Consider the following 72089-nt stretch of genomic DNA (forward strand, 5'->3'; position numbering starts at 1 on the left):
GCCCCCATATACTGTATTCACGTCTCTATTAGAGCACTTCCCACAATGTAATGTAATCCATCTGTTTACGTATCTGCTTCTGCCCCATCCTAAGCCATGAGCTCCTCAAGGGCAGGTACTTCCATCTGTATTAAGCTTGTGTTCCTCGCACATAGGAAACACCCAATGTCTTGGTTGCTGAATGAATGGCCAGAGGTATAAAAATGACTCTCCTGACTCACAGATACATCACAACTTAACTGAGGAGCAAGACAAATAGACAAGGAACACTAGTAAAATATGCAGGACAATGAATTATAAGATATGGTACATACAGCCCCTGAGCAGTACACACATTCAGATGAGCAGGAGATTATTGAAAACTAAAGTAACCATGGAAATAACTGCATGGAATTAGTTAATGAAATGAAATGAAATGGGTTTGGGAAACAAGAAATCCACCCGAATTCCTTTAGGAGGGAATCCTATTGGTGTGGAAGACCCACTGTGGTAGACACTAAACACTGCTAAGTACTCAAGGGATCTATCTGCATGCGGGCAGAATTGTTTGGCAGGAGGAAGGAAATTTTTCCGATGCCCTAGGGAGAGAAGGAGTGGGGAAGAGGAGAATGAAGGTAAATTAAGGATGATGGCTAAAGACCACATGCTCAATAAATCTCAATGAAGTTGCCTAAATCCTGAAGAGCTGGAATTGAGTAGATTTTTTTTTTTTTTTTAATGGAAGCAATATGTAGAATTGAACCTGGAGCAGGGAGGCAAAGAGAAACGTAAGGCACAAGTACTTCTAGAGAGCATGGAAAGGACCCTTCTGATGGTTCCAAAACATAGATGTGGGGTTCGAGCCAGGTTTAACCAAATCTCTAAGGAATGGAGGTGAGGGCAGAGGGAGGAGAAAGCAGACATCTAGATGGCAATACAAAAATGGATTGTTCCTCCAAAGCAAAGAACTAGCCATTGAGTAATCATTCATGTTAAAGAAAAGTGATACTTCAGTCCTCTTTATAGACATTCCTGTAGCCACTGACCCTTAGACCCATAATCCCTAATGTCAGTCTGCTGGCCATGTTAATGATAAAGGAAACGTTTTCACCCATCTCTGGTTAAGTGAGGAAAAACGGCATCAGTGCGAGCTGTTGATAACACCTGATTCATTAAAGAACAGTGTTTATTTTGAAATCATGTTCTTGTACATCGTTTGGTTTTAAATGCCCTTCCTTTTAAGAACTGATGGTTTCTTTTTAACATCCTTACATGGCAAAATTAAAATGTGTCAATTTTATGTCCATCTCCTGAATTTCTTGGAAATATCACTGGCCTATAAAATCCAAAAGTCTAGGAACCACCTCTCTTAATGTGACCCACAGCATAATTTCAATTCCCTAGTTTGTCCTGAATGAAATGTAAGGAAGGAGACATATTTTCTGCTCCTAAATCCACTATCCCTGGCCTTGGTTGGTGTTGTTTCAGGTTGTCTAAGGTTGGTATAGGTTAAGGCGATGCCATTTTGAGTCACATCATCCATAGCCTCTTTAAATTAAAATTTGTGAGTGGAGAAATTGCCACAGAGTCCCTCTGAAGACTATTTACATATGAACAGTGTTCTGTAATCAATATGCTATTCAGCAAAGTAAATCCTGCACCTAGTATAAACAATACGTTGCATTGTGTTATTACAAAGCAGTGTTTATGTAATGATTACATATTTTCACTTACATAATCATGAAACGCACAATTGTTATTATGCTGCACAGTAACTGACCAAAAATGGCACGTATTTCATGTAAATGGCTGCAATTCCTGTGACTTTTTGTCTCAGGGCCAGCTTCATGAGTGTGCAGCCTATATAGTCCCATAGAACCCCACACTCAGAAGAACTTGTACTTGGTTTAACTCCCTGTAGAGTTGCTGTCTTGAAATTGTTAATAATTTTTGAACAAGGGGTCCTACATTCTCCCTTTCCATTGGGCCCTGCAAATTATTTAGCTTGTCCTTTTTTTATATCCAATTGCTCTTGTAAGGATTCAGGTCAGGCTGGGAGATAGAAATAGAGGGACTAGACAGAGAGCAGGAAGGAGGGAGATTGTTCTCCACAGCTCCCTCCTGGCTCAGGAGCTCTGCCTCTAATCTAGCCAGGACGGCTTCTCCTACTATTTATAAGACCCTGGCTCTGTACTTCCACCAGGGGAAGGAGAAGAAGTTAGCTTCAGAAAATAAGTTTTAAGTTAGCCCAAAGTAGAAGGAGGGAGCTGCGGAATTGTGTGAAAAGGAGGGATTGCTGATGGAGAGTGCGGAGAAACTGAAAAGATACATTTGGAGGTTTGAAAACACGAGGCAATTCAAAAAGTTGGCCCCTGGACACAAGGTACAAGGGGGCCTGCAGAAGGAAGGACTCCAAAGGAAATCTTTCTTCACACTTACCTCCCTCTGGCACTGGCCTCTGCCTTATTCAAGGGGCCAGGCTCAGCTGGCTTTCAATCTTATTGAGGCTACCTAGCGGAGGGGCGGGCAGGTGATTCTGCACTGTCTGATTTTTTTGCAGAAAGATTAAGGCCTCAAATATCTTTTTATAGCCTAAAATTCCATCTGACAGAGACCATTTAGGTAAATGCAGACCATCACCTTGGAAGGTTAAGGGGTGGGACAGGGAACTCCTCGTCGGTCCCTTTTTCAGCATAACCCTTGTGCTGGAGGTGCCTCTAACAGGAGGCGCCAGAGCAGAGAGAATAATTCCCGGTGGTCAGGTGGCCAAGGAGGAGCCTTCAGGAGAACAGAGTACTCACCCGGATGAGTCATTGCTGTGAGAGATGCTCGTCACCTGCCTAGCACACCCCTTCTCATCTAGAACGTTTTCGGCAGCCATGCTCTTGCTCCTTACGGTTTGCGTGTTAGTGGGTTTCTTTAGGGAACTCAAAAAAAGTGCCAAATTCTAAATCCAAGTTGATTCAACATGAAAATGAAGACCATTCACGTAGGCTCATGAACCAGAGGACGGAGGGACAGTGAGCAACTGGCCTCTGAGTGGTGTGGCCTCAGTGAGAATTTCACCTCGGCCGTGATCTTCTGGGTGAGCATGTATGTGCAGCCCCGTGCTGCGGTGGGGATGGCAGACATTCGCAGGAGCAGAGTGAAACCTGTGTCACCTGTGACGCTGTCAGCTTCGGGGAGCTGTCATCCTTGCCCAAACTTAAATTTTCCGCTTGTTAGCTTGATGCTTTGCTTAACTCATATAGTAGACTTTAGACGTCATTAGAAATAGTACTTTTGTCATTAGTTATGTTGGCTTTTTCACTTTTTTCAAGTTTCTTGTATTTTCTTTCCTCCTCTCTCCCCCACTCCCTCCCCCCACCCCTCTTTCTCTCTCTTTTTTTTTATTCCTCCACACTACACATAAGTACACTTAAAGCTTTACTAATGCATGAGGTTAACTTCAGACCATGGATGTTGCCAGCCATAGGTCATTACACTGGGTAGGCATGCATGCAGGAAAGAGATATGTTGGCAGCAATAGAGCTTAGGAAGCCTTTTTTTTTTTTTTTTTTTTTAACCATAAGTCACAGTAAATATTTACAAATTCAGTCTCTTGAGAGTATTCAGATTTCGAGTGAAAGCAATCTCATGCACAGATATTTACTTTGAATATGTTCTTCTCTTTTCAGTAACCGTGACTAATTCCCCTTTCAGAGGGAATACAGAACGAGTTGGTTCTCATTCTAGCAACACACCACACACATTAAAAACACACAAAACAGTACTATGCACATTCTGACAGTTATAAAGCAGCAGTAAGAAAACATACAAACTCTAAGATCATAGCACCATTAATAAATGAACTAAGCGCTCTTGCTAAAGGGACTGAATCACTATTCTATTGATTCTTACTCTGGCTTTTGCTAGGAAGGCAGAGAGTTGGTAATCTCTGAGTTTGCTATAGCAAATGAACCAAATCAAATAAAGACATTTGCTGAGTATTGTTGTTTATGCCTGAGATATGTGAGGATAATATAAAAAGTTCCTTCCCTTCAAGGAACTTACATATACAAAGGAAATATATCGACAACGCAAAGTTAAGTAACTATAAAAGATGTGAATGACACTTGAAGATACAATAGGAGACAGACAAAATAGTTGATTTATAAATGGGATAGATGGTGTTGCCTCAGAGAGGTAAGAGATTATTTGGGGAAGGCAGGGAAGAAAAACCTCTATGGAGGAGGTAGAGTTAAGTCGAACTTTAAAAAGGGGCATTCCCAGCGGGAGAAGGCCAGAGCAGAATGAAGGATGGTGAAAGGTTCATGTGCATGAGAGTGAGATGAGTAAGCCGGTCTGGCCGAAATGAAGCTTTGGGATGATGAATAATTGGAGGCAGCCCTGGAAATAGCCAGTGTGTCTCAGGACCTCACCAGGAGGATCTTGACTGCTGGGGTTAGGAGAGTCACCATGTACCAATGGAAACTTGCTCTGACATGGTAGCCATCTCTGAATCCACCTTTCTGTCTGAGCCATCTTGGCCTCCTTTCTCTTTTTGCTTTTACCTTGAAGCCAGGAGTCCATTCCTACTGGATAGGCCTGCCCTTCCAGGTTCCGCTGGTCCAAGTCTGACACAGGTCTAGGCATGGCAAGGTGAGTGTGCAAGGTCATGTGGGGACTTCTAAAAGCTCACTGCTATTCCAACTCAGACAGGGCCAGTTTTGCAAATGGGGTGGTGAAGTCTTCTTGCCTCAGGGTGTGTGGAAACACACGAGGCTGCTTTTATTCACTACCCCTAAAACCCGCTCACCTGGCCTTCCACCCAGAAATCTCAGTGGTAGGTGTAAAATCGGGCATTGGCTCAAAAAATAGGTATTGCATGCAGATTCATCTCAACCTCTGAGTAGAATGTTGTGAATACAAACCTGATAACGCATGACTATAAGCAAATTAAAAGCACAGGATTTGTGGTGGGGCCTTCAAAGCTAAGTAATTCTGGAGAGTAATTATGAAGCAGGGGAATGATTATACAAACTGCAGACTAAACATTTAAGGCCTGTGTGTGAGGCTGGCTGACAAGCGGAGGTAATTAATAGGCAGTTACAATGTGGAAGATTCCAGAAAATAGAGTTTTGTCTTCTGAAATTCACAGTCTCTGACAGAAGAATATTAGTAAAAAGAATGTAGTTGGATTAAGTAAAACTGAGAGGAAGGACATTCTCAAATCACTTTTGGAACGAATCCTCTGTGGTGGTGTGTGCCCTCTGCCCCTTTATGAAAGTGTTACGGTTGGCGGGCGTGTGGGTATAGGACGTGTCACAAGCAAGCGCTACAGCTGTACAAGCAAGCTGCTGGGAAGAGTATACACTTGTTAGTTTTTATAAAGTTAGGTGTCTGCTCTCTGTTTCTTCGCCTTCCAAAGGCACTTCCTGGTGGAGAATTTACAACAGTGCCTCACAGAAAACCCCAAGTCAGCAGCATCTGCTCTATTGCTTGGGGAGACGGCAGCTGGCCCTGAGCATGGCTGGCTAATTTTCTGGGTCAGGAGTGGCTGTGTGGTGATGGGCCTCAGCCAAATATGACCCTCTAATCTCTTCTCCCCTTCCCTGCCCCAGATACCAATTATTCGAAGGTGTGACAGGAATCTTTGCCTTCCTTTATGTCTCAGGGGAAAGAAAGGGAACATCGTGAGTTTTTTTGAAAGCTGATTTTTAGAACACGATGAAGTTGAACTTTGATGACCTCCAACTTCTTTTTTTCCTATGTTCTTTTGGGACCCTTTCCTCTCTAACATCCTTATCCTCGATGCTGACAGATCCCTTTGTCCTCCTCCCTAAATGTCTAATTTAATCTTCCTTTAGAATGCTATTAATATCTTCTTTCCTTTTACTGTATGTATCCCACCTTCCAAAATGATCCCTATCTCCATCTCTTCAGAATGTCCATTACTTGTCAATCCTGAAAAAAGCAAACAGATGGATTAATTCCAGCTAAGATGTGAATGACTGCTGTCCTTGGGGAATTACAAAATTAAGGTGGTTATTCACTTCAGAAGACCATTTAAATCCAAGTGGTCAAGAATATTTTTGTATCTGTCTTTTCACATATATCATCCTGTTCATCCCTGTGAAGCAGATAATCTTATGATTTCAATTTTATAGAAGTAGAAACTGTAGCTCAAAAAAATATGTAATTTACTTAAATAAATAGTCTAGGCAGAGCTTAAACCCAGATCCCTGGCTCACATTCCACTGCTTGAACAGTAGATGAAAATGTATTTGGATAGTTGATTTCTTAACTTTTAGAACAACTAATAAGTTAATCTCGATAAATCAACACTCTCCTAAAAGGAAGGCAATGGACTGAAATGTGTCTACACCAAATGCCTATGTTGAAACCCCAACCAACACATTTGAATTTGGAGGTGGGGCCTTTGGGGGATGATTAGGGTTAGATGAGGTCATGAGGGTGGGGCCCTCATGATGGGATTAGTGCCCTTATTAGAAGAGCACTAATAAGAGGCCATGCCAGGATACAGGGAGAAGGCAAGCCAGAAAGAGTTCTCACCAGAACCTAACCATACTGATACCCTGGTCTCAGACTTCCAGCCCCCAGAACTATGAGAAAATAAATTCCTATTGTTTAAGCCACATAGTCTATGGTATTTTGTTATGGTAGCCCCAGCTCACTAATACAGGAAAATACAAAGAGGACTGTGACCTTTGTGCCAATGTGTAGCTGATCAAATGCCCATATGATGAATCCCAAGAAACCAGGGAAGAACTAGGAGAAAACCAAGAAAAATGAAAACTGAAAATAACCAGAGAAGTCTCTGCCCCCTTTATACTAGATTTTCCTAAACTTATGTTTTGCTACAAAACCTTGAGTGCAGGCCTATAAGATAGCCCATAATTTCTCTTAGCCTGGTAATATCACCTTGGAATTTTCCTCCTCCCACCCCTACTCAAATTGGGTGCAATATTCCCAACCATATAGTTATGAAAAATAAATGCAAAAACCATGCCCAGTCATTTGAAGTCATTCTCTTCTTGACTTAGTTGGTTCTATCTGGTCTTCCAAATGAAAGAATGGCCCTTGAATGAGTTTTAGTCTTTGGAAGTTACTTTCTGTGATGCCAAAGCCACACATCTGGTGAGTCGTAGATGGTAAAGTTTCCCCTGGGATAAGCCAAGTGGGGATGATTCACTTCACCCAGGGGTGATATCGTGGTCCAAGATCAACTGAAATTTGCTTAAGCAAAGGAGGAATTCATAACCAAACTGTGAGAGGGCTTGGAGAGACTTTAGGGGTGATTCTCATGAGGGCTCCATCATCATAAGCCTCTGTTTTCTCACCTTCAGCCTCTGCTGTTCTCTACTCTGTTCTGTTCTGTCTGACAAATGCCCTCCCGACAGCTGGAAGTAAGACCAGCAGAAGTAACTAACCATCTGAGCTTCCAGCTGGAGTCCAGGGCTTACCCCCAAGACCAGTCCGAATTGATGTTAACTTTTAAAACACATGAATGAAGATAAGAAATGCTAGAAATGCTGTTCATAAAAGAAGTACTGAAAGAACTGTGTAAATTCTAAAATTTATTGTAGAAACGATACTATGAATGGCTATGGGAATCACAAACATACGATGATAAATCTGATTATGCATTACATGTATTATTGAAATGTAGATTTCAAAGAAAAATTTGATTTATAGCATCTAAAATTTCTGCTATTTTTTATGTTACTGAAATAGAATTATAAATAAATGGAAATTTTTATTTTAAATAAATAATAAAGCTACACTTAACAAATACCAGCTTCTTTTGACTCACACATTTTGAAGGCAATGACAGTTTTCAGATGGACAGTAACCCTAAAAAGAAGTTTTGAAAAATAATGGTAATGAAGAAGAATGCAAGTGTTGAAAAATCTATTCACCCTTTACTTTCCCTCACATATGTATACTGTAACTATAAAATAATGAGACCAAATTTTTAGAAAGTGACAAACTAGAACCTTAAACCAACAAGTTTAAAATGTAGTCATTTTATTGGTAGAATAATAACAACTAATACTTATTGAATGTTTACTAAGTGTAGGTAACTACTATAAAACTTTTATTAGCATTTTCTGAATTAATACTCAAACAAGTTGTTGGCAGACTGAGGCCTGTGGGCCAAATCCAGCCCACCATCTGCTTTTGCACGGGGTTTTATTGGAACACAGCAACGCCCATCCGTTTACGCATCGTCTATGGCTACTTTCATGCTACAGAATTAACTAGTTGCAACAGAGACTGTACGGACTGCCTAAAGAATTTATCATCTTGTCTTTTATAGAATAAGTTAGCTGATCTCTGCAAAACAATCCTATGCAGTAAGTACTATTATCCCTGCTTGATCCCAAAGTTACATACTGGTATTGTCAGGTGGTGAGTCAAACCCCAGTCTGTCTAAATATAAAGTCTGGAATCTTTTTAGATAGTTTCACAGCAGAGACCACAGATACTAGAACCAGATTGCTTGGGTTCAAATCAGACTTCACCACCTGGAAGTTGAGTGTTGGACATTTTGCTTTAGTGCCCTATGTCTCAGGTTTCTCCACAACTCATCCAGCTGTTAACAGATGTTGCTAGTCATCCTGAACATCAGTACAGCCCTTGGACTCCGGCCTGTCTGTTCCAGGTCCTATACTCTCAGGTCTCCCACATTTTGGAGTAGCTTCCTCAACATTTTCAAGTTCCCTTCAGGTACCCGGGAACAACGGGGGTGGCAGTCTTATCTGGGCAGGGTCTCAGGACAAACATCCTTGTGGACCCTGGTTCTCATCTCTCCCCTTTGGGGCATTCTTTGATCTCTACTCCTCGTCCACTTTGCGGGGTCAACCAGCTGCCCCAAAGAGCTCCAGGACTCATATCTATGAGATCATTCTGGGGCCCCTGACCTGGCCCTGATTCCAAGAGAGTGGCCTGCCAAGCAATTGTTCCCCAGGATAGCTCAGACTGTCTTTGTTGAGATTCTGTGAGATTGAGCCACCAGTGCAGACACTGATTTTTATAACTCTCATGTAGGAGATACTAGTTTAGGGTTCTGGGGTACCCATGGCCCCCTGCTAACCAGTGGGTTGCCACATGTTGGGTCCATATGTCGGCTCTCACTCCTCCATGTTCCAATATATATAGTAGCCTCTGGTCTACAGCACCGTAGAGCAGCAAATGTGGCATTATACATCCTTTATCCTGCTTACCTCCCTAAGTAGTCCTCTAGAGGTAACTATGACATTTTCTTCAGAGAGCTTTTGAGTATTGCTCTGCAGTGCTAGCATACCCTTCTGACTGATGCCTTCTCTAGGTACCAATCAATGTGTTGATATTGAACTCTATGTTTGAGCCATATTGGTGAGAGACAGACATTCCTTGCACAAATGGGACCACTCTTCTTTGCTTACTTCCTTCCCTCTGGTGGAGGCAGAGGTGCTGGCAATGTTGAAAGAACTTACATTCTAAGAATTCAGTGATTACCCAAAGAAGGTCAAGAGAAGATATGGTTGGAAGATATGCTGGTCTATGTTTATTCTAGAAAACTTGAAACTGCATTTAACACGGTCAGAATGTGAATTAACATTCACGTTTTCCTCCACACTCTGGGTAAGGCTTGCTTTTGTGATCATCATCCACGAAACCAGTGAAAAACCTAGAGAGCGTCCTGGGAAGCTGGGATTCTGGTGGCAGGTATACATGATGAGGCACCATGAGCGATGATATAAGCAGCATTAAATAAATAGTATTAAGGAAATACAGAGGCAAGAATATCTATGTTGTTTCGATACGCAAATGTTCTGAAGAGCCATGGTGATGGGAGTGTTAATAACAGTATTGTTACCCTTTCTCCCAGTGGGAAGGATGGAATTAGCACATCTAGCAATAAAGAACACAAAGAGATGGTTCTGGCACCTGCACAGAAAATGAACATGCCTAGACACATGAATAATCTTCACTTAACTGGCTGGACAATAAACAAATATGAAAATACCTCTTATTTTCTTTCCCATTAAGTCACTCTTGCTTTCACTTGTAGTTTCTCCTCTCTCTTTCCAGGTTTGTGTTTTCCCCTATATTTTCCGCTCATTAGGCTGCTCTTTCTTTGTTGTCTCCTTTTCAAAAATCAACTTATGCTTTGTAATACTGTGTACACCTCACCTCCATTTCAAGCAGATAATTGCTATACTTTCTCTTTGTCTCTTTGATCACCGGCCTGTCTTAGTCTGTCATGCATTCTCTCTCTCTCTCTCTCTCTCTCTCTCTCTCTCTCTCTCACACACACACACACCACGTCATGCATGCACACACACACAACTGATGAACATGATGCTATAATGTATAGGTAGCATGTTCACATAGAATTTGTTCCTTGCTATGAGAACTATAAAACTCATGAAATAAAGAGCCTTGTATTTAATGTAAGAAAGAGAGTCCAGGATTATCTACCATCATTCTCAGATCTAGCATCTGGACAATCAGGTCATAGTATGATAAGAATGCCAAGATGCCTAGGATGGCACAAGTGGAAAGTTTTTTGGATGTCCTGTTGCATGCACTCCTGTTTGTGGTTGGAACTTGGCTCTTTAAATCTTTGCTTGCCTGTGGATCAAGTGTCCTGTGACTTGTGACAGCTGCAGTGTTAGATGAGATAATGGGGTGCTATGTGTCTATATTTTTGCCGTAGAAGGCTATTGAACTAAAACCACATTTGCGTCATTTAAAAACATTTAGATAGCCTAAGATGAAATTTTTGATTTTGACCAGGAGCCAATATAGTCAATTTCTGTTTGTTGTTCCTCTTTGTTATTATAGATAATGCGTATGTCTTTATCCCTGATACTATTCTGCTATCCTAGAAGCAGCCAATGCCACCATTTAGAAGCCAAAATCAGTTGCTGCCAACATCCTGTCCTATTATGTGTTCATGCAGCCGCAGGGTAGGGTGTCGAAACACATTTGCTTTAGCACATTTAGATAATGTATGGTAAAGATGACGGTTTTTTTTTTTTTTTTGCCAACTTGTACATTAGTGTCTCAAGTGAAAAATTAAAAATTTCATATTAAAAATTTCTATTAAAAATTTCATAAAGCACTAACACTGATTAAAAATATTTGTTTAGACGTGTTCAGGACTCTTAAGCGTTTACAGGCTCCAAATCACACTCTTGTCGTTCATTAAACCAATGACATTTTTTTAAATTAAGTTTATGGGGTAACATTGGTTAATACAATTATATAATTTTCATTATTATTTGACATCTCTATAGTCTATTGTATGTTTACCACCCAAAGTCCAGTTTCCTTCAGCTACCATATATTTGATCCTAAAAGCTTGCTGTAATAGCTCTATTTTATTATAGCAAACAATAGTACATTTCTATAGGGCTATATTCTTTTATAAGGTAAATAATAAAAATATATAAATATGGAAAAACAATCCATGTCCATGGAAACATTTGCAAGGGTATTCATATATATTTAAAATGTTTTGATGCTATTAGTCTGTATATCCTTTTAATACGTGGGAGACATGCATTGTATCTTTTCCTCAAAAATTCTCTCTCAGAATATGTGGCATTTCTTACGTCCAGTCATGGCTCCTGAGAAATCTTAACTTTTTGTACACCTGATATGCTGTGAACTAACAAAAAAATTATTCTTTGGTGTATGTACATTTTAGTGTCTACTTTTTATCTATTTATTATTTCTTTTATCCTTTCCTTCATTCAACAGCAGCTCTGTGCCTGGCTGGGAGTCAGGTCTGAGGACTGTGCTGTCTTTCTCATTAGGGAGGTGGTCGTAGTTATAACACTGTGAGAGACTCGCTGAATAGGGGCCTGTGCAAAGTGTGATGGGGCCAAAAAGGAGAGAACAACCGATTCTAATGCAGGCTTCCCAGAGGGGGCGGTGGTGGTTTGGGAATAGAAATGCTCCTGCAAAGACAGAATGAGCTGCAGACAGGTGTGAACTGCAGACAGGTGTGAACTGCCTTCTTAAGGTTGCAAAAGTGGGTCAGGGTTTGAGGTGGGGCTGTAGGGTGTCCAGTGAGAGGGACCTGAGCATGTTCTCTGCCTCACGTTCTCCAGTGGTCAGTGACATTGATAGGCTATTTTAGCCATGGATGGTCAAAGGCCAAGTCTTAATTCTGCTCCTCATATTAAATCATGGACTTTTACTATTTAGATCCTCCTCAACCCATCAGATGCTTCCCGGGCCTCCCAGATTTCCTGTCCAGGGTGTGTTCTCCATCCACTCTTACAGGGGAAGGGTTTGCTGTGCCCCTGCTGCCTCTGCCACCACTATCACATGCCAATCAGGCCTCAACTGGTGTGACCTTCAGTATCTCTTCTATGGCTACATGCTTATCCCACATTTAAGCCTCAGGACTCTGGGTCCTATGAAGAGCTCAGGGTGGTCCCATAAATAATTAGGGGGTCAGTGAGATGATGTGTACTATGGAGTGAGACTCCCCATAGCACAATGGTTAGACATCAAATACTGTATAAGGGCCCTGAGGCATTGAATGAACCCTTAGCCTCTGGGACAGGGAGATGGGGCTGGTGTCAGCCTTAACAGCCCTTTTCTTTCCCCCCAGGGTATTATTCAAATGTCTCCATTTCTTTCTGGCAGGGCTCCGCTTCAGGCACACTGGCTGTCTCTTTGCCATTCTGCTTCAGGAGGGGTGTTTACAGCGCCTCCCACAGCACTCCTGGTCTCAGAAAACCCCCTGGCCTCTCCTTAGATTTGCCCTCTGAAAACTGAAATTGCCCAGCATTGTGGGAAGGGACCCTGGCCTTATTTCCTTTAATAATCTAACTCTTAGAAAGAGTCTTCTTTGTTAACTGTATTAGCCCACTTGGGCTGCCATAACAAAACACCATAGGCTGGGTGGCTTAAACAACAGATATTTATTTTCTCGCACTTCTAGAGGCTAGAAGTCCAAGAAGAGGGTTCTACCTGGGCTGGTTCCTCCTGAGGCCTCTCTCCTTCCTTAGCTTGCAGATGGAACCTTCTTGCTGTGTCCTCATGGCCTTTCCTCTAGGTATGTGCAAGGAGAGAGGTAGATGGGGAGAGAGAAAGAGAGAGAAGAAGGGAGGAGGAGAGGGAGGGAAGGAGAGAGAGGGAGGGAAGGATGAGGAGAGAGAGGTGTTTCTCTTTTTTTTCTTATAAGGCCACCAGCCCCAGTGGATTAGGGTCTACTCTTATGACCTAATCTTATTTAACCATAAGGACCTCTCTAAAGCCCATGTCTCCACATACAGTCAGTCACATCAGAGGTTAAGGTTTCAGCATATGAATTTAAGGAGAACATAATTCAATCCATAACATCCTCTGTTCTTAAAATACTCGATTTTTCTGCATTCTCTCCAGTGCTTGGGTATTGCACTAGTTTCCTATGGCTGCTTTAACAAATTACAACGTACATAGTGGCTTCAAACAACAGGAATTTATTCTCTCACAGTTCTAGAGACCAAAAGTCTGAAAGCAGTATCACTGGGCTGAAGTCAAGCTGCCGGCAGGACCACACTCCCACCAGAAGCTCTGTTATGAGGGAAAATCTGTTCCTTGCTTCTTCCAGCTTTTAGTGTCTAATATCTTTGGGGACCAATCATTATTCAGGCCACAGGTCTATTGTTCATATACTGTCATATGGCGTTCTAATAGTGATGTCGACCTATGAGAGGAACCCTTATTGAAAGGGCAGGAGACCCAGAGATGTCTTCCTTGGACATATGGAGACAGCATCACACTCTCCACACTCTCTTCCAGATAGCTGGCTCCTTCTTCTCCCATGACCTTTCTCCTAGGACCTGAAGGGAGGGCTGAAAAGCTGAGGAGTCCCCCTCGAGAGGAGATACTCCACTGGTCAGGGGTAGGAAGAAAGAAGAGTGTCTTCTATGTATTCCTATTTCATGGTGGGTTAGAGGGGTGGGCACATCACTCTCGGAAGCCATTTCACTGGCAATCTCCAGGAGCGGGGTCTCAGATAGGAAGACCTTGCTTCCCCTTCTCTTATACAACAAGGCCTGCTCGTCTTCTGTGTTCTCCTCTCATGACACTTATAAGGTTTTCCCTCAATTACCCAAGGTACCTAATCAATTTGTAATGTGCTTATGAAGTCCAGAGAGCCAACTGTGTTGAAAATGAGCACTTTAAATAAACAGTGTAGCCACCACATTTTTTGTTTTAATTAGAAAAAAGGTGGGGTTACTGCAGAGTGAATCTTCACAAACTGCTTTATTTGGTTAAAGGGGACATGGTCTGCTGCAAGGATGGGAGAACTTTATCAGATGCTAATCTAGTATCTTAAATTGTGTTCATTTGCTCTTCCTTCTTGCCATTTATGGTGAAAAATCTGAGGCCAGAGCACCATAAATGTTTTGCTTCTTGTTTCTAGTCCCACCCCAATTTTATTTTCATGCGATGAAAGTAGAGGTTAGAAGAAAACTAGCAATTTTCTTCTCTTACTGTTAACACTGCCTTTGCTTACATTGCGAAGATATGTCTGAATATTATTGCTTACTCCGAAAAATTCAATATGTAGTGTTAATGTTGTTTCAGATGTTTCAAAGTTTTATGTGTTTCTGAGGCATTGATAATGATTTACCTTAGAATGCAGAAAAACCATTATAAATAAGACTAGGATAAAAATTATAATCTCTTCAAGGAAACTCTGTCACTGAGGTGCCATTGTTAAGGGGAAGGGGTGGGAAGAGCAGAGGGAAGATTAGACAGTGATATAGAGATATCAACATTTGGCATCGACATTAATGATGCCTTGGTAGCTAGCTTGTGGCCTGAATGATGAGCGGATCCATGTCAATCACTGAGAGCTTTATAGTAACTCCTGTAGTATCTAATTTGTGTTGATTCAAAAGTAGATTTAATTGCAATGGTTGCATTTACTCCTTCTGTACGAGGTAGACAAGCCAACTATAACCTTTATCTCTTCTGATGAAGGCCACATTTGCTGATGGGTAAACTTCTTGGAAAAGACTCTTTCCCTACCCCCCTTTTTTTGGGTCCTCTGCTAAATTACGTTATTTGGTGAACTCACTCTTTATGTTTTTTCTGGTCTCTCTTACTCTCTGTGTCTCCCTTGCCCCAGTCCAGTTGCTAGAGGCTTGTGCTCCTAGAGTAGACTTCTGGTAAGTGAGTTCATATCCTGTTGTTGATGGCTTTAAGATGTTGATGATACTCCTGAGAGTTTTCTAATGGGACTCCACGCCTAGCATAATGCCTTTTCCAAAGGAACCCATTTCTAATAGTGGGATTTTGGCCCTAGAGCAGCTCGATAGAAGAGAAATTGTTTTGAGCAATTATGTCTTTCCAGGGTTACTCAGGTTCTTCCTATTTCACTTATAAACAAGGCTGGTCATAGGTATGGGGACAATATCCTTTGGGAATTTTAATGCACGTTTCCTGTGACTCATACCAAAGATGGAGTTTTCCATGGGAGTGGCACCTCAAGGAACTCGTTCAAGATCCAAATATAATGAAAGAATCTTCCTGTTACTCACTGTGGGTATTTGTGGTGTAAATTTGGGGGGCTTTGTGCTTCTGTGCCAAGCTGACTGTTTTCCTGATGACCTTGTAGGGGAAAGGCTCATCTTAAGAGTGAATGTGGCCTTCCCCGATGAGTAGATAAGTCACCCCCGGGAAGAGGGAGGTCCTCATACAGGAAACCAGAGTCTGGAGATGCTGGACTTCTCCTTCTCTCTGGGCTTCCCTTTTGTGAGTCAAAAAGTTTAAGAGAATGTCAGGAGCTGTTTGCTTCTACTCCACTGAGTTGGTTTTCCTACTCAACTGAGACTCTTCAGTGAGGGCCATTTCGAATCTCTTTTGTGTTTTCTGAGGAGCTCTCTCCCTTAGTTCTGGGAATGTTCAATCAGAAATTACAACCTAGCCTGGGAAAAGAAGCGTCGACAGCGGGTGTGGGACAGCCGTCCAAGGGTGTTGAGTCCAGAGAAGCCTCACAGTCTATCTTCAAGGTACGGCATAGGCACTACTGACGGGGCATGAGTTTTCACAGGATGGTGGCTTATTGTATATAAGTTTCTAACCCCAGGAATCACCTGTCCAGCAGTCTCAGATTTCAGAGTCTCTTTTTAGGCCACTGAGAGAGACTTCTCAGGCCTGGAACTTATCATTTTCTACTTTAATCCCTGTTCCTGGACTGTTTTGGGTAGAAATCATACTAGGATATAGCGTATCCCTTTGTTTGCTCTTAACATCCTTCCTCCCGAGGATGCCCCTCTTCCTAAAAACATCTCAGCAGTCCTTCAATGTCCCATTTGGGTCCTCCTCTTCCATGGAGCCACCCCAGATCTTTCTCTCCTCAGAACTCAAAATGCTTTTTCCCAAGGATCTTTTGGCAATGAGTCATGCAAATGCCTTATGACTTACTTCAATAATCATTTTATGGTGAGGGTAATACCCACTTCTTTTACTCAGCCTTGCTAATTTTGATTCAGGGCAGACATGTCCATCTGCATGATGAGTCTTTGGAATATTAACTTTATTCTGCACAGTGACTTTAATTTGGACAGATGTTTTTATCTATCACCCATGTCAATATGCTTACCATGAAGGAAATCTGGCTTGACCTCAAAGGATGAAGATGACAGACCTCTGTTCAAATCCAATGGAAGTGAATTCACTATCGGATTTTTAAAGTAAAAATGGAAGATAATTAAATGCAGTATAGTTGTAAAACAGATTTCATTATGTTCTACATCACTTCATAAAATAAGCATAGTTCTCATTCTTCTCTATGTCTATCTTTGTACATTTTAAAACAATAATGACCCCCTCATAACTCAAGAAATGGTTAGGCCTACTTCCTAAGCCCTTGCTCTAAGGTGAAAATTAAACATTCTTGGATGGAAGGCTGGGTGGATGAAATGTCATCAGAATAAAGCATGTGACATTCCAGGTTTCATCAGGGGAAACAAACATGTCAATAAATCTTCCAGAGACCATCTTTTTCTGTAGAAAATAAATGTAATGCTTAGCCAGAAGCAGTAAGTTACAGTGTGTGAATATAGTTTTGAGTATTGTGACATCGTTGAGTCCCATACAGTCAAATAAACCAGAAGTCTACCCACCTGAGTCAATGGGTAGCTTATCATTTGGCATCTGGATTTTCTACTTTGTTGGATCTGACCCCAAGGTATGGGTGAAGACACAGGGCAGCATTGAATAATCCTATTTATATGGCTTATTAACTTATCTAAGAAAAAAATAAGTCAATCATTTATTAGTCTGGTGGACTAATTCTAAAGTCTGAGAAGTGTTTATTAGTACTACTAAATTTGAGATTGGACCAGTAACAAATTTCCAAGGGAGAAACTCTTATTGGAGAGAAACCATCATGTTTATTCATTCTATTATTTATATATTTCACAATGATTTTTAGTCTCACCAGGTCAAAATCAATACCTAACACATAATTTTCTTTCGTCTGTTTGAAAATAATCAAGTTAATTCATAGACTCATGGACTTTCTCCAGTCCATGACTTCACGTGTTTTGTGGGGAGACTTGAGAAAAAATGGTGAATGTCAGTGACATAGTAAAGGAATAGACTGCGATTCTGGAGACCTGGATTCCCTTTTCTGTTCAAGCAGGTTAGTATTTTGTGTTGACAGGGACTTTAGCTCAGTTAATTGTGATGACTTTATATTTGTAAAGGGGAAAATAACTCTGATGTAAAATTTTTAAACTGTTAATTTTAGGTAGAAATAATATATTTTGTCTTTTGTAAGGCCTCACTGCTCAGGGAAAAGATTGCCATAAGAACCTTGCCTACTACAACACAAAGCATTTCTATTTACATAAATTACATGGCCCCCTTTCTGGTTGTTGGGTCACAGGTGGCTCGCCACTGCAAAAAAAAAAAAAAAAAAAAAAAAAAAAAAAAGTACGTATCTTGATAAATTAGGTTGAAAATGAGAGAAGGTTCACAGGCTAAGAACATCAGTTCGGCTTTCAGCAGGTGCCAGTCAAACATCAATTCAGCGCTCAGCAGGCACCATTCTGCAGGAGGAAGCCACCACCAGCTCTGCACCTGCTCCCCAGAGGAACCGGGTATTAGAAGAGTTACCACTGAACTGACTCAGCAAAATAGTTCAGAAGCCGGATGCGGCTATGTTTCCTAACAGAGGCATGTTTATTGCCATCTCAACCATACCTACCCTAGTAAGAGAGATGATGTGAAGGGTTCAGAGGAGCCTTACTTAATGGTTAGTTACCTGCAAGGATGCATTATCAATTACATTCTATGGAACAAACCCAATACTGGCAGAGCCGTTCTCCATGTCGCAAGAGGGAGCAGAGGAAACGTACAGACATTCCTCATCATTTCACTTAATCGTTTACTCTCTTCCTTAAGGTCACATTGCAGATGAAAGGTAAAATGAGAAAATGAATACGATCAATCATAATTAAGATGGAGGAATATGTTTCAACTATCTGGCTAACAATTATGAGGAATATCAGACTCTTCCTCATACACAAGATTCAGATGAGGCTGGGAAGTCTCTTTTTTGGAACTGTGAACTGTGAGTGGGGTGTGGTCGACTGAAAAAGAACACTGCAAAATCATGGGAGAGAAATAGAACTGGGAAATTAAGGCAGACCCTCAAAGCTCTAAGGTAATTTGTTTCCTCTTCTACTAATTGTCCTGACTGGGTTTCATCTGCAGTTCAAGCTTATTTCAGATGATCAGATGAGGGAATCATTGAAGTATTTGAGAGAGGAAGTTATTTTAAGGAGAAATGAAAGTTAATGTATGCAAGTGTTGGTCTCTGATGGGGAAGGGATAGTCGACAATGGAACAGGAATCAGTATGTACATTTCCTGTTCCTCTTTCCTTAACAGACACACCCTCAGAGCACCTCAGGCTCCCTGGGGGAGCCAGTACTCTCTGTGGTCCTCTTTTTCACCTCTTTAATCTTGTCTACATGGCATCTGCCCCATGGAACATCTGTCCCATGGGGATGGCATTGGGGTTGCAAGAATTTGTTGGAAAGTGTGTTAAAGTAAGGGAGGAGAGTCGCAGACATGAGTTTTGAGAGGCTGGCCTTGGTATTAACTTCAAGAAAGAATTCTGATCTCACATTTTCATCCTTCCTAAAATTGAGGGGCCCTTTTTCTGGGATCTCAAACCTTTGGGAAATAAAAAATTAGAGGGCATAGAAATCACCTCTTGTCTTATTTTAAAGGCTCATTTTAGAGAATTTTTCTAACCCTGACCTATAATATTCTTTTATGTTTTTGTTTATTATTATAAACAAGCAAGTTCATTTTAACATTTACTCTTTATTGTGTTGTATGAAGTACCTATGTAATGCAAGTATGTACTGTACTAAAATACCCATATTTTCAAAGAACATTATGTGGTGTAGCCCACAGTCTCTGCAGAAGCATCGTGAGTAACCTGTGCCTTTATACTTTACAATCCATTGTTGGCTGCTATGAAAAGTATTAACAGATGGAGAAAAAAGAAAATAAAGCTAAAGTATGAATACACTTTTCCAAACATACACATACACAGCTTACAATGGAAAAAAGTCAAATGACAACATTCGATGTAATATCTATAAAATGTAGACTCTGCAATAAAAAGCCAAAGGCACATAAAAATATATTTTAACTTTAAAAATAACTTAGTTACAGTAATACTTTGCTTGTATCTTACCAACATGTAGCTGACAGTCAAAATTTTGTCATATCGATGTAATATATAGGGATATAGAAGAGCTACAAGAAAATCCCCCAAACCCATAAAGTCATTCAAATGTGAAAACAGAGAAAAGCTTTAACACTGAAGAATTTGGTTTGGTGAACCCAAACAATATAGAAAAGAGTCTAGAAAAAAAGGCTTAGGTGTTAAATAAATTCTGACTTCCTCTTGCTCAAAAAACGCGGGAATATTATAAAGTTCCGCAGTGTGACTCGTGCTCATCCTGGCTGAGCCAGATTTCTCATGTCTGCAAACAAAAGATGTGAGCTGAACATCAGCTATGCTTGCTGAAAATGGGTTCTAACTGACTCCCTCTTTTTGCCAGGACAGTTTTTTTTTTTTTTAACTGTTTTTGCAAACAGGGCATAACAGGTAAAAAAATATTTTGTAGGAATATTATTTTAGAAAACCCATCACACAACTGCAGATATAGCCAGTGAAGCTCTCTTCTTCGACTGTGGTTCGCTTATTCTGTTGTCGATACTTTTACCAAAGGAACATTGCTGGAGGCATCCTGTTACTTGTTTTTATCCATGACATTCAACACCTCATCCAGAAATGAGGGCCCGAGATCAAGCTGCAGGGAGAGTAGGGAGCCCGTGAGATCAGAGAGGGACTCCTCTGATTTAGTCTTTTCCTTGACAAGCTCGCATGGGGCGGGATGTTCAAACATGTCCTCAGCTGGCCAGTCGGGATACTGTTCGGAGAGGCTGGAGGAGTGGCTGTCCCTGCCCTGGCTGGACTGAGACGCGGACCCACTGGAGCCCCATGAGACGTCACCCTGATGGCCCATCCCATTCTCCAACAGGCTGCGTTTCTCCGGGGCCTTTTCCTCCACAACAGGCTCACAGCTAAGCCTGGGCAGCTTTGCTGGCCCAAAGGACTCCTGTTTGGAATTAAATGTCACTGGTGACAATAGGGGTAACATGAGTGCTTGGGACCCTCCGATGGTTGGGAGGGAGATGGCATTTTTGAGCACAGGAGAGGGCGTTTCTATGAACATCGAGTCGGAGGTGCTATTGGCTCGGAAGAACTCGTTATGCCCAGGGAGCTGACCCAGGTGTGCTTTCTCCTGGTTTCCAGGTAAAAGCTCGTAGTTCCCTTGAAGAAAGGAAATATCTCCAAAGACGTCATGCTGGCCCTCTTTGCCAATGTGAATGGTGTGGCGGAAGTCTCCAAGGGGAGGACTGATCATATCAGGAGACAAAATGTCCCGCAATTTAAATTTCTTTCCTTTCTTGTTATTGGCAGCTTTCAGGTATATGGGGGTCTTGGCTGGCATTTTGGAATTTGAGAATGTCTCTTTTGCAAAAGGGAAAAAGGGCCACTTTTGTCACAGACGTTATACGTTTCCGATGATCCTTTTTAATAGGAACTATCACACCATTTTTCTCAAGTAGCTTCAAAAGTGGGTTTGATATGAGATGGAGGTCAGGGAGACCTTCTTGAAGTTACAGCCAAGTGGGGTTTCTGGAGAGCTGGTTACAACAGCCAATCCCTTCCACAACATGGAGAAGCCTGGAAAAGAAACCAAAGCCGGTTACAATTAGCTGAACCTTCAGGCGCACTCAGGCCTGCCTTTTTCACAAGCGCCTGGAAATAATGGCAGGACCAGTCCCCATTTGAAGCCAAGCTTTATTCTGTTGTTTCCCTCCATTAAGTAGGATGAAAACTTTAATCTTAACAAAGGTCCACTAATCTTAGTCTTACTTCAGGGGGAAAAAGGAAAACATAAAGAAGAGAAAGAGAGCAATTAAAATACCCCAAACCTATGACATCAGCACTTTTTAAGGACTTGTCTAAGATTTTAGTCATTTTCCTCTATTTTGAGAGCTGCAGTTAGTACATGACCAGAGTGATTTCAGCTCCTTACAAATAACTGGATTTGTTTTACTTTTTTTTTTTTCTCCTTGGCATTCACACTAGCAAGACTAATAACACTGTGTTGCTCAGTTTTGTAAATAAATACAATTAATGCAATGAAATGAATAGTTCTATAAGGGAAGGGGCAGGAAATTGTCATTTACTAAGTGAGAGTGACTAGTATACGCTGGTGTCCAGCAAAATCTTAGTGATATGTATTCTTACAGATGGGAAAACTGAGATGCAGGAGTCAAAAAGGCAGTAACAACAATAAAAACCCCCACCCTTTCTCAATAACATGCAGCCAGTAACTCAAAGAGCTGGAGCTGGAATCAAGTTGTGGCAGAGAGAACTGGGCTGTCCAGGACGTCAGGATTTGGAGGCATTTGGAGAGAGAAGGAAAAGAACAAATCTGCTTCAGAGAAAAATGTAATGATCACATAGAAAAGTTGGCTCTTCGTGCGGGAATACTTTTGAAACACTTACTGATAAGCTTGTACCCTCTCCATGTGGTACACAGAATTCCAAGACAACCCTGAAGATCAGACTCCTTCCTGATGTTAAGGCCTTTGTGGATCGAACCTGTGACTTACTTCTACCCAACATAATATGGCAAAGCTGAGTAGTTGGCGTACCTTGATTAGGTTACATTATAAAAATTTCCATCTCAGCAGACTGGAGGGGGACTCCCTTAACTGGTTTTGAACGAGTAAGCTGCCATGCTCAAAGGGTCTTTGGAGATGAAGTTGGTTAACCACCCGAGGGGACCCGGAAGTGGATCTTTCTCTAGTTGAGCCTCTGATGAGCCTACAGTTCTGACATCTGGTTCACAGTCCGATGAAGACATGGAGCTAACCCTAAGCCCTACCTGCTTCCTGACCCGCAGACACTTTGAGACTTTAAATGGGTATTGTTCTGTGTTACCAACACAGAAAACTCATACAGCCTCCCTTTACCGGCTATATGTCACGACTAGAAGTGATGAGTTACAAGAAGGGTTGGGGGCTCTCATTTTACAGATGAGAAACTCTGTCTTGAAAAAAATCTTCCAACTCTTCAGTCACATCAGCTGACATGGAAAAGCTAAAACTCTCCCACTGTGGGAATTCCTCCAACGGCTCTGCTGCAACCTCTTTCTGGCCACAGAGCAAATAAATAAATATTCCGAGGGTGGGTTAGATGGTGGTTTGAAGAGACCACATTTGCTTTGTAGCAGCTGGAGCCTGGCTACACTTGCCCCATCTTTCTTTCCTTTCGACAAGAGTTTTAAATTCATTTCCCTGTGGCAGGTGTTCCAGCACCCACTGGCAAGGTGACAACTAGCTCTGCTGGGGCAGCCACTTGCGCCCAGGCCTGAGAAGGCAGGGAATGATGACCTGGAGAGACCTCCCAGCACGGGGAGGAGGCCAAGGCAACATGAGGGGGATTGTGCCCAGAGTGGGCTAACCATGAAGTGCCAAATAGGACCCCGTGGTCACTGTCTCATCTTTGAAGTGCTGCCACTGTGGCCACACGGAGAGGCCCTGTGAGGTCTGCTTTTCCACTTCAGATTAGAAATGCACGGCGACAGGGTTATTAGAAGAGATGCTTGATACAAAGTGAGAAGATGAGAAGCCTAATCATAGGAAGACATTCTCTCTCATAGTTTTAACTCTCATTTGAGTCTTGTAGCAATAACAAAAGTTTAAACCTTGAGTCTTCCCACTTCAACATCAGAACTTCCTCCCCCTGTCAGTGCACAACAGGCGAGGGCCCGCCCCTGCCACCCAGGGGAAGCTGGTGTTTCCTTCCTGCCCCTGTGGGCACAGTGCGGTGACCGCCTGCAGGAACAGCTGGGGCACCACCTGCAGAAGGCGGGGAAGCCCTGAGGACAGCTGCCCTCTGGGGTGGTGTCCTCACACACTTAGCTAGGAGGGCAGCTTCTATGGAAAGATACAGCGTTTCTGCCACCACTGAAGGGCATGCAAGGGCTTCCCTGTGGTCAGCGAGCGAAGCCAGGCTTATGCAAGGCCAGAAACCGAGGCAGGCCATTTCACGTTATTTAAAAAAATAAAAAGACCACGAAGTTAACAGTCAAGAGTGCGGTTCCCTCTCCTCTGACTGGATCACTCATCTTCACTCGTTACTGGAAGGACTAGGGGTGCTAGGGAAGAGGAGTGAGGATGGAGAAGAGATGCTTGCTGGACTTGAAGGCTCCAGGGAGCAATAATGCCCAGTCCTCTCAGCGCCTGCCTGGCCACAGCCACGGCCTCGGGCACCGCAGGCCCCTCACCAGAGGTTTGCTCTGCCTGGTAGGATTTGGGTTTTAGGTCAGTGGCTTTGACACAAAAGTAGCAGAGAAGTGACAAAACAAAGGGGGGAAAAAAAAGTAAGAAAAGGGTGGGTAAGTGTGGACGCCCTAAGGTGCTGGCAGTGAGATTCTGGAGAGTGGGTAAGGAGAGACGACATCTTAAAAGGCATTTTTCTTTCTTTCCACAAATATTTACAAAGTATTTACTGTATGACAGGATATAGGCTTCTAGGACTTAGGAAACAACAATTTGTATTGAACTTGTACTATGTGCCAGTGCTAAGAGCTCCCAAATACACTGGAAGTTTTTTTTTCTAAAAAAGGAATTTGGGGCAAAAACGTCAGCTGCGCAAGTTTGAACGAGTTGAGGAACGTGATGTGACGATGTGATGTTGGGGAAATAACTGGGCGCCCTGACCCCATCCCTCTATCTTATCTGTTATCTTTTTCCTCCAGCTCAGGGCCAGCCATGCTTGACCCCAGGAGAGATAATCTAATACCGATGATTTCTTACACTGACTGCTTCCTCCTCTCCGTTCTGAATATTCTGGGCTCCCCAGCTTATCTGCCAGGGGACAGTCACACTCTGTTTCCTTCCCGGGCTGACTGCTCTTCTGACATTTCCCTCCCATCACTAATGCAGAAACCCAGTGGACAGTTTCTTGACTGGTAACAGAGTGGCCGGTCCTGGAGTATGTGTGCATCTCCTAGAAATCACCAACCCCAAAATGACAGTAAATAGTTACTGAGAGCATTTCTACGTATTAGGCACTGTTCCAACCTTTGACAGTCACTCGCAAGAACCCACGAGGGTACTACTGTTAATATTCCCATTTTAGGGATGAGGCTCTGAGGCAAAGATGTTGAGTGCTTTGTCAAGGTCGCACAGCAACCAGGCACTAAGCCAGCTGGTGAGGCTCCAGAGTTTTGAGGTCTTGACACTCCCCGAGAATTCAGCCAGCTCCCAAATTATGAAGAGGGGGAATTATCGAAAAGCCTGTTTAAGATGAGGCACTGGGCTGATGAGGGTAGGGAACAGGTCTTGCATACACTGACTGTATAAGCAGGAACAGGTCTAACCTCAAAGCTAGCAGGTTTAGCAATGTCTATCAAAACTGCAGATCACAAGCCTTTGGCCCTGGAATTCCACTTGCAGAGATTTTCCCAAATTACGTATATTGGAAATCGTATGTGTACAAGGTTGTCAATACAGCGGGTTTATAATGGCCTGGAGCTGGAAACAACCTAATTGTTCTACCAATAGAAGACTGGTGATATAAATTAAGGCGAATCCATACAAAAGAGTATTACTCTGCCCTTCATATGCAGGTATAGAAGAAGCCTCAAGGCTATATGTGTATATATATGTGTCTTCAAAGACAAAAAGATGCAAAAGAGTGTAGATACATTTGTGTTGGTTTCTATGTCTATAAAACACCTCTGGAAGCAAACACAAGTCGACTGCCCTCAGGGAGAGGGAGAGGAAAAGAACGAGGGTGGAAGAGAAGCCTCCTTTTATGATTTTGGATGTCTGGATGAATTGGAAATTAGCTATTTAAAAAGAAAAAGAAATAAATGGGTTGCTTAGGGCTTGATTACTCTTTCTTTTAGAGCCAGTTTTACACACAGGGAACCCGAGTTACTGACACACGGACGCTGGGGAAATGGCTGTGGCGGGGTGTCCGCGTAGAGGGGAGCACAGGCAGGTGAAGGCGCTGGGGCTCAGGGCTTACAGCTCCTTGTTTGAGAGGTGGCTAGTGACACAGAGAGGCAACATTTTATGGTGAGATGGTCCTAAATGCCAGAATGCAAAATCCTGTCCGTCTTCACCATTTTCCGAAAAGGCGATTTGGGCGCCAGGTCACTGGCGGCTGACCAACATGGCACAGTGAGGGACAAATCAGAGTGGGAAAGCCTGAATCAAAGGGACACCCAAAAGCTTTGCTGTCTGCACACGAGGAAGCAGGACATTCTTGTCATGGGGGGAGGGGGAGGGAGAAAAGGAAGAGCTAAATGGAAGGGCTTGCGGGCCAGAAGTGAATTGTTAGAGCAGAACTGGCAAGTGAGCCCTCATGAGTGTCTCGCAGGCTAAATGAAGAGACTTTCTAGCCTGTGCGTTTCCGTCAGGACTCTGCCTCATGACTACTGGGTACTGAACCATCTGAGGGCGCTGCCTGCTCATGTTTGGGCCTCTCCTGTTCTCCAGCTTTCTTGGGTTGCCATCATTCCTCTACTCTACTACCTTTCTTAAATTAAGAGAAAAAATGAAAGAAGGAAGGAAGGGAATGAGGGAGGGAGGAGGGAAGGAGGAAAGAAAAGGAGAGAAAGAAATCTTCCTATGTATATTCCTTTCTCAAAAACCCTCCCCTTGACCCTGAAATGTGAACTCTCCCCTATCGCTAATCCCTTTGAGTTCTTGGATCGCTGTTTGCTTCACTGTCTCCCTCTTAGATGACATTGAAGATAATATTCATCTGGGAAATTAGATTCTTCTGAAAACAAAGGTCCCAGTGCCTGAGCACTAGAGAGGTTAGATTCACCAACAAAAGGGCTCAACTCCCCAGTTAGTTGCTTATCACCCTCTGTCAAGGTCAGAGAGAATGTCCGGCAGGTATGTGCGGGCATGGAGTCCAGCTGGAAATGTATAGGCTTCCACTTACAGGATTTTGTGGGAAATCCAAGGATTCTCAGACACAAAAGAGCTGGAGATGAAGTTAAAGCCATGGTTTTGGTAAGAAGAACAAAGTGCCCAGCGGCCATTCCTGCATTAGGCCAGAGAGCTCTGACAGTGTTCATAAGAGAAATTGCCCCAGCAATCATAATTCAATGAAGGAAAGATGGGAGTGGCCCCTTGCTTCATTTCCTCGTCATTCTTTTGGTAAAGAGTATCACTGAAAAGACCAAAGCAGGACAGAAGACGGGAGGTGGGGAAAAAACAAAGGGTTAGGACAAAATGACACACCAAAAAATCAGTTCCTCAATTACAGAGAGCTGACGATATTGGCAACTTACGGGGCTCTCACAAAAGAACAAAGAGGTTGAAAGTTTTAAAAATTCCATTCATTTTAAGAAAGGAATGTTTGGTTTGTCTACTAATTTGTTCGAAGATTAATTCTTAGTGGAGAGAGGACATAAAATTTCTTGCATCCTGCAGAATAGGTTGTAATGTTAATTTAAAACACACATGTATAAAAACAGGGACAGGTGGAGGGAGGAGGTGTAATTGTCCTCAGGGACATGTGGGCCTTTTCTGGGCCTTTTCTTCTACTTTCGGGAAGTGAGCTGCACTGGACTGGACTTCCCCTTTCTTGCTTAGTTGTCACATCCTTCAAGGACACGCTAGCTTCTGATCACTTTGCCCTTTGTCTCCGCGTTGTTATCAGTGTGCCCTTCCGTCCGAGCGCCGGGACACAGCGATGCTGCACCATCTGGGCCCCAGGCAAAACTACTAAATTATTCTTCCTTTCTGTATCATCCAACAGCCTCTGGAGAGGATGATGACTTGACAGAGAACCCTCCACTACCTCCCCACCCCCACCCCTCTCCTGCTGCCAGCAAGGAGAAGACCATTCCACTGAGATTAGCCCCAGAGAACCGTGTTTGACCCTGGGCCCCCCACTTCAGAAGGGATAAGGCTACCTGCAGTATGTTCCTACATGTTCTGAGAAATCCAAGTAGGGGAACAGGACATGTGAGAAGCTAAAGAAGTGGAGCAGCTTAAAGAAAGAAAACCTACATCCTGAGGGAACACAAAGCTGTGGGCCCTGAAGGATTAATTGAACTGTAATGGAAAAGGTATTAACCTGTTCTGAGAGGCTTCAGGAGTACTAAGCAGAAGCTACAGAGAAACAGATTTTGGTCCTTCCAAGGGAGAACCCAGGTTTCTGGAAAGATGGAAAGGTTTGCTGCGGGGCAGGACACTGAGCAAGGCATGGGACAAGGATCGCACAGGGGTCGGCAGCCTTGACTCTGAGCTCACGGGATGGTGCACTGTGGGTGGAATTTACGTCCCTGTTCATTCAGAGTCCCCTGTAAGGGAACACTATCACTGTGTATTCCCTTATGGCCCCATTGTCACATTCACCTATAAAAACTCTCAGACTTTTCCTGGACGACCTTCCATTTGAAGATGACTGTGTTTTTACTAATATAGTCAGCCAAACTCTGGCATCAGAAAGACTAAAATATTACTACAAATATGAGAGTAATTCATACCAATCCTTTTGCAAACCTCTGTGGGAGGGCATCTCTGAGTTAGACAAAGAATTTTACAATTCAAGGGAAAAAAAATTATAATAGTAGTAGAAATTTAACAATGAACTTAAATGAAAATCTAAGAAATAAATGTAACCAGAGAACAACCTAATAAATAGCATCCTGAAGATGTGTTTCATTTTTTCAGTCTGTTTTAGTCCACCCATGAAACGATTAGAATCTATTTTTAGATTCTAATCCTCACAATATCATCTACAGTGAGGACAAAACTATACGCTGCAAGACTAAAACTCCATTAGCTCAGGTCCTGACTGAGCAGACTATGTTTTACAAATTTACTCAGTCTATGAAACATCTCACTTTCAATTATTTATAAATGGACTATGTGTTTATGACTCAGCCCTAGCTCATATTTATTTTTCCTTTACAACCCTGATTATATAGAAACCCACAAATACCATATAGGAGACTCACTGCCAATTTGTGTACACACTTCACATTTATAGGATGTGATTGTACTATTTGAAAGGCTTTTTAGGAGCAGTATCGGAAGACAGAATATCCACCTCACAAATACCAAGTTGTACTTTTGAAGGGAGGCCATTACTCCCTTTCTCTCTATTAAAATGAGTTAGTGGGGAGGACTCAATATGGACACTGATCCCTGACAGTTGTAACAAGACAGAAAGACAGGTTCTCTCAAATGCCTGGCTCATTTATCGTGACTAACTTTACATGGGACTCAGCCTTAAAGGTAGTCAGAAGGAACAAGGCAGGCTCTCCAATTTGGTGGATGTGAATTAAAGAAGGCCATTGCCCTGAATTGCTCTCATGCTTCCATAACTAAAGGATTCCACTTGATCTATGAAGCTGCAATGACAATCTCGATACAGGAAAACCTAAAGTTTTCAGCAATATGCAGCCACAATATTCCTTAGTAACTCCGCTTAAAAGAAAGTGACTTGTGAAGTTGCTTAGTTGCTCTCACACACACAAAAATAATACCTAAGTCGGCAATTATTCTATAAAAACTCCAGATCCAGCAATAGTAACATCAAATGATCCAAAATAATAGGTTTAGAAGTGTCTGGAAATTCAGGCTATGGTCACTTGGCCCAGACCACCATAGAGTGTTCTTTACCCTTTGTATTTATAGCACACCCTCAAATTTAGGCCCCTTGACTACATTTTCCCTAGTGGGGTGAAGGTGCAGGTATGGGGTTTCCATGCTATTGTCCCATCCTGCTAGGGCCCTTGACAATCATCCATGCTCATTGGATGAGCTGAAACACGCATGAAACACGCACCAGCAGTGGCATGTTTGGAACCTGGCAGTGGTCCTTCCTTCTCAACCCGCTTCCACATAGGTTCTCCTGTATTACTTGTATATGAATCTGTACAATATTTGTCCAAGAAATGAATGAATGTCCCCTCAGACTAGTCTGAGAGCACTTCTATGAACATGAACTAGGTCTTATCCATCTTTTTGCCTCCCATAACACACGCACACAGTGAACTTCAAGTTAAGAAGTGTTTAAACACATAACCCCTTTTAGATCTTCCATCGTGAGAGGAGTTGGTTTGTTCCCAGACACCAAGTCCTTGTCCGGGCCTACAGGGATTCCACTAAAAATCAGCAAATTTAAAATGTCTGGCTGGTTCTCTAAGGAATTTACACTTGGGAATAGTAATGACTAACATTTGAGTAATTACTGCGGGCCAGACAGTAAGTATTAAAACATACTTCTTAGGAACCAGCCTTAGATTAAGACTCAGGTTAATCAGCCCAATTGTGGAGGAGCTAGGATTTCAGCCACGCTGGACTCCAGTATATGCTCATAACTGCTGCTCCCTGGATAACGTGAGGGCTGCCATGGAAGTCGGTTGAGGATGGATTGGCCATTCCAGACTATCTGCCTAGAAGTCTGACGGCACCAAGAGGAAATAATACACTATGATCTCAATGTGAATGAGAGGCAGAGGTGATAACTTGACCTTGACAGGAACCAAGAATGAGTAAAATGGTCGCAGACAACAGCTTCTCCAACTTTAACTAAAAAACTTTTCAATATTTTTGCTCTTGTCGAAAACAAAACAAAACAAAAAACCTCAAAAGGAATTCGACTTTATGTAAAAGAAAAGCCAAAAGATTAAAATTCTTAAGTAATAAAATCCTCTGGGTCTCAAGGAGAAAAACAAACATCCTGTTCTTAGGAAAATAGCGTATGTGCAGTTAATTCTTTTCCCAGAGGAAGCACGTGCGTGGGGGCTGTGTACAACCACACGGCTTTCATGGGGGACAATAGCTTCCTTTCCTCGCTAAGGACACTTCATTTCCCTCCTACTTTCTGAAACTCAGAACCCCGTGTTCTTTACAGACCATCTGCTCACCTTCTTACCATTAACCACTATTCATAAGTGGTTATCCTTATCCTTTAAGACCTGCTTCAGTCATTCTTTCCTGGAAGAATTTTCTAACTCACCTCACGAAATTCAGGCTCAGTACTGCCTCGCGTGCAGGTTTTCTTAAGGCTCTTGTAGAGCTAATGTTTCTGTTATTTCTCTGTTCTCTGGTTTTGCGATTATATGTCTGATCTCTAGGTAGGTGTTGAGCTCAATAAGAATAAGGTAGGCAAAGGTGCTTTATGTAAGAGCTGCTGATAAAAATCACTTATAGAGCTTCTTCTTGGGCTGTGAACATAAGAGGTCCTCAAATTTTATTGATTAAGCCCTTTCAGTTTCTTCTCTGCCCATCCCTTAGGTCAAGGGTCTGCAAATTATAGTACGTGGGCCCTAGCATATAACTCCTGGACTCTCCTGTCTTGGTAAATGGTAGAAGTTACCCGAATCCAAATCCCAGTGGTTATCCCTAACTCCTCCCCGTGCCTCATTCTCCACATTGCGTCCCATCGTGAAGTCTCCTCTTGTCCATCCCACTGCCTCAGCCTGACTACCAAGACCTCGTGATCTCTCTCCTGCACAAGGGTATTTGCCTCCCTACCTGTCTCCAGGCCTCCAACCTCATCTCCTTCCACTTTATCTTCCACTCTGTGTCAGAGTGCACCATCTAGAATGCTCTTGTAACCTTGTCACTTTTCGATGGCAGGCCTACCCTTACAATCTGGAGATAAGAGAGCTGTGAGGCCCACTTTAGCCATCTGGGTCCCTACTCCTGCAGCTTTTATCTCCTGCCAGTTCCCTCAAGGACTTTTAAACTGAACTTTTAAAGTTCCTTGTTTATACCTCAAACCTACCAACTACCATACTATATACTTCAATCAGTACTTGCCTCCCCTACTAGAGTGCCTTCTTCAGGGAAGAGACAACTATATTTAATTCATAGTTGGTACTTAGTAAATGTTTGTTGAATGAATGACTAAATGAGAAAGTTTGAACAAGATTGCCTTGACTTCTTTCCTCTTCGGCCTTGCCTGCCTCGCTGGAGATGCAAGATGGGGTCTTTCTATGACTCCTACAGAAAAAAAAGTAGTCATTTAATAAAAATTTCTAGCCTTTTTTTTTTTTTTTTCTCTCGTGGCAAAGCCTTTCTCTCAGTTTTCCATCTGTAAGACATTTTAACCTTTCTCTATCCATGCAGGGTAAGAATTTAACAGCCTATCAATGCAAGCTCTAGTAATTCCATAGGCTCTTACAGCTCTTTTGTATTAAGGCAAAGAATATTTGTTGACGTGCTATTTGAAAGGGAAATGACTTCTATCCATGACTGCAATGTGCAAATAGAGACAGAGAAACAGTCAAGACTCAAGAAAAATTTGACAATACATTCCCTTGAATGCAGACTCACTAATTATATATAAGTCACTCTTAAAGAATGGGGCCCAGAGAAACAATGAGCTAGCTCTCAGACCTTTCCTTTCAAAAGGAAATGAGTTAAGGGGGAACTTGGATTATTTGGCCCAAGATATACAAGGGAAACTCAAGAAACTATAGTGGACATTCTATGGAAAAGGATTGTTTCGAATATCAATGTGTGACTAGCACAGATCAGGCACTTAAAAAAAAAAATACACCTATCGAATGAATGCTGGGCAAACAAAACAGCAGATAACTCTCACTATTGTTCTAGGCCTCACGGAGGAAAAGACTGGGCCAAAATTGTGACCAGCCATGTAAGATCTTTGTAAAACTCCAGGCACATAAGGGTGCCAGTTACCTCCTGTGTAAATGGAGATAATTACCCCAAACCCACCTATCTTCCAGGTGATTGATTACAAGAGCTGAGGGTGAAAATCTTCATAACAATAAAGCACTATGCAAACACAAAGCGCTATCTTTATCCCAAATGAAAAACCAGAACATCTACTGAAATACAATATGAATAAGAGGAACCATTCTAATTGCTGAAATAACCCCTTAATTTTCTCCTTAAATGTCATCTTAGCAATCAATAAGTTGCTTGTAGATAGGGCTAAAATGGTTAGATCCTGCCCTGTGAACAATCTCCACAATTGGAAAGTATTCCTACCCCTAGCTTGATAAGAGGATAATTCCTCCTGTCAACTGAAGGCATCGCTAACTTCTCCTATACATGTACATGTGTCTTTTATCTCCAGGTGCAATTTCTTCCAGCCTGGGCAACAAATGGGATTTTTGTGACCTGGGAAAGTTACAATCAACTGATATTGCTCAGATAAAGAAAAATTTAACAGCAGATAGTTATTTTCTTTAAATATTTGGTAAGCTGTGGGGTACAAGGGAATACGTATGGTTCCAAGGAAAAACTAGGTGTGTGAGTGATTAAGGTTCATAAGGAGGCCAGGTGGGGCTAGATATAAAAAAGAAGTCTAAAACAACTCCAGTTAATCAGCTTGAAGAATGGGAGAGGCCCATCATAGGAAGTGAGTTGGAGACTGCTGTAGGGATTCCATAGGGAGAGACAAAAAAAAATGCAAGCATTCCTGCAGTGGGAGAGCAGTTAGGGTAATGAATAGCTTCTATTTCGCATTCATAATTTAAAGTAGCATTCCCTGGTAGTGCATGTAAGCTACATGTACACACAGAGAGATGATACGATCATAGACTTATGCTCATACTCAATATTACAAAGTATTTTAGGACAGCGGTTCTTCACACTGTGAACCCTCAAGTCTCAGTGGGATGGTGGTGAAGAGAAGAGAGACTGAGAAAAGTAGCACCCACCTCCCTACCCATCCTCTCTTTTTTTAACTAAAAAAGTCCTGCTATGATCTGTTAATATATTGAGCTTTTAAGTTTTCTTTCTTTTCCTCCGCTAAAAAGAAAAAGAAAAAAAAAAAGAAAGAAAGAAAAAAGTTTGAAGGAGAACTGGGCCAAGGAGGATTCGTGCTCTATGATTCAAACTCTTAGGGATTCAGTGTTACCATGTCGGAATGAGAGAGGTGACCTGAGATGAGGACCTGTCTGTCCGTCGTGAAATGTTAAGAGTTCTGTGATTCTAAACATCTAACTTCTAGGGAATTTTAAGGAAAAAAAAAACTTTTTAATGAAGTTAAGACTACCGTTAGAATCAAAATATTTTTTTGCCAGATTTTTTCATTAATGTTTTCGCATCCTTCCTGGTGTTAAATTAAGGGCACCGAGTAATGCCATCTGTAGAATTCATAACGGTGAGTGTCTGAAGAAGAGACAGCACACATAAAGTCCTGTTGGGTAATGAACCTACAATCAGTATAAGGGGTAATTATTGTTATTAATTACTCCAAAAAACTAGAGGTGCATAAGGAATAAGACAGGCTGGAAGCTCACCATGGGTATTTCTTCCAACCTTATTTCTTTTAGATCTTGGAATCTGGCCACCTAAAAGAATTGTTTTAAATATAGTGTGAAAAACCCCCAAATGTTCTGGTGCCAAGCATAATTTCCCATTCTGAGAAAAAAAAAAAAAAAGAATTGGAATGAAGTCGCATTTTGTTTCACATGCCACCTGTGAGCTATGCTGGCAGTGGCCCTCCACCAAGGTGGCAAGCGAAGCACCACCTGACCCCTCAGGTAAAGCCACCGCTTAAAGGCTTCTTCACGAGGAAGATGGAACGAAATCCGCCCACAAGCAAAAACAAACTAAACCTATGTAAGGCCAAAAACCAACATTATTTTGGAAGACATTTCATTCCAGTCATCTACGAACAAGAAAACAGTTTCCAGTTTGGTGCCCATGATGGGACATGTGGCTTGAGCTCATTCACTCATGAGAAGTAGGCTTTGGGGAGAACCTTCTGCATGCCTTCATCTAGCCCTTGGTTAGTCACTCACACTAACGACAAACATCTACTGAGGGCCTGCTTGGTGCTAGACACTATTCTAGGAAATGAGGCTATAGCTATGGATGCATTCACAGAGCTTACAGCCCATTGTGCAGAGGCTAATGATCAATAAGTACACCAATAATGGCTCATATAGTCATGGCTGAGGAGGTCTAGGTGAGCAATAGAAAACATGACCTTTATTCTCTTCAGGACCTGGGCTGCTTGGCCTGTCCTCGAAAGGGACACTTGGTACTGAGCTGTCACAATCACACTCAGGGCACAAGAAAGCAGCCTTGGAGGTTGCAGCTGCTCAGCCAAGAAGACTTTGAGGAAGTTCTGGTGGTGGCTTGATTGTCACGATATCTTTGATGATCATTATCACCAGAATCAAAGAACCAGGAAAGGTGCCTCCCTTTGAATTTGAAATGTTGTGTAGCCTCAGACTTCATAATTTTACTATGTCAGGACTTAAATAAGCTAGGTAAGTGATTTCTGGCTTCACAATGCTAAGAGAAGTTGTTGCCACAGGCAGAATCAGATAATATGACTAGGACTATACTGTCTGCTTTTTCATGACGTTTGACTATAAAAAAAAGATGAATACCAAGATTAACTAGGTTTAGTCCCTACTCTCAATGAGCCAGTAGTCTAACTAAGCAGCCGTAAAAGTCAATAAATAATATTTCAAATGCAATAAATGTTATAATAGGGGAAAGTACATAATACTATAGAAACTCCTTGGATACAAGGAAAAAAAGTAATGGAATTACAGCAGTTGGGAGCCAGGAGAGCTTGGAGAATGTCTGGTCCCTTTCTCTGCATCCTCATCCAGCCCCTTCCCCTACTTCTTCTGATGAGAGGACAGAGCCTAACCAGAGAAGGGCCGGGGTCTGCCTGATGACATAGCTAGTGGGTTTAGGGCTTTGAACCTCATCTCCTGCTGTGTTAAAATCAATGTTATACATCTGAACTGACCCTTGACAGAAAAGTTTTTCAAAATAAATAAATAAAGAGGGAAAGAAAGCAAACACATTCCAAAATGGCAAAGCCACATTTCACCAAAAATGCCTTTGCTTGTTTAAAAAATGTGTGTAGCCTAAATGATTATAATGGATTTGAAAAGAACAGGTCTTTTTCAACTAAACAGACAGTGATCTATCATTGGCATGATGTGTCTACAAATATGACCTTCAAGTTGTCACCAGAACATGACGGATTCCCAAATGTGTAAGCTGTCTAAATAGAGGTCTGACTTTGAAGTTTCCTGCCTTCCATGCTGGCTCAGGCTGCTCTGCCAGAGATCTGCGCAGGTCTGTTTTTTCAACCCAGAGTTTTACATTATTAGTGGTAAGATTGCTATGCTAATAATAGGTGCCACTGAACCTAGTTCCCCAGATTCTAGAGCTAAATAAAGATGATTTGAAATTATCTAGGGCCAAATGCCTCATCTTCAAGATGAGAAAAAAAAAAACCCTGGAGGTCAATTACAACTTGGGTCAGAGCTAAGGCTGGTCTACCTGTGAGGGTCTCCATTTAATTCTCAGTAATTGTACCAAATGCAAAGAACCAAAGGCTGAAGGCTAATGATGACCTTCTCAAATATGCAAATAAAACCCAGATCACTGAAAATCCAGGTGCTTTTAAATTTCAAATTTGCAATTTCAGGATTCTGCTATTAATTCATGACTTGGGCAAGCAATAAGGATCAAACAAAGGTTAACTTGGAGCTCATCAGCTTTCAAATTCATTAGTTTGCCTTACTATTCAGAAATAGTAAACTTTTTAATATCGACATTATGGTTCATATTATAAAACCATATGGTTAAATTTTAAAAACTGCTTTTCCACCAGAGATACCATCCATTGTGATGATCATGAGACTGTGGGGCAACTTGGCATTGAAGAAATGTGTCAATGACAAAGAAACATACCCGATGACTGCTATAGAACTAACTATCTGGCTACTTATTCTGATGTGTGGCGTGCTGTTAGTTTTGTGGCCTTTAAAAGGTGGAGCCAGAAAGAAGTGGGGTGTCCAAATGCAAGTGAACAGTTCTAAGGCTATTATTGCCTTTAGTTTTTAGGTAACCTGGGTTATTTCAAGCCATCCTTTCCAGAACCCCTACTTTAGTTTGAACAGTCGCCAGAGCAGCCTTTCACAGCTAATCACAAACCTACTGTATTAAAGGCAGTGGAGGCCAGCAGGTCCCCGGGGTTTATCCAGGGCATCCCCCTAGGTTTTGAAGGCCTTACTCTTATCTCTCACACCAGAAGCTTATCTGGTAGGGCCTGGGGCATGTGCAGAACTGTAATGAGGCCCTACTTCCGCCAAGGACAGAGCCTTCCTGCCCAGCTTCCTTGTGGCTCCAGCTTCCTGCTCAGCTCTCTCGCTTTAGTTCATCTTTAAGCAACATCACGAAACATTAAATGTCACCTGAGTGCCAGGGAGTGAAGGGCCATGTACTGCAGATATGGTCACTGGGTTCAAGGAGTTAACCACCCAGACTGCTTGCTTACTAGATCCTGCTAACCCCAATCTATCATTGGCATGATGTGTCTACAAATATGACCTTCTAGAACTCTGAAGTAAAGATACGATCTGAACTACGTTCTATTTCAAGCCTGGACCCCAAAATTCCTTGTTCTTGTCCATGGCAGAGCTTTTCTTGTGTGTTCCTGAGTCCTACATTTTCACCTAGTGACTCTGTTTATGGTATAAATTAAATTGCTCTATCAGTTTGGTGCTAGATCTTCTGCAAGAGACTGTTGCCACACCCTCGGGAATGAACTATCTTCAATAATAAAACTCATTTACATGGTATTTCCCGGCCTCCCCCCACCCCCCATCCCCAAGGCTGGCAATTACTGTTATCTTCCTTTGGGCCTGTGGTGCTGTGAGATACAGAGTACTGTGAAATAAGTTCTCCGCCAGAGGCTAAAAACCCTAACAAAAGTCAAATGTAATAGCTTCCCCGCTCCTCCTCCATGGTGGCGGGGTGTGGTATTTAGTACGAGCTCAAACCAACCTGAATTCAAACCTGATTCTATTTACTTAGCTATGTGACCTTGGCCAAGTTACTCAACCTTTCTGAGGCTGTGTTCTCATCCTGAAAATAAGAACACTATCTATCTCAAAGAGTAATTATGAATATTAAATGAGAACCAGCATTAAGCACCTAGGAAAACAACACAAACATCAATAAAAGCATCAACCATTTCTTGTGCCCACTCTGGACTACGTACTATTCTGAGTGCATTATATTTTAACTCATTTAATCCTTAGAGTAATAGTATCCTTATTTTACCTACTTAAGTGCTAAACTGAAATACACAGGCTGAGTAACTTGCCCAAAGTCATGTTAAGTTTTAAGCACCAGAACTAGGAGAAGGACCCAAGTAGCCTGGCTCAGAGGTTTCTTAACCTCATCTCCTTACCCCAAGGAATTACTGCCTTTTATGCAAGATTAGCCACTCATTGGTGCACAGAATGGGTTGATAAATTGCATATGCATGTTTAGATATGTTTCTTCCTGTGTACTTTGGGGCGAGTTATATAAGGGGTCTGTCCTCAGTTTCTACACCTATAAAATACAAATAACAGTTCTTCTTTTGTAGGATTGTTAGAAGTCAATAAGTTAATCAAGATAAAGGGATGAAAAAAGTGTTTGGCACTTATGACAGGCTCCATAAGAAGGCCCTTAAACATCCAAAGTCATGAACACTGCGATACAGGAGAATTCTTGGGTGTCAGTGCTTAGTAAAGGAGATTTTATAGCGGGCTGAATCCAGTAGTTTCAAATGACACTACTTGTTCTCTGGCAAACACACTGCATTTAAAAATAGATTTAAATTCTGATTCAACCACTGAATAAACAGGTCCACAGGATTCTGGTTAGAAAGAAATTAGGTTAGGCCTAAATGAAATCAGACTCAAAGAATGAATTTTAATAATTAAAAATATCAGAGGTTTTTCAGGTTATGAATTGTTTCTGCCCACTGGATAAATGTTACGGCTACCAGGCAAGGAGCTTGTGAAAAATTTACAGCCTGGTAAAAGTCATTGGATGATATAGGTTAAAACAACTTTATTCCCAATGCTGTTGAATACCATGGATTTTAGAAGTGAAAAAGGGCAGCTTTTGTGAACATGTCGGACATAAAACACCACATTAAAGGAAAAGCTGGAGTGCAGATAAGACAAACTAGCTCAAGTGAGCACTTCTGCAATAATTGTTACAGCTTTATATTTGCTCATCTTACACCACATTTAAATTTACAATAAAAAACAAAATGTGCAACACTCATTATTCTAGCTGTCTTTACATACATGTTCCGTTGGGATACAAAATAGAATTTCACTGTTCAGATTTGAAGGAAGGGGGAGCTCATCTTATTTCATGCCTGTAGCTGCTGCCACAGCCACAGCACCATGTTCCAATCATGGAATTCATAATGTAAATCTCTTGCAGATGATACCACTGGAAAGCTGAAACCTCCATGGATCCAGAAACCCTTCCAAAGTTCTCCTCCAAGAGTTCTTATCTGTGAGCCCAGAGGCCAGTATTCAATGTCTCATTCAGTGAGTGAGGCCTATTGGGAAACCTGCATTCTTTGGGAGACTTAATGAAGAACTTTCAACCCTTCCTGGACCATATAGTCTTCAACATTGATTTCACCTGTGACAATGACAAACATTTCACAACTGTCCCAACTCATCTCCGAGTGTTTAAATCCATTCTGAATAGGATTTGTGTCCCATATTTACCTGTGCCACACATTACACTAATGCCAATAAGAACTCATACAAATTACAGGTAGTATCACAGAGATGACCTCTGGAATAGTCCATAAAAGATGCTGCATTTTCTTGTTAGATGAAAAATCTTTTCCAAGTTAGAACATTGTAGGAGTCTTTTAACTTGCCTTAGGGATATGCAGGGGGCATCATCAGAACTTTCAAGTGAACCTTTTGTCTCCCAGTGATGTTAAGGGAAGACTCCCAAACTGGCTTTGCTATTCAAATCCAGACATTTTCCGCTCACCTAATTTTTGTTCTTTTTCAAAGGCAACACCCCCCAAGAAACTCTTAAATATTGTGAGGTTTAAGAGCTGGGGGTGGGAAAGAAATCTTTGTCTCTCTAACACATTCAGTTTCCTTCCACCACCCAGCACCATCTCCCTAAAACCCCTACACCCTCAGCACACACCAGACTTCCCCACGTACACGGGGACTAGAAAGATTCCTGTAGCAATACCCTTGACATTCCTATTCTCGCCCTCATTTTAATAAATTCACTTTTTTCAAAAAACAAAATGTAATTACTTGACTGTCGGCCTGGGCTGCACTCTGAGGCTTTTACTCCTTTCGACACAGCTGTGCGCCCCGCTTTGATGCTGCTGTCCACGCAGCTTGTTCCAGCCACAGTCTGGCTCTCGGTAATGTAACATTCAAGTGCATATTTATTTTTAAACTGACCTCTCCTAGACTGTACAGTATAAAGGAGGTCCTGCCAAAAAATATGCTACTTTCTATTTATAAGATGAAACACATGCCTCCCAAAGTCGAGAGGGGGGTGGAATATAATAATTCATAACGAAAAACTGGCCAGATCTATTCGTCCCCACATGTCTGATACTTGTCTGTGTCAAGACACTTAGTTTCAAGAAGAAAGAAAAAAATCTCTCGAAAACGCTTCAGCTGTTCAGAAACCACCGTCGGGGGGAGGGGGGATGAAATGCCAGACCTGCAGGTTGGAGCTCGGGCCACAATGCGCCATCCCCCGCCCCCCGCCGCGGTCAAAGTAAGGAAAGGGTACCCGATCGGTACTGCCACTGCAGATCTGATCCGCACAGTGCACCCTTGTGCGGCCCTGGTGCCAGTTCACGGTAGGAGGAGAGCGGTAGCCATGTGCGGCTTGTTCTCAGATGGAAAAATGCAATACGCGCCCAGCACGGCTGTCAATAGCTCGGAGGGTGCAGTAACCGTGCGGTCCCACCCTGAAAAGTGGTGGGCACAATGGTGGATGTCTGCGTCCTGGTCGTGGCGCCCGGACCCCTGCTGGTGTGCTTTATGTTTGTTCCCTTTGGTCCTTTGGACACCAGCTGAAAGGTGATGCCCTCAGTATCCTCGCTCTCAATGCGTTTCCAAACCTAGCACCCCGCAAACGCCAGAAGCAGCCACGGCCGCCGGTCCGACAGACTCATAAGACAAGCAGAGAGGAAGGAGCCGTGGGCAGGCAGCAACTCACCAGCAGCCCCTGAGGATCGCAGCCGCTGCCCCGGGATCCGGCGCTCCGCACCGACGCCTCCGAGGGCGCACGCAGTCTCTGCCCGCTGCGCGCAGATCCAGCTGGGTGGGCGGGCGCGGCGCCTCCTCACAGCATTACCCGCTCCCAGACGGAGTGAGGTCGCCCGGTGCCAGGCCCACTCGCCGCTCAGCCCCGCCGCTGCACTGCCTCCTGCTGAAGCCGCGGACGCGAGGGAAGGTGAGAGCAGCACTGAGCGCGCCGCCGCGGGACTAGGGACTGAACCTGCGGAGGGCGGGGCGGGGCGGGGCGGGGCCGCAGCGGTGGGGCGGGCCGGGGCGGGGCGGAGGGCGCGGGCAGCGCAGCTGACCCACCCCGCGGCGGTACCTGCGCCGCGCCCTCGGGTTGGCAGACGCGCGGGTGGTCACCGACGGCGGGTCCACGGAGGACAATGGGCCCCCATTGTTACCGCCGCAGCGCCACTTCTAGGGATGTGGCTCTCCTCGGAGAAGCTGCGTTCAGCTTCCCTCCGCACAAAGAAAAGTCACGGGGATGCTCGGTTCCAAGAGGGACCCCGGGGTGCTGGCGCCTGGGTACCCAAGGACAAAGGGACTCCACCCGCCTCCCTGACACCCACACTAAACCTCGTGCGCCCACCTCTCCTCGTCCCAACAAGCCGACCTAGCCCGGCGAGGCACGGCGGGCGACTCTCGGAGATGCAAGGCCACCAGACCGTGCCGCCCCTGCGGGGCCGCGGTCCTCGGCTACTAGGATCCGGGGCTTGGGGGGAGGGTTGTGTTCTGTCAGTTTCCAGCTCGCTCCCCTTGGAGCTGTTGCCAAAACCCGGAGAATGGATTTGGCACACTGGAGACGCCCGGGGCTGCCGGCTGAGCGAGTGGGCACGCGAACAGCCGACGCTGCAGGTTTTTCCAGTCCATGGGGAGGTGTTTCCTTTCCCGCGGGTCCCTAAAAGGGACTTGCCTAAAGCTGGGCCAAACGGGTGGAGGCTGCGCCCGACACGCCACGAGGCGCCAGTGGCGCAGCTGCCTGCGGGGGACGTCAAATTCCGTCCTTGGCGACACCTGTGCCCGCCGGTCATTCAGACGACCGCGGCCGCACGCCCCGCCCCTCCGCCCGGAGGCTGCGCTAGGACCTGGTTAGTTAATTTTCTTAATCCGTCTCTGTCTCCTCCTCCTGGAGTCTTTGGCCTGGGGTTTGAGTAGGCGACAGGAAAGGGCGGCGTTTTCCGGCTGTGAGGTCCCAGCCCGAACCACCGGCCTGGGGAGGAGGATGGAACCCAGCGGAGTCGGGAGCTCCGGGCCAGGCGTCTCAGGTTGGATGGAAATTCAGGCACAAAGCAGAGACCCTCCAGGGAACGTGGCTTTCCAGAGAGGGCTCAGCTTTGGGTTATCACTGCAATTCCCTTGGGTCTGCCTGAACCCTTAGAGGATACACGTTTAGCCGATGTCGTAAACCACGGCTGACGTTTAGGTAAAGTGAAAAGGAAACGGACACAACTGCTCTGGAAAGCAAATACTTGGGTGGAGTGTTAAAAGCCTCAAAGAAAATAACAGTTGGCAGGTCAAATGGCCATGAGGTTGGAAGTCACACACAAAACTCAGCTGAAGTGATGTTAGAAATCTGACAAGCAAAACAATCCGTGGTGATAAGAGACAGGGGCATTGTTTCTTCCTTGCGAATGGCAATTGCTCCGAAGTTTCCTTTGGCAGAGACCTGGATTTTACTCCAGATTCCTGAGAGTTTTACTTGGGGTTCATATTTCAAAATATATGTTCTGTTTGGCACTAATGTATATATTTTATGTATGAATTTATTGAAAAAATATTAAATGTTACTGGCCTACTTAGATAAGCGTATTTTTATAAACATTTATGCATACTTTTCATTGCACATGGTATTTTCATGAGTGCACATAGTATATATGTATATTAAATACCACATGAAAAATTCCTTTTGCACACACAAAAACATTCTTTACACACATCTTATGTGTAGAATTGTTTTCATATGCTCTGTTGTTAGCTGTTGTTAACACTTTATTTCCACATGACCAACCTTTTTACAGCTTCTGCAAGCATAGAGCGGCAGGTTGTTTGAGGTAGCACTTTATTCCAAAACCCTATTTTCACTTTTCTGTACCATTCCTTGCTTTCTAGAGACTTTACCTCTCTGCCCTTCTTTTATAAGGTTTCACTTCTGCTTTATTTTATCCAGAACCTGCCCCTTCAAGGGCCTGGCTGATTTGATTTATCCTGACTTCTTTGCTGCTCTGTGTTATTTGTACTGAACATCTGAATGAGAGAAAACACTTTCAAACAAATACATTTCCTGTACTATGATGGCGTTTAGGTTTGATAGATTTTGATTTTAGTATAGCAGAGAGAGAAACTTTGCTTTAGGATGATTTTAGGAGTTCTGGGATTCTGCTCTGAATTACAGAAAGGGATAGCCTTGAAAAATTGGTGGTAACCTTAGAAGCCTAAGTGAGACTAAGAAAGTGGATACAGAGAAGATATTTTAATCAGGTCTACTTTACACTAATATCTGTAGAGCAAGCATCTGTCAGGCCCAATGGTGGGCTATTTTTCTATTAGTCCTGACTGTGGGAGAAGAGCCAAGTGTTAGCAGAATCCGTGCTGTACAGAAATCTGCAATCTTACTTAATGGGTGGAGAGAACATGCCAGTGTATACAAGCAAGCACTGATGAGAAATATTCTAGCCTCTTGCCACCAGGCGTGGTCCTGGGATCAGCAGTACCAAGCCTTGCTCCAAAGCCACTGAACTGGAATTTTCAATTTCATGAAATGTAAATGGCTCAGGTGCACATCTGATATTTGAGAAGAACTGGTCAAGAGCAGTGGTTCTCAATCCGTTTAAATCAAAGACTCATTTAAAAATCTCATGGGACTTATGAACACTCTTGTCAGGAAAAGACACACAGAGAATTACACATAAACTCTTTCATATTCAATTTCAAGGTTTCCCTGAATACCAGCCTATTGATGGTGAGGAAGCCCTCGGTAAAAGCCTTCGGGTCACAGAAGAGCCACCCAATGTCAGCCAGAGGAATTAAGGGAGGATTCTTACAGGAGGTGGAGCTTAAATGAAGCTTTGAAATATGTGAGAAATCAAATAGGGAGAGGAGTCAAGAAGGGCATTTCAGGTGGGAGAAATGCATAGGTAAATAGACCCAGGAGATAAAACAACAAATCCATGTTTCTGTAGAGTAAGGCAGCTGTAGTTTGGCAGCAAGCTTTCCTTGCTATTTGTCATCATTGTTTGAACCTCCAAAAAAAATGAAGCTGGACTGTGGACTCAGTGGTCCTTCCATTTCAGGGCCACCGGGGAACCCTAGAATATAGTTTCATGTAAGACCTCATTTTCCATTAGTAGCTTTTCTTCTCACTCACTAAGCCCTGGCCACATGGCCTTCAGGCCTTTCCAGGAACTCCAACAGTGCCTGAGGCACTCCATATGCTCCGCCTCTTCTTCCCCAGGTAACCAAATGATTCCATGAAGGTCTTTATTCAAATGAGACTTCAGGGAAGAGGCCATTTCTCTAAAAAAGCAGCCCTTCCCACATTCCCTTTCCCTGCTTAAAGCAGGAAGAATTTCTTCATTACCTAACATAATATGTATTTATAGATTCATTTGTGGCCCTTTTTCTCTAAACCGTGGACTTGGTGAACTATTGTATCTTCCATACCTAAAATGAGGCCTGGTACATAGTAGGTATCAATAAATATTTATCGAATAAATTACTCCTTGACTACAAATCATCAATGAATGTAAGAGCTGTGTTCACAAACTCCATAGCTCCAGAAATAATATATTCAACATTCCTGAAATATACCACACGTGTGCTGAGACTGAATTTTCAACCACTTTTTTTCTAGTCTAGCGAACAAGAAATACCAAACACATGGAACATTTTAGTTATAAAATTCAAACATTTTAAAATAAGGCTTACAGAAAAATGTCTTTATAGTCCATGTATAATGCATAACTATTTCTCCGCTGTCGAAGCTGAAACATACCCATGCGTACTCAGCTGGGGTTTTCCTCCAAAATGCCACATTCAGACTGAATTTGTGTGCGCGTGTTCTCGATTATCCCCCTAAGTTAGATTTAAGGAGAAATGGAAAGTTAGAACATTTCGAAAGAATGTCCTTGAAGCTGGAGGATTCCCCTCCTTGCTACCCAATTAGAATGTCACTACTCCAGGAAATAAAGTTAACCTTCTGCTAATGAATTTGGTTGAACAATTGCCAAAAGCTAAGGAATTTTCTAATCAGTGACTTCCTTATAAATAAAGAACTTCAGATCACATCTTATTTAGGGGATTTCAGTTCTGCCTTATCAAAGGCAGCAGGAAACAGTCTATATGAAACTGTGCACATGTAGATGGGAGGCCTAGCATGTAGTTCTGAGCAGGTTAGCCAGTCACTCACAGTAACCACCAAATCCTAGGGTTCTTTTGGCATTTAAATTAGCTTTTGACCGCAGGCAGCACCAATTTTATTTGCGAATAAGACTTTCAAATATAGATGCATACTTGATCCTGACTGTGGACCGGAAACCAATGACTAATAAATAACATTACTTTATATGGCCTCCATGTTTTAAATTACCCTTTACATTCATCTTATTTCTTGTTTGTCTTTTGTTGTTTGTCCATGTTTGGTAGATAAGGCCCTTTTGAGTGATTTAATCTTTGCCTCTTTCCAGAAGGGATTTGAGGCAACTTACAACGCTTCGTGTATAATGAGTCCTTTCTCTTATATTCTTGTCATGCGCTCATTCTCTAGATACCTGTATGTCTCCCTTCTTAGCTTTTTTCAGGCCTCTGCTTAAATGTTAGCCCCCCAGAGGCCTTGCAGACAGCCTATATAAGATATCACCCATGCCTCTTTTTATCTGTTCATCTCCTTTTTCTTCATAACCATTATCACCCAACATATTGTATATTTATTTCTTCATTATCTCCTCCACCCCATTCCACTGGAGTATAAGCTCTGTGAGAGCAGAAACTGCCTTATTTTATTCACTGCTACATCCTACTACATCAGTGCTTGGCACATAGTAAGGACTTAATAAACACTTGTTGAATGAATGAATGAACGAACCCTCAGCGCTTAGAATAGATACCTGGCACATGATATATATTTGCTGAATACTACAGTCTTTTAATGAATGAACTAGAGAAAGGTCTGTGATTCATTCAAGGGTCATGCAGATAATAATAACTTGGTTTGCATAGATTTTAGTTTCCATTAATTCCTTCTCCGAAGCCCCTTCATTTGTATACCTGGATTTGTAGCAAATTCAGACTGTTGAATTGTCAAAGTTTCCTCGTTCATCTAATTTAGTACCTGTCAAAATGAACATATAGAGCTATGACGATTTTTTCACTTAATGTTCTGGGTTAGAGAGAAACAAGATGAAAAAAAGAGGGGAAGACAAGTCTGCAATGATGCACCCACCAGTTTTTGTTGTCAATTCTCTAGAAACTATGGTTGTGGTATTTTCCTCAAGAAGAATAATAGATGGGCAGGTTTGTGGCCTTGAGAGTGCTTTGACCTGCCTGACTACTGACTGAACAGGTTGGAGCAGGAGGCGAGGAAAGCTATTTCACACATTCAACACATATTTATTGAGTGCCCACTCTGTGCCAAGGAATTGGGCCAATAATGTTGGCACTCCTCTTGGGCTGACCTATATTTCTCTCATCTTTCCAAACCTGCTTGACTGAATGTGGAAACTGTATTCTAAAGGCCTTTCATCTTAACCCTCCAGAAACATCTAGGTGCCTCCGAATGTAGTCTGGCCACTTGTCTGATCAGGACATGTTATGTAAACAAGGCACTCAGACAATAGTCAACACCTGGTGACCCTAAGCTTTGCACCTTCACCCAGAAATACTGTGAGATTCACAAAATTGAATACTGAATCCTGAGCTGTTTCTGAGGTAGTTGTCTCCTTTGCAGCCCTTTATTAAAATCTCTGTTCCTAGAGTGGTCTAAGACTTCCATTTTGGTTTATAAAATCCCATCTTTAAATTGGTTCTCATTGTGGGTCTGTCTGGAAGGCAAAGATAAGAATTTTGAACATTCATTCCATTAAGTTGTACATCTTAGGATCTGCTGCACAAATCTGCTTGCTAATAAATACAACCTGACAGTCTTATTGTCATTCGAGGTATATTTAGTGAACACCAGAATGTAAGGCACTGTGACAGGTTCTCTAAAAGATGCAAAGGAGAACACGCTTCCCACACTTACATAGTTTAAAATTCGTAAAGATCATAAAGCAAGCACACAAGTGTTATTACAAGACAGTATATGATAAATGTCATCAACTCCATGATGTTTTCCAAATGCCAAATGGGGACACATATTTTGATATGTTATCTGACAATGAGACAACATGTATCTAAATTGAGACCATCTGGATTATCTGCAATGGATGGTCCAAAATAGTGATGTTTCACTACATTAGTGGTTTTGAAGTTTTTCCCTTTTGAAATGGAACTATAAGGAGCTAATGTCTGTTACAGGCAAAAACACAGCTGTTCTGGCTGAGCTGTATTGGGGAGCCCTTCCCCTCTTAGCCCTCCACCCATTTACCACAGAGTTTCTTGAAACACCTTCCTGACTATCATAGGCTCCAAGAAACATGTTGAAACCATGGCAAGATGATCAGTAAGTAGAGAGACTGCTTCTGGTTCAGGAGATGGGAATGGCCTGACAGGAGAAGTGCACTTGAAGTAGGCCTTAGTATAGGTGATCTTTGGACTTTGTATTGCATAGGGCTGGGGCGTGTGGTGTGAATGCACCTACATTAGGCACAGATCTTCACGACCCAGTAAACAGCCTCCACAGAGGGTGTCCATGAGAATCAGCACTTGATTAGCAAATTTCATGGTGGTGAATGATCTGAGGTTCATCTCCGGCCTTCTCTGACCTTCTCTTCCTCACTCTTTCTCCTCTTTTCTCTCCCACTGGGAGGGACTTTTTGTCATCCATATTTCAGTTCACAGCCCTAGCGCCTCTGGATATTTGTCTGTTGCCAGCAGCACTTACAATGGATTCTAACATTTATTTCTTTAGCAATCAACCCCAGCAGCACACATGCAGGCCACTGCAACAATGAGTGAACACTGCCATCCTCAGGGGATGCTGTGCCTTCTTCCAAGGAAGGCAGGCCTGGGCGGGAGGGTACACGCAGGAGCCATGGAACCAATGAACTAGAACCCTAGTCCTTTAGCATAGTGTTCTGGCTAATCAAAGTTTTATACCACCTGATGTATAGTTAACATTGCTTAGGAGGTGGGCTGTTAGGTGGTGGGCTGCCTACTCTATGGTTCATGCTGTCATGAAAAATTCATATATCAGGATTAGGATGGGGGAATGACCAAATCTAAGACACCATTTTCTTCCTTAATTACTTTATTTTCCCTTGTCAGGCCAATGACCTAGTTAGCCATAAAGGAAATGGGGGATTGTAAAAAGCTCAAAGGTGGAAGTTATAACCAGATTTTGTGTGAGGATTTGTGCAGAAAATTCAATTCAATTAAAAACCATATTTGTTGATTTCTTTTCTTTATTTTTTAGGGTAGTGTTAGGTTCACAACAAAATTTCATACCAGAAAGTACAAACACTCTGCCTCTACCCCTGCTATTCACATCCTGCCCCAGGGGAACCCACTCTCCTCCTGCCCTAATGAGCTGAAGGCTAGATAACAAATAAGAGACACCCCTTCCCACCATGCCCCAGAGCCCACAGAAATTATTCAAACTGGCCAATCCTAAACCTGCTTTCCCTGTCTTGCCTTTCCCAAGGAAACCATGATATAGTCTCTTGCTCATGTTTTCCCCTTGCTTCTTCCTTATAATGGGCCCTGGTGCATCTTCATGTGGTCCCAAGTCATATGCAGTGCCTCCTGTTTCCAGGGACCTGTGACCATAAAAACGTCTTCTTTTGTGATAGTCTTTTCTATGTCTGTATGTTGTACTACACTTGATTAAAACAAATCCCAGATACTCAGAAAAAGGAGATTTCAGGGTTTCTAGGATTGTCCCCTCTACCAAGATGACACCTCTCTCTTCCAGTTTTGAGCATGTTTTTCATCTTGGTTGAGAATCGATATTCTCCTCTGTTCTGAGAAATTACTTTATGCATCTCTCTCCTTGCCTCTGTCTCTCCATCTCTCTCATTTATGTTATATAAAGCATTAGGACACACATCTCTTTTTTCTTTCTCTCTCTGTTTTTTGAGGAGGGAGAACATAGGAGCTAAAGTCGAATATAGGAAACAAATGGATAGTTTCTACACCCCATTTCTGATATGACCCCAAACAGATGCACCTCTTCTGTAGCCTGGGTTATTTAAGACCTGTTCTCAATACCGGTGACTCAAATTTCTTGTTTAGTTTTTAAGTTTTACTTGCCATTGCTGACAAACTTAATATTTTTGAAAGTAGTCAAACAACGAGATACTATCATTCACCTATTAGAGTGGTTAAAATCCCCAAATCCTGACAATGCTACTTGCTGGCAAGGATGTGGAGCAACTGGAACTCTCATTGAATTGCTGGTGTGAAATCAAAATGGCAACATCCACTTTGGAAAATGGTTTGGCAGTGTCTTACAATGTTAAACATAGTCTCACCATAGGACCTAGCAATCACACGCCTACATATCCACCCAATTGAGTTGAAAACTTATGTTCACACAAAAACCAGCATGAGAATATTGATAGCAGTTACACTGATAATTGCCAAAGACTAGGAGCAACCTTTAATCAGTGAATGGCTAAAGAAACCATGGTACCTTCCAGTAACAGAATTAGCTATCAAACCACACAAAGATATGGAGGAATCTTAAATGCAAATTGCTAAATGAAAGAAGCCAGTCTTAAAAGGGTACATACTATTTAATTCTACTTATACAACGTCTTGGAAAAGGCAAAACTCTTATAGAGATGGTAAATAGATTAATGATTGCCTGGGACTTGGGATGAGAGAAAAGTTGAATAGCTGAATCTGTTTTTAACAGTGGTGAAACTATTCTTCAATGTGCTATAAAAATGGTAGATCCATGATACCCTACACTTATCGAAACCCAGAAAACTTTATAGCACAAAGAGTGAGCCTTAATTATACATATTTTAAAAATCCTTTAGGAGGTCGTAGGATTCCAAGATGGAGTGCAAAATATGACAAAAGAATCTAACTGTGTTATAAAGGCATGAACACTCTTATTGATAGGGGGGAGAAGGGGTAGGAGAAAAGTGCTGACCTAAGGAAATCTGGAAATAAAAGGAGTCTGTAAAATTAAAGGCAAAAGAAATTGCATATAAGCACTCTAGTTTATAAAATTATTTTCTACAAAATTATGGGCTAACAATTATGTAAGCACTCTACAGTACACTAGAATTGAGCAATTAAGTAATGTATGGCTGGTGAAGGATGGAAGCCATGTTTGTCATTGTAAGGGATAAGATACAGACAAGCAAGGGGAGAAGGCTAGACTGACTCATGTGGTACTGGGTTAGGGTCAGAGACATGAGTATGAAACCATATTTAGCTTAGTATAGGCACAGATAGTGTTTAGACAGAAATATTTGTAGATATATGTATACATATGTGGGTTAATGTGCACTCACACATATTTTTTCTCTGTCACCTGAGAAAGCCTAGAAACGACAGTACCCCAGGAGCATCCAGCACACCCAGATGCTGGTCTCCAATACCAATCTCCAGTAAAAGAACCAGAGCTACTTGGAGAAATATCCGATTCTAGGATTTGGGCAAGAAATGTACAAGATGAGCATCTTGTAGTTCCAGAAAGTGAGGAAGCACTCAATGGAACCCCACAATGACTGAAGTATTTGTCAACCGAGAAAGCTCTTTATGGTCAAAGCTGGAACAATTTGAGCAACAAAATAAAGTAGTATTGAGTTTTAACCCAAAGCATAAAATAAATATGAATCCATACTGATATAAATAAATGATCAAATAAATAAATAAATAAATGGGGAACAACAGCAAATCTCCCTTGCAGAAGAATTCCAAATAACTTATGTAACTATTTCGCTGTCAAAGACGTAGATTATAACTCCCCACTTCTTAATTGTGGGCTGCATAGAGTGATTTCCTTTCCAAGACTATAACAGGAAAAGGTAGGGGAAAAGTAACTTTATGATGGAGAAACTTGACAAACACTACTTCAGCTAGATAATCAAGGTCAACATCAACATCATAAATCATGTTGATAGTATGCAGCCTTGATATGATGTGATGAGAGGGGCATTTTACCTCTGCGGTGCTCCCCCCCAAAACTCATAGCCATGCTCTGATCGTAGGAAAAATGTCACACAATTCCTAATTGAGGGGTGGTCTGTACTCCTCAAAACTGCTAAGGTGATCAAAAACAAGGAAAACCTTAGAATGTGTCTCAGTGAAGAAGAGCCTAAAAAGACATGACAACTAAATGTCCTGTGCTATGCTTTAATTTCAGCTATAGTCTGTATTGCTATATAACTTCAATATACAAAATACTGCTGGCTTTGGAACACGGTTTGGAAATAGATCACATGAGAGAATCCAGTGAGCCAAAACTCGTAGGTATCAATAAAGAGGTGAGTGGATACCTTGAAATATTGACAAGAAACTCCTCTCACTTTAGCCCTGTACTGGCAAGTATATGTCTGGCTGTCTTTGGAATCTTCTAGAAATTATATAGACTTTATTGCCCCGCTCCTCTAAAAAAAAAAGGGCAACAGAGCTATTCTGAAGTCTACTTCAATGGCCTCTGGTGGCCATAACTGTCTGGAGGACATGCGGGATGACAGGGAAAGTAACCTTTCTGCACAGTAAGTAGTTGAAGGATTTCTCTTGGTTTAAATACTAACCCTGGCACCACCTCCCTTCCCTCCTCCTTCACAAAAATCTACGTTTTCCATTCATTCAACTCATGTTTAGAGAATGGTTAATATGTGTAAGACCAGTGCTAGAAAGTGTGAATAACACAAAGTTGAATTAGACATGTATCTTTCTAATCTTCCTTCAAGGAACTGATAGTCTAATCGAGGAGATAATGTTCGAATAAATAATGAACAAAGCAGAGAGTGATTATTGGAAAATAGTGTTTCTAAGCAGATAGGAGAAATATTCTATTTTTTTCCTCCTGCCCAGTAAAATCCATGAGATCACATGAGGCTATTTGCCTGTCAGTTATACTTCTGGTTTAAAAGTATAAAAGACCAGGGGGGCAGGGGAGAGGTAGATGGGTAAAGGGGGTCAAATATGTGGTGACACAAAGAAATCTAACTATGGGAAGTGAACACACAGTGTAAATAGATATGCCTTACTGTTAAAGTGTACAGCTGAAACTTACTGGATTTCATTAACCAATGTCACCATACAGATAAGTTAATTAATTTAAAAAAAATTATGTCACACACACAAAATAAATAAAATAAAAAAGTATAAAAGGCCTCCTTTTATACCTTTTCCCCAGATCCAGTTAGTCACCAAGTCAAATTGATTGGACCACTTTATGTGGCTTCTCATAGCCATCAGGATAAAATAGAAAGTATTTAGCTAACTGAAAAAAAAAAACAAGCAAAAAACTCTCATGCTCTAGACCTTACCTACTTTTCCAAACTCATCTTCTAAACCATCCTCAAGTTCCAAACTTACTGAGTCACTGGTGGTAATCAAAACTGTCACAGTCTTTCACCTCTTGGTGTGGCAAGTGCTGTTCCTTTTTGGAATGTGCTTCTTTCTGCCCTCCAACTGACTGTCACCTCATACCCTTCAAGCCTCACTTTCCCTGTAGGAAGTGAGGTGCTATCCCTCCTCTGTGTTAGTACAGCTCCTTGCTCATGGCTCCATCCCATTTCTTATCTTCTGGAATGTGCTCCCCCTTGACACACTCTTACTCATCCTTCAAGACTCCCTTTTGGTAGCCCTCCTCCCTTTAGTCAGGGTTCATCTTCCCTCTATTTATTTCTTTATTAAAGTCCTGGGTTACATCTGACTTCCATTAGTCGTTGGCATGTTTTGTCTTTTTCACCTGACAGCTAACCATTTCAGAATAGGCAGTTTATCTCCATCTTTTATTTTAGTACAATGCCTGGCATGACACCTGTTAAGTTAATTATTCTTTCTGTGGTTACCTGGGTGTCTAGGCAACCAAACATCTCAAGGCAGATGCAGAGGCTGCCCAGCTGGCCTCATTTCTGGGTATTCTAACAGGCAGACTATGCCAGTCTTATATGACTTACTAAGCCACAAACAAGCAGGAAATGAAACTTACATCATGTTCATTTCTCCTCTCTTGATACCTGTTCTGCAATCATGAGCAAACAGAAGGCATAAATTCAGACCAGACTCTGAAATGTAAAAGGGCTACTTGTCAACTGCACCATTGTTTTCTGCTGGAGTTAGCAGAGCAGCCTCGGCCTCACATTCCTGGGACATGAATAATATCAGTTGTGATTACACTTCAGTATCTCATCCATCACCAGCCTGTGAACATCGAATATAACCTAATTAGGAAATGTGAAAGTCCTGTTGCTGGAGATGAGCGCCGAGGAAGCGCAGGTCCACACGTCTCTCTGGAGATAGGGACTCACTGAGACACGCTCGCAGGTTTGGGTCCCACAGGGCTCAGTGGCAAACTCACCAGTCCAGTTCACATTCCTCACACAATCACCAGTAAGCCAGGATCAGACACCTTGAATTCCATCCCATATTACACTCCTCCGCGAATGCATTGCAAAGGAGATATATCGAGACTGATAAATCAGTCGTTGATTTCAAATGGATATTAAGGCATTAGCTAAGTGGTTAACTCTGCCTAACACATTTTTTTGTTGTTGTTGTTCATTTACTGGTTTTGACTGGCCTTAAATAGGAATTCTGAACTTGTTGATAATTGGCTTCTCAGTTTTTAGACTTCTAAGCTTGTTTGTCTTTTCCTACATAGCTCTTAAAATGTGCTTGAGGGCTGCATTCTATCTTCCAAAGTGCAGACTTAATTATGAAGGATGAGACAACATCTTTACTGTTCCTTTACATGAGAGAAAAAGTGCAGCCTCTTCTTTGCACAAAAGGCTACTGCGCCTGAATCCCCCCTTGTCATGTGTGGACTTAAACTTGTTGCATACGTTATTCATCCTCTGTCCTGTCAGTCATCTGACACTTTCTGAGTACCTGCTGTATGCTGACCTGCTGCACTCCCATGGTGCACTGGCACCCAGCATTTACAGGGTAACCAATAGGAGCAAAGAGACCTGTGGCCGCAAGGCAGTGAGAAGGACTCTCCTGCTCTGAGAGTGAGCACGTGGCCAAGCCCACAGAGTCCCAATGGACTGAGTTAAGTGATAATTCCATCTTAATGCTACTAGAAAGTTAGTGTGTGTGTGTGTGTGTGTGTGTGTGTGTGAGAAACTACCCTCTGCTCACTTAATATATATTCCTGTAACCTGTACCTTGCGCCGATAATGTGTGTGCTTCGGTGTCATGCTCCAAGGTTCTTTTGCTGCTCTGTGGGGTTTCAGGGATGATCGCTGGAATTTCTTTGTCTTAAACGGTGGTTAAGCCGCCCTAGAGTATCATGATAGCCACCTGTTTCCAAGTGTCCTCTGTCCTCATTTCGTAGAACAAGGCTTCCCTTGGATTCCCATTCTAGGTTTCTAGTCTATCTTTCTGTGATTTTTCATGCTGTGTTCTCTTCCTAAGGGATAGAAGCTGGCTTTGGTAAAGACCCCCCATGAAATACTGGGATGATGAATACCACCTACTCCATTTTGTTCACCAGGCTCAGATCACGAATGAGGACATCCTGCTACCTCTGCCTTCTAACCTGGTGTTTGCCTGTATTATGTCCAAACATTTCTTAATTCCCTTTGTTGCCATACTCTACCTGCTTATGGGCATTTCTGTGCTCACCCTAGCCCCAAACTACCTCGGCAACACCACCCCTGCTCACAACTTGTCTTGCTGCCATGACTTATATATTAAATCATATAATTTAATAGGCAGGATATTGTTGTTGTTACTACTCTTGCTTTACTGTTAGGGAAACTGAGGCTTGGAAGAATTAAGTGACTTGGCCAGAGAAATGTCTAATACACAGCAGAACCAGGCTACCTAGCCTAGATCCCCTGTCTCTAAATAGTTGCTCTTTGCCCAAATCTGTGCTATTTATTCTAAAGATCTTAAGGGTGATTTTGAAACATAGATGTGATTAAAAGGTGAAAATATACAAAAACAAATGTTTTATTGTCATTATCATCAACAAGTGGGCTTCTTCCAGTCTGCAGTAATACATATCGTCTGGGTCTATCCAGGACTTTGAAACAGAAAAGCTTCTGCTTCCTGCAAAAGGTGAAGCTTGCATGTGGGTGGGAAATGACTACAGTGTTTACAGATGCCAGGTGTGAACTAGTCACATTTCAAAATTTATTTGTGGTTATTTAGAATGAAGGCCTCATTTTCCCAAACAGAGAATGTTATAAATGGTGGTTGGATTCTTGGGTTATCCCAGGAAGGTTGTTTAATTAGGAATGCAGCTGTTGTACCTTTCTAGTTCATAAGGTAGCTGAAGTAAGGCATTTATTATGTCATTGCAACATAACCATCAAAGCCCTGATTGATTAAATAATGTTTCTTTTGAGTCCGACAAGGGTGGTGATGTTGTCACTGTTGGCTCTAGAGTGCATAGGGGTGGTTGGGAAATTTCCCGAATTTTAATAGCTTAGAGAGCTGGTTTGCCAGATGAGAAGTGAGAAGGTATTCTAAGAGAGCATTCAGGTGGCTTGCAGAAAATGTGCAGATGTGGAGCAGAAAAGGGGCCAGGAAAAGAGAAATTCCAGGAACAGAAAAATAAAGGTGTGAGCAAAAGAGTTGGAAAAAATCAGTTATCTGAGGATGAGAAATAAAATCTGACAAAAAAGGGGGAACTAGTAAAGAAACTTTGAGAATGTAGATTTAGAAGGTTAGGGATTTATATGAGAGAAAGAAGATGATTTAGTTTTTGTCTTTTTTTAAAAAACTAATTTAAATGTTTTTTAAATTATTTAATGTCACCACATATTTGACCCCTTTTACCCTATCTACATCCCTCCTCGTCCTCCCTTCCCTCCGCCCCCCCCCCCTTCACCTTCTGGTAGAAGATGATTTTGGAAGAAGATAATTTTGAATGGCTTTGGATAGAGCATGCTCAGCTTTAGAGAAACGTATTAAAGAAAAGGCTATATTAATAAAGCTCATGTAACTTAACCCTAACTAGGTGCAACAAATAGGCTGCCAATTCAGCCATAAATTCCTACTGGTGGGGGACAGGATAAAACCCAGGAGGACCATGAGGTCTGAGGACTGACGGGAAAGGGCCCTGCTGGGAAGTGAAACCCAGTAAAATAGGGGAAAAGCAATTGCAGAAAATGGCTTGGGTGGAATGTGCACCTCTCTGTTAGTCTTTGCTCTATTTCCAATACTAGAATGGGAGGAAATCTTGACTAGAATAGGATTTGGTCCAAGATAAAGAAAGGCAAGATAAAAAGTAGCAATTAACTTGACTGCACTGTTATCCTCAAGGATGCCAAAATGGGCTTTCTCTGTGGGTTTGTTTGTTTGCAAAAACCTGGACAAGGCCTGGAAACAAAAGAATGGGAAAGGGAGATTGATATCTCTTTGTCCATAAGGTAAAAATGCTATCTCCTTTGTGACCTGGAGGGGCAAGCTCTGCAGATCATGTTGCTTTTAGGGAAATGCTTCTCTTATTTTAAAGGGATTTTGACTGTACTTGTTCTGGGAGGGATGGGTGTGTATATTGTTTGACTGAAGGTACAAACTGTTGTTCCAGATTGAACAACTCGGTCTTTGGAGGGAGAGACTGCTGTGGCCTATTATGTCTCATGGATTGCCCTGACTGGAGGTAGAGGATGGTACTTTAGGATAAGACCAACTCCCTTAAGTGGAGGGATAATGTTTCCTAGAGGAAGGCAGAGATTTACAATGTGAGGGATGGTAGAATGTTCTTTCTCTGTTTCTGAGGAAGAACAGGGAAGAAAGGCTAGGAACCAGCAGGGTCATTTTTAATATTAAAAATTATAACTATTCCTGTCTCTAAACCCTCGATCTAGTTCACACCCTTATGTTGTTGATGGAATGGGGTGGAATAAGGGGTGCAATAGTAGAAGGGAATGTTACCTCCTGCTGAAGTCACTGTGACAGCATTAGAATTATAGGGAAGGGACCGTGCCTCTGAGATCTAAGTGGAGAACTAGCGAACCAAGCGCTGGACCTCTTCACGGACAGACAAGAATTGGAGTGAACTCTAAGGAGGAACGTGTCAACTGGGATTACACAATCAAAGAATGGAAGCTTTTCCATCTACTCTTCCATTAAGATGTTGGAAGAGCAGATTTTTCAGGAACCTAGGTAGCTTAGTGTACGTGGCTGTGGCTTCCTTGGAAATGCTATATAAGTACTCTAGAAAAGCTGAAGATGAAGGGAGAAGGTGGGAACCAGAGGGATTCATCTGAGGAACCCTATCGGAAGCCAGTGGGGAAGTCAAGTCAGGAAATCTTTCTACCTCATCAGTCAGTACGGCAAGATGGGGAAAAAAAATGCATCTATAAAGATGTAGGATTTTGGCAGGACTAGGAATTGCCATTCACCATCTACGAATATTATTTATTGAGTGTTGCTTTCTATTAATTAAACTTGTATTTAAATAATCCTGTGGTGAGAGAGTTGGCAAGGGAAACACCAGTTCTTTAGTTCATTACAAGGCCAATCAGAGCTGTTGGCAGAATATTCCAGGAATAATAGTATTCTATGAAAATTATTAACTAGAGAACTTGAGAAAGGATTTGCTGTGGCAGGTGTACCTAGATGAGGAATTTTTCAGTAGCTGGGAAGGTCTCGACAGATGGGATAGCTGAAGAAGTAAGAGTTAATGGTTTTAGCTGTGGGAAGAGGACACGCAGCCTGAGATAGTGTTGTCACTGCAAAATTAGAAGAAGGTTTTGGCAATGCTTCCAACCATATCATATAATTAGGCAGGAGACTTGGTGAAAGACTGGGAATGTGGCCTTACTTGTATTCCATTTGAAACTTTGACTTAAATTTCTGTTTGAGTTTTGCTCCATCTATTCCTCTAGCCTTTGAAAATGAAGTAATTTATCTTCACGTATGAGTTCGGTTCCATCAAAATCTTCCCTTCTTGTTGGGTAAGGGGACAGGACCCTAATCCAGCCCCAGAGACCTCATATCTGAGCTGGCGATTCATTGGTTCGGGGAGCTTGTCCTCAACTCTAGCATCCACTAACACGACTGTTTAAGTGGCTTTTATCTCAGACCCTTTCTCTAATCCTACATCTGTATTTGTCTGCAGGACAATGTTATTTGAATGTCTTGATACATTGTATTTAATTTGTTAAATAAACTCATATAGTTCTCTTCTATTAGTCACCTTTCATAGTTTTTTTTCATTATTGTCAAGAGAAGCACTGGCTTTTTCTGTTTTCCTAAATAAAAATTTAGGGCCTTTTTGACACTCAACACCCTATCCTTCATCAATTCTGCTAACTTCTTTTTATATAACGTCTTACAGATTTCCTTCTTTCAGGTCTTTTTCACCCCTAGTTAGACTTGTACAAAAACCAAGATAATTTTAATGTTTCCCATCTCAACCTTATGTATTACATAATACAGTCAGCAGGTAGCTGAATCATCTCCAAACATGGTTTTCCAATTTTTTCCCAATATCGTTTACCTATTTTATGCCAGGACAGTCACTTGAAAATAAAGAAATACAATCTCTTGCAACAACACATTTCCATAAAGTAAATTAGCTCATGTATGATTGGTAAATAGAAGAATAATATTAGAATGATGCAGAAGTCATAGTGGTTTATGTGTTTTTCCATATATTAACATTTTGTGCCACTAAATAATAGAATTGTATTCTTGGAAACCAAAGGACATTATCACAGCTGAATGTAACAAGCTAGTACAGCACAAACGCCCAATTACTGCATGATTTGCTCTTTCCCCAGTTTGGCTATACACTCTGTCTTGGAAGGACTTATCTTGAAAGAGTGTATTATTGACGTGGTTCTTGATCTTTGTGTATTTGATTTAAAAAAAAATAAGCTTTTATTTTGGATAATTGTAGACTTATATGAAGATGCATAAAATAACACAGCGAGATTCCATGCGCCATTTACCCAATTTCCCCCGGTGGTAACGTTTTTCAAAACTAAAACATGATATCACGGCCAGGGCATTGATGTTGATGCCGCGAAGGTACAGAACACTCCCATCGCTGCAAAGACCCTTCTACTGCCCTTTTACAGCCACACTCACTGCGCTCCTCGCTCTCCTTCTTGGTCCCTACAAACACTGATCGGTTGTCTATTTCTATAATTTTGTCATTATAAGAATGTTACATAAATGGAACCATACATTATGCAACCTTTGGGATTGGCTTTTTCTTTTTGACGCAGCACAGTTTTCTAGAGATTGACTCCAGCTCTGTATATATATCACTAGTTCATTCCTTTTTATTGCTGAATAATATTTCGTGACAGGGATGAACCAGTTTAACCATTCACTTTTTGAAGGACATCTGGGTTGTTTCCAATTTTGGGTTATTATGAATGAAGCTGCAATAAACACTTGTGTACAGGCTTTTGCGTGAACATAAATCTTAATTTCTCTAGGATAAGATGTCCAGGAGTGTAATTGCTGGCTTGTACTAGTTTCGTGTTTAGTTTTTAACACACTGCCAAATTGTTTTCCAGGATGATCGTACCAGTTTACGTTCTTGCCAACAATCCAGTTTTTCTACATCCTTGTCAGTATTCGGTGTTGTCACTATCTTTTATTTTAGCTGTTTGGATAGTAGTGAAGTATATCTCACTGTGGTTTTAATGTGAATTTCTCTAGTGTCTAATGGTATTGAACATCTTATCATGTGCTCATTTGCCATTGGGATGTCTTCTTTAGTAAAAAACACTCTTCGTCCTATCTAATTTGATTTTTCCCCACCTCATGCTCTGTAACTTATAATCTTTTTTTCATCCTCTCAACAGAGTCTTTTGTAAACATTTTTAATTTTGGTGAAATCCCATTAATCATTTTTTAAAAATTCAAGCCTGACCCCTCTGCTTATTCTTGTGTGCCTTTGGGCAAGTTATTTAATCTTCCTATTAAGTAACTTAGTTTCCTCATCTGTAAAACGAGGATAAAAATAGAAGACATCTGTTTTAATTTGCTAAAGCTGCTATAACAAATGACTACAAACTTGGCTTAAAACAACAGAAATTGACTCTCTCACAGTTTTGCAGACCAGAAGTCTGAAATTAAGGTGTCAGCCAGGCTGCGCTTCCTCTAGAGGCTCTAGAGTGGCATTTCATTCCTTGCCTCTTCCAGTTTCTGGTGGCTGGCAGCATTTAACCCACTACAACATTTCTTAGGATTATTCTGTAGATAAGTTCATTTTTATAAAACACTTAATCTAATGTCTGACATAGTGTTTTCAGCTAGATGATTTATTATTATTATTATTATTATTAATTAGTATTATTCAGCAGAAAGACATAAGATGACTGAAATTGAGTAGATAAGAGGAGATAAAAGGACTGGGCTGATATTTCAGTTATCTATTGCTGTAAAACAACAAGAACCTCAAAACTTAGTGGCTTAACACAACAGCAATTTAACCCATGATTCTGTAGTTCTTCTAATCCACTCGATATAGCTGAGGTCACTTAGTGATTCCATCCATCTGGAGGCTCAACCATCTGTCAAAGATTGTGTTTTATCTTCCAGGTCTCCCTCCACATGGCCTCTCTTTATTCACTGGTGAAATCTGAGTTTTGTTATGACATGGTTGTTGGCTTCCAAGAGAAAAAGCAGAAGCTTTCATGCCTCCTACACCCTAGGGCTGGAAGTGGCCCAGCGTTACTTCTGACAGATTCTGTTGGTCAAAGCAAGTGATAAGCTATCCCAGATTTCAAGGGATACAAGTAGATTTTACTTCATGATGGGAAGAACAGCAGACCCCCACACCCACCCCACGAAGAGCGGAGAGGAAGGAACTAATTTGGAGATTCTCTACCACTGTTAACCCTAAATACTAATTTCAGCTTCATAAATTTATTTTGTGCAGAGCCTCATCTGCTAGCTCAGATTCTGTATTTCAGTCAAGCAAATGAGCTTGCCGTTTTCTCAACAGAGCTTTTATCTTCTTGCTCATGTCATTTCTTTAATCAGAAGTATTATTTTCCTCCTTCTCAAGCCGTTCATGTTCACTAAGCCCCTACATTAAAGGCAAACCTTAACTTCTCTAGCTGGCTCTCATTAAAGTCACCCAGTTTATGATCTTTTTTCTTCTCTCTCTCTCTCTGAGTTCTCTAGACATTTAGTTATTTAGTGTGTGTTTTATTAATTTACATTTGTTGAAAGGTTTTTAAAACTATGTTAAATAGTGCAGATGTGCACAATCACACCAGATTATAAATTCCTGGGGACATGGGCTACCCTAATTTCATCTCTTCCCAGATCATATACATCACTTATTTTGCACAAGCCGGACTCTGTAGTTCAGAAGACAGTGCTATTGAGTGAAACTGAATTTGAGGCATTTCATAAAGTTACAGCACATATAAGCAGCAGAGAGGTCAAGAATGCCAGATACATAGGATATAAATATTTAGTAGGTGTTCTATTATTGAATGAGTAAACGAATACCTACATGCCTGAAGGCCACTAGGACTCGGCAAATCCATTTTTAGCGGAAATTATTCTGGTGCATCAAATATTTATTAAGCACCTAATATGTTTCTGTCACTTTGCTAGACTCATAGATGAAAATATATTTTAAAAAAAAGTGAAAAATGCAGGGTATCTTACCTCCAGGAGAATAGATTAGGGAAAGACGCAGGCATACTCGTATAGCTAATACAAACCAAGCAGAAGATACTGGGGGAGCATGGCACAGCCGCTCAGGAAATGGTCCCTGGATAAGATGACACCAATCAAAAGCTTAATATGTAAGAAACAACCAGACAAAGGATGGAGTAGAGTTAGAAAGAGCATTTCAGGCAAGGGGAGCTGAGTGAAGAAAAGCACAGCAGAGTTTTAGCATGAGTGCAGTGAGGGACAAGTTTAAAGCATAATGTGGGAGACAGTAATCTTGGGAGATAAGAATAGAGAGGTAGACAGGTGAAAGATGACCTATTTTCCCTGAAAGGGAGCTCAGCCAGGCTTATGAGAGTCACTGGACCAGTATAGACAGAGAAATAACATGGCGACTCTTTGTTAAAGAGGTCCCTCTGATAGCCAGGTGGAGGATGGGCTTTCTGAGTGAATTAAAAGCAGGAAAAGAGTGACCATGTAGGCAGGAGATGACTGAGACCTTGAACTAGACTTTAATACTAGAAACACAGGAGAAGAAATGGATTAAAGAACTATTGAGTAGGACAAATGGGTAGGGCTTGGTGAGTGATAGAATGTATGCGATTGAAAAGCAAGATGAATCTAGGATGACCACTAGATTCCTAGGTTAGGTGACTGGGTAACTTCCATGTCATTGTGTCGTGGAGGCAAGGGGAAGAGAATGAATGATATAGAAACAATGACAGGTTCAATTTTGTCCTTGCTGAGTTTGAGGAACTCATTGGGATATTTGAGTGGACATAAGAACTCTTATCTGGGGAAGGGAACTTGGAAGAGCCATGTCTTTGAGGGAGAGCCTGGTGTCAGTTAAGGTCAGAAAGTGGAGGGAGCATCTGTGAAGTTGATCATATAAGATGTTTGAGTTATTGTGAAATGCAGTTCCAGGGGGCATAGTAGATAGTTATGGGGGAGGAGTAATTGGATAGAACAGGTGGCTTAAAGTTCTATGAGACGATGTGTGGGAAGGTCAGGGGAGCATTGGTGGCATTATTTTGTGTGTGTATTACTAAATTGAATTCCTACCATCCCACAAATACACCAACGAAGAGTTCTCAGACACTAGCAGGTGTCCAAGAATTCAATTCAATTCCATTCTGACACCATTTATGCAGAGATACCATCAGATTCCATAGGTAAAGGGTTCAGTCCTACAAGACTGCCCGCCCCATCCATACACACACTTCTTAAGGTGCCAGATACAAACCCAGGTTACCTGTGCTTCTGACTGACAGGGCACATATTGGAGATTCCAATGACCCTCCAATTCAGAATGCCAGTCACAAGTTCAGATTGTTACCTGTACTTCTGACCCACTGGCTATAAATTAGAGGTTCCTATAAACCCCTCCTTGGGTTCAGTTAATTTGCAAGAATGACTCATAGAACCAAGAAACATGTTACTAACTAGATCACTGGTGTATTGTAAAAGGCTATAAATCAGGAAGAGTCAGATGGAAGGGATGCATGAGGCAAGGTATGTGGGAAGGAGTGCAGAGCTTCCATGCCTTCTTCAGGCACGCTGTTCTCCCCGAATCTTCATGTTTTCACAACCTGAAAGTTCTCCGAACCTTGTCCTCTTGGGTTTTTATGAAAGTTTGATTCCATTGGCATGAATGATTAAATCATTGGCCGTTGGCCATTAATTCAGCCTTCAGGACCTCTCCCTTCTCCTGAGGTTGAGGAGGGGGACTGAAAGTTTCAGCTTTCTAGTCACATGGTTGGTTTTCCTGGCAATGAGCTCCCATTCTTAGGTGCTTCCAAGACACCTCATTCACATAACAAAAGACACCATTGTCATTCTCATCACTTGGGAAATTCCAAGGGTTTCTGGAGCCGTGAAACAGGAGCTGTAAATGAAGACCAAATATTTTATAAATCATAGTATCGCAGTGATCAAGGATAGCAGAGCTTTCGGGCATGGTAGGGTCAGCTGACCTTGAGAATTCTCTATGGAACTTAGTATTTAAGGCAAGGCAGGATTTGAGTTTGGTCTTGATCAGCTTCCATCTAAAATAATTAATACTGGTTGTGGTTTTAGCTTCATATGATAGTGGTGTCAATGGAATCTGTGATGGTGGTCTCTGGGTGACGGTTCCTATGAACTCTACAGGTCCCGTGGTGAATGAAAACCAGACCAGCAAAAAATGGCTCCGAGATATCTGTATACATGATTTTATCTAAAAGTATACATTAACCAGGAAGTTAGCTCCTTTAGTTAACCAGAATATTTCAATTTTTCTTCTATACTGGTAATGGATACAAAGTAGGAAAAAATAAATAAATCAAGAGAACAAATAAATGCTAAGAACCACACAAGTTAAACTGACTCAATTCCTGCATTGTTACTCAGAAATAATTTTTGAAGTCATTTGCAGAAATAAAATGAGTTTTTAGAAGTTTTTTCCTTATCCATTCCAACTTCTAATGATGTCTCAAGCCTTCTTACTTTTTTCCTGAGTGCTCCCGATGTGGATATTGAAATTGGGCATTTGACTCATTAAAAAGTTCAAGAACAGATAAAGACTCCAAAATAGAAAGCCATTTTAGCACAGGAGTAATGTGTTTAGAAAATACAGGTCATAAGGCATATGAGGTGAATCTTTTAAGATGTCACCATAGCTTTATCCCTTACTTAACTTCTCACAATGACCTCTGATAGCGTCTTACACCAAAGTCTCAGAATGTCTTTCTGACTTTCAGAGACATCAATGATCTAGCTTCATCTTCATTTGTCAAATGGGGATAGCAACTTCTCTATTTATCCCACTGTTTGTTTGTTTGTTTTGGTCAAGACAAAAGAAGCAATATAGGTGAAAAGTGATTTTGAAAGAAATAAAAACTATGTATGTGTAAAAGATAGTTCCTTACGGCTATGCTTTTGCTCCATCATTCTTCCATTAGTGCCAGGATTACCTGTCCCCAAACCCCAGGATTCCTAATACCTGGTTACTCCCAACTGCCTGCTCAACTTCTACTGATGACCAGTACTATCTCTCCTTAAATATTTACCTTCCATCTTACACTTCAAAACAACAGTTTGTAATGACCAGCACACCCTTGCCTTTAGGGACTGTCTTGTCTACTTCAGACCCATCTTCAACTTCTTCCCCATGTTTCTGAGCCTAGAATAACCAATTTACAGTCTTCTTAAAAACAAAACTAAACAAAAAACAAAAACGATGATTTCTGTTGACCTCTCCTGACCCCGACTTATTTTACTTTCACAAAAGTTGTGTATCTACATCATATTTTCCAGGGAAACAGCTTCGCTTGTGAGGGTACTGGGGACCCAAGTCTAACAGAGAAACAATCTCACCCAAAGCTACTGAGATACTGTCATCAAGTCCTGTGCAAGAGTAAAAGTCTAGATAGGAGCAGGGACGAGAGAGAAAGCTATCTAGGTCAATCTTCGAGATAATAAGAGACAAGGTAGATGATGAAAGTTGGAGTATGGGGATTGGATTTGGAAGGCCTGCAAGGCCAGGAAGAGGAACAGAGAGTGGACCACCACTTGGAACATGCATTGTTGGCCACCATGTTCTGCATGCTGTTTGGGTATGCTGCTGACCTTATTAAAAGTGCCAGGGATGGGGTAGTCATCCTGGTTTGAGAGCTGCTCTCCCCTACTCAACAAAAACTTTACTGACTTTCATTATCTATGGAGAAAGTCCAAACTCTTCAACCTAGTGTAACCATTATGCTCAGGTCTCACTAGTGTGGGCACTAAAATGGTCATGTTTCCTTTAATGATCAGTTATGATGGTATGCTGAATGGTCGGCATTTCTGCTGGCTCCCAGGTTCACCACCCCTTGGAGCTGCGCCTCCTCCTCTCCCAATCTCAGGCCCACCCTTGAAATCCTTATTTTCTGTCTCTGCTTCTTTTCAGAGTAAATCACAGGGGGAATGGCCTCAAAAGATATAGTCCTGCTTTCCCCTGGATTCAGTTTCATTCCAAGGATGCTTTGCATGACAATTTAGTTTCAATTTGGCCACAGAGCTGAACACTTTATGGTAATACTTTCTGCTTCTCTTATACCCATTTTTTTAAAGCCACACGTAATCATAGACTCTCAGAACTGGAAAGTACCTTAGAGATCCCCAAACTACAACAGCCAAACTTCTTGGTATTTTTAAATAAAGAAGTAGAAAAGTTAAGTGACACCTAAATGACAATTCCTTAGGAATAAAGTTAGTATTTTTGTTCAGGTTTCCTGATTCCAGTTCAAAATGCTTCCCTTATGTAACCCACTGTCTCATTAATGAGGCAACAAGTCATTTAAGAGGAATTTATTGGTATATGAAAGATCTAATTTTATGAATTGAATAATTGTCTCTTCATTTATCTGTTTTGTAAGATTTAGTTTTCATATATTAGGTTTCTAATGACAAGGTACTCTACATCCGATAAAGTATATCATTTTCAAATGAGCTTAAGCAAATATAGCCTATTTGGCTACTCTTTCTACTGCTCACCTGTGTGAGTCCCAGAGACACTGTGAATAGATTTCAGAGTCAACCATAGCAGGACTGTGAGGTCTCAAGTTGGGAGGGGACAGTTATGAGTGAGGGGCAGATTTATTTTTGCACATGTGTCTCCTCCACATGCGATCTAAAGATCACACAAACAGGGCCTACGTTCTTGTCATCTCCATGCAGCCGAAGGCTTACACAATGCCCAGCTCGGAGTCAGGACTTGAGAAGTATGTGTTGGACAAAGAATAATGGTTGAAAGAATGTTCCCTTTCCACAAACAGAAATGATGGTGCTGAAAACGAGCATGAGAGATGGTCAGGAATATACTGAGTGTGAAGGAGGAGGCAGAGGAGTGAAAAAAGGGATGTTTCATGTCTGAGTTCTTTATTGCTGTGTAACAAACTACCTCAAAATTTAGTAGCTTAAAACAACAATATTTATTATTTTTAATTCTGTGGGTGATTGGGCTTAGCTGGGTTCCTTCTGCTACATAGGATGTTGGCTAAGGTCACGCACAAAGTCTGCATTTAGTGGGGAGCCTCACTCTCCAGAGCTTCTTTTGTTGGGGACTTATATCATCTAATGTGTTACTTGGAGTTTCTAAATAGTGACTTAGAGGTAGCACTGCCAGCTCTTGAGACCTGAGCCTGACAAGGTATTACTTACAACTCATTCTATTGATCAAAGCAAGTCACAGGCCAGCCCAGCTCAAATGGAAGGAAAATAGACTATCTCTTGATGAAAATGGTGGTGATTCGTATGGAAATGGGAGGGGTTGTTGCAGCTACATTTGCAGATAAACTATAACTGGGAAGAAGAAAGGCTATCTATACTTAGTGGCTTGACTAAGGCACTAGTAGCTACATGTATTGCAGATACCTAAGTATGTGTCTATCTTAAAGGCAAATGTAGCTGTTCAAGACTATTAAGGAGATAAATAAGCTGAAATGTGATTTATTCAGATTATCAATAGTGCTGCTATGCATGCTTTATCACTTTAAGACTCTGAATTAAGAAATACCTTACCCCGGACACTATTTTCTCTACTCAATAGAATTGGTTGCAGCTACTGCAACTTTCCTTTAGAGAGTGCTGGGGCTTTAAATGAAAGCAGTAAATTTTCCTCTTCTGCAATAATGAAGAACCCTCATATCATTTATGTAACATAATTCAGAGTTATAGGACAGTTTACAATGAAGCATTTTTGTGAGCATCGAATGCAACAATCGAGAGATTTTTTTCTTTTCGTCTTTAAAATGCTAAGACTTCCAGCTACATTGTGAACAAAGAACAAAAGAGAATGGAGCACACAGGGGAAAGAACGGGAAAGTCTGGGTTCTTTTACAAACTCTGCTGTTCACCAGCTTGTGGCCTGGGCTGGTCACCCAGTTGCTCTCTGCCTTTGCGTCTTCATTTTTCAAGTGGGGATAATAAAGTGGGGTATGCTTTGTCTGGCTCTTAACATTATTTGATTTCGGTGAATGACTAGGTGCATATATATAGTAAAATATTTGTCAGTATCTAAGGTGAATATTATTGGTTTCTTTCTAGAGGCTTTATTATTATTATTTTTTAATTACAAAAGTCATATGTGAAAGTAAGCTAATTGTAAAAATTTCAGATATATGTAAGGCAAAAAATAAAACTTTTTTTACATCCCAATTCTCAACCATCTCTTTCTTTCCCCAGAGGTAACCATATTTATATTTGATATGTATCTTTTCAGATCATTTCCATACTTTTATTACATACAAACATAGATACCTACAGTTTTTACATAAATGGTATCTATTAATGTGGATTTCCATACAATTTGTAGACAGCTTCTTCAGAAATTAATGACATATTTTTCATGTGTCCAAATCAAAGTATTGGCTAAAGGCTTGATAACGTCACTGAGATACTTTTTGCAGATTTCATGCATATAAATTGCTTTTCTCACTTTTATCACTTATTTGAATTGTTAAAGAGACAACCACTGGCCCAAAATTATATCACTCATGATACCAAACCAAGGTTTAATCCCTGGTATAATTGTGGTTTCTACCTCTCCCCAAAACAATCTTAATCAAGCAGTCTGGAATTTTCTGGTCAACACCGGTGAGGTAATCTCATGTGGGTAGGCCCTCTTCATCTGCCCTTCCTCCCCATAGAAAGAAGAGGCAATTTGCATGATGAAAACTCTTCTCTGTTCTTTTGCACCCCCTCCCAGAAGATGTCTGGTGCCCCTAAATAATCCTTTGGTTTCTTTTGTTAATAGCTCCTTGTCCCACCCGTCTTCCTATAAAAATCTTCCATTTTGTGTAACCCCTTGGAGGCACTGCTTGTTGTTAGATGGGATGCTGTCCTATTCATGAGTCACTTAATAAAGCCAATCAGATCTTCAACGGGAATTTATTTCGTTATTGTATTGTATGCATCTTTGTAAGAGTTCCTTAAAACCTTTGAAAACATTTGAAATACATAAAAATGTACCATCATTGATTGCTTTTGCTTCCCCTTCGCTTCCCTTGATTGCTTTGCCTCTTCTAAAGGAACTCTCAAGCTGATAGCAAGCGACTTCCCCCTCCCCTTGCATTCGAAATTTTCCTGGGTCATTCCAAGTTCAGAGGGTGACTTTTACCTCAGATAACTCCTCTCTCACACACAAATCTAAATCTACCTTTGAATTCCTCTAACATTCTTTCCCAGTTACCTCAGGGTAGTCTTCATTCTTCTGCTCCTCCCTAATTCACTCCGTGGGCTGAAAAATATGACCCCTGGTTTGACTTGCTAGTGATAAATCTGTATCAGTGAAAAAGTCCACTTGCTAATGTACCCAGGCTAAAATGCTGCTCACATACCTACTCTGTACCAAATACCATGGACCATCCGGTTCCTCGAGCATGGGCCAGGGGTCTGACCCAGTGCAGGGATCAGGGAAGGCTTCTCTGTGGAAGTGCTTGCTGACCTGGGATCTGAGAGAAGAGGGGGAAGAGGTAGCTGGGTGAAGTGTGGATGAGTGAGAGAGGTGGGAGGGGAGACGTGATGAAATTTGCATTTTGATATAATAATTCTAACTTCAGTATTAAAAAAAAAATAACAAGTTAGAGGGGTGCAAACATGTTGCAGGGAGACCAGTTTCCAAAGATTCGATTAAAAATAGGCGTAATTTAAGAGGAAGAACAGCTCCTGATAATCTTGAAATGACACAGACATTCCCTTGAAAATCTTAAGTGTTCATTTATCAGCTAATCCTCTGACAATTGAATCCATTTCCAGCATTAAGGATTATTTAAGATAAAAATCCGAAGGAACGATTTCTCAATTATGATGATTCTTGTCAGAACCATCACATTTTACTATTTTTGGTATAAAGCTGTGATGGTCCTGCTCTGGTCTTTGCTGCGGAAGGTGAAGTGGGGGAGGGTTTGAGTGAGGCAAGACGGGGCAGCTAGGATGCAGTCCTGGTCTGAACACCCGAAACTCAGTTATCTTCCTACCTCTACTGCTCTAGTTTTTCCCAGTTTTATTCAAAATTATCTATTCATGATGTAGATTTTTAATATGGTCATATGTATCAATAAATACTCAGGAACTATTTGCTAAGGAGCCAGTGGAAAAAAATATGTAGTATGAGTCAGAATCCCCAAGGCACGTGATTGGACAATGTCAGCGGCATATAAAAATCAGCAACATATTTCATTCTTGTCCCCAACAAAAGATTCAACAGAGCAACATTAACTATGGAGTCGAACACTCTGACACACACAGATCAGCTCTTGCCGTTTAAGGATTGTCTCTGAGAAAGGGATTCTGTCTTATAAAAATTTAGTGATTCTGATTTATCTACACTTTAAAATATTTAAAAATAAACCCCACCAAGGAATACTGAGAATGGCTGCTGGCTAGGTGACATAGTTAAAATAAATCTTCATTCTCTTTTGTTTTATAGGATACTGATTTCTATTTCATTTCATTTTATTTTATTTTTATAGTATGATTTAATGTATTTATTTTCAGCTTCCACTTTTGTTTGCTTTGCTGTGATATTTCTGAACATCACTTTCCAGGATGCTTGAATAATTTATGATTTTGTTGTTGTTGTTGTTGTTAAAGAAGCAGATTTCAAAAATGACAGGAAGATTTTAGGTTGGTAAATGGTTCTGCTTCGAAACACATCACCTACTGGGGTTGGAAATGATAAGAAAAAGTGAAAACACTGAGGAAGTTAAAGCAAGAACCAGAAACAAGACATTATGGAGAGTAGCAAACAGTTTGGTTTACAGAGAGATAAGGATAATTTTATGCACTTTTTGTAGATGTGGCCTACTGGGAATTAACCCATTACTAGTCTTCCCAACCACAGACGTAGCTAGTTCCAGCTAGAGAAAAAAAAGTTAAGTTGAAGCTATTACACAAAACAATTCATAGTCTGAGTTTCTTGTTGAAACATGGAAGAGAAATGGGAGACAGTAGGGTAAAGAGAATTGGCTCTGAAGATTAGAGTGATAGATGATTATATAATGTATAATATACGTAATCTGTGTATATATATCACCTATTAATCTTAATGAATAAATATACATCTATATAAAATTGTCTCTTTTTATCTCCATTTTTATATTTATATGACAGTGAACACTCAATGGTTGGATGGTTTTTGTTATTATTGTGGTTCTCAGGGAAAAATTGGCTTAGAATTATTGTGATAGGCTGAATAATGATCCCCAAAGATGCCCATATCCTAACCCTTGGGACCTTTGGATGTTACCTTATATGGCACAAAGGGGCTTTGTAGATGTGATCAAGTTAAAGGTTATGAGATGAAGAGATTATCCTTGATTATCAAGTGGGCTCCATGAAAACATGAGGGTCTTTATAAAAGGGATGCAGAAGCAGTCAAATGAGAAAGTGATGTGACAAGAGAAGCAGAGGGACAGAAAGAAAAAGAGTTGAAGATGCCAGCTTTGAAGATAAAGGAAGCATGACATAAGCCAAAAGATACAGGTTGCCTTTGGAAGCTGGCAAGGGCAAAGAAATGGATTCTTTCATGGAGCTTCCAGAAGGATTGCAGCCATATGGGCTCATTTTAGTCTTGTGACCTGCAGAACCATAAGATAATAAATTTGTGTTGTTTTAAGTCTCCAAGTTTGTGGTAATTTCTTATAGCAGCAATAGGAAACTAATACAGTTGTGGTTGGAAAGGACATGTTGGAGTTTTTCCCACAACACTCTCTCTCTCTGGGTGGTCCATCTGTGGAGACTAACAGCCCCGATCCTATAGGAGCTAGAACTTTGAAGGGAAACCTTGAAGATACTCAGTGGAAGTCTCCCCAGTGCTGTCCTTGCAGAATTGTAGGCAGGTGCCTTGTCTTAGACATCACCAGGAAGCAAACCGTACCTGGCCCTTCACTCTCTTTTGAGCTGATCTGGGATTTGGTGGGAGCTCAGGGGAGCCAAGGAAGAGAAAGAGAATCAGCAGCCCACCCACACACATGGCAAGTGGTGGATTGCTGGCTGTGGTTTTCCTGGAAGGATCTTAAATAGCTTTCAGAACATTCTTTGTTGGGGCCCTACATTCTTTGGCAGGGCTGTCATGACCCAAAGGGTGTGGCCAGCAACCCACATCCTCTGGAGTGTTTTGTGGGCTGCTCTGCAGAGTGGCACAGGGACCCTGGCTTGAGAGACCTGTTTTCCTCTCAACCTATTACTCAGGAAATGTTTGGCTGTTTTCTGTTTATCCTTGAGATGAAAACGTCTCTCAAATCTTCCACTGTGAAAAGATTGCTCTTAAATTTTGACAAACTGTTCTTTAGAGTTCTTACACCTGCTAAAATATCACCCCAAGCCCCAAAGGCCAAAAATAAGAGGCAACCTCCCATGTTCTCCTCAATGATTCAGCCACCACGGTCAGACAGAGACCATTATCCTATTCCGTAACATCTCACTTGCTCCTCTGTGCTCCCATATGTGGCCCTAGTCAATAGCTGTGTTAAAGCACTTGTTCCAGTATTTTGGAATCATTACC

General features: G+C 41.7%; 2 protein-coding genes across 3 annotated transcripts; both read right to left on the reverse strand.

Moving 5' to 3' along the window:
- Nucleotides 1-19305: 19305 nt before the first annotated feature.
- On the reverse strand, nucleotides 19306-21261 carry CDC42EP3 (CDC42 effector protein 3). Its single transcript, XM_036224514.1, has one exon. The coding sequence runs from the start codon at nucleotides 21029-21031 to the stop codon at nucleotides 20267-20269; it is 765 nt and encodes a 254-aa protein (XP_036080407.1). The 5' UTR covers nucleotides 21032-21261; the 3' UTR covers nucleotides 19306-20266.
- On the reverse strand, nucleotides 19306-41964 carry LOC107519645. Of its 2 annotated transcripts, none has more exons than XM_036224513.1 (3): nucleotides 41262-41964; nucleotides 40608-40817; nucleotides 19306-21267 (listed from the first exon to the last, which is right to left on the reverse strand). In XM_036224513.1, exons 1-3 carry the CDS (start codon nucleotides 41701-41703, stop codon nucleotides 21152-21154), a joined length of 768 nt encoding a protein of 255 aa, XP_036080406.1. In that variant the 5' UTR covers nucleotides 41704-41964; the 3' UTR covers nucleotides 19306-21151. The 2 variants fall into 2 exon arrangements, with proteins under 2 accessions (XP_036080406.1, XP_016018013.2); XM_016162527.2 differs by having other exon boundaries at nucleotides 40608-40820.
- Nucleotides 41965-72089: the final 30125 nt, after the last annotated feature.

The sequence above is a fragment of the Rousettus aegyptiacus genome, unplaced genomic scaffold (genome assembly GCF_014176215.1).
Source record: "Rousettus aegyptiacus isolate mRouAeg1 unplaced genomic scaffold, mRouAeg1.p scaffold_m13_p_7, whole genome shotgun sequence".
Taxonomy (NCBI): domain Eukaryota; kingdom Metazoa; phylum Chordata; class Mammalia; order Chiroptera; family Pteropodidae; genus Rousettus; species Rousettus aegyptiacus.

Coding starts and splice junctions, on each gene's coding strand:
- LOC107519645 (XM_016162527.2), bottom strand. CDS start 41,703: ATGACCGGCGGGCACAGGTGTCGCCAAGGACGGAATTTGACGTCCCCC. Junction 40,821..41,261: donor GCTTGTTGGGACGAGGAGAG/GTGGGCGCACGA, acceptor CCGCGGCTTCAG/CAGGAGGCAGTGCAGCGGCG. Junction 21,268..40,607: donor GCGATCCTCAGGGGCTGCTG/GTGAGTTGCTGC, acceptor TTTCTTTTCCAG/GCTTCTCCATGTTGTGGAAG.
- CDC42EP3 (XM_036224514.1), bottom strand. CDS start 21,031: ATGCCAGCCAAGACCCCCATATACCTGAAAGCTGCCAATAACAAGAAA.